Raw genomic sequence first — 71180 nt, forward strand, 5'->3', positions numbered from 1 at the left:
GATTGGAAGTAGAGCAACTGGGTCTGAAACAGATGCCCATATGGGATACTGGTGTTACAAGTGATGGTTTTACCTGCTAGTTCACAACCCTGGGCCCTATAGTAATTAATCTAAACAAAGCTGATATACACAAAATAAAAAATGAAAAGATGAAGGTTCCTCAAGCTTTCCAGTTAAATTCTACTTCAAGTAAACTGAGTTTTCGTTTTGTTTTAGCAACAAGTGAGTCTTATAAAAGCAAGACATATCTGGGCATTTGTATGTCTAAGTAATTATTCTTTCTATTCCTTCATTTTTTGAAAAATTATTCTTTTCTAATGCTTTTTAGGCATTGTTTGTGCACTCAGGCATTAAAAGTTCATGGAAAGCATATAGATTTAAACTTTATGTGGAAATAAACTTATTTTATAAAAACAATTTTTTCAAAAATGTTTGAGGTGAGAGAATGAGAGGAGAGGGAGATGGAGAGAGCAAGCGAATCCGAATTGCTGGCTAATTTCCCAAACACCTGCTGGGGCTGGACCTGGGTCAGAGCCTAGAGCTAGGAACACATTCCAGATATCCCATGGGGGTGCACCATTGCTGCCTCCCAGGGTCTGTAGTGTTGGAAGCTAGAGTTAGGACCTAGAGCTTGGAATCCAGCCACCTAGGACCTAGGGGAAGTTTTGTTAATTGTAAAGAGCTTTTTATCTGTTGCCTGCACATTAGGTAGTCACATTTATTTCCCAATGTGCTAGTATTTTGGGGACAAAAATGGCATATGCCTGCAAACATTGAGAATGCCTTTAAAAGAATATTTGAAAGGTAGAGTCAGAGAAAGAAAAGGAAGATCTTCTATCCAGCCTAAAGCTGGACCAGGTCAAAGTCAAGCTGCTTAGTCTCCCATATGTGTTCAGGGGCGAAAGTAGTCGGATCATCCTCTGCTGCTTTCCAGGCACACTAGCAGGAGCTGGATTCTAAGTGGAGCAGCTGTGACTTGAACTGGCATTCATATGGGATGCTGGCATCCTAAGTGGTAGCTTTACTTTTTGTGCCACAGCATGGGCCTGGAAGTATACTTTTTAACAAATTATTCATCCCCTCTGACATAATACAGTGATTTTAAATGTTCCTATTAGAGTTTTAAGTGAAAGCTTCAGGATATAAAGTTGTATAAATCGTAGATAATGGTATAGGATGCAGTGTCTAAACAAAATGCCTACTTTCTTAATCTATCTTTTAATTATTACCTTTTAAATGAATTTTGAAGCCCTTTGAATATTACAAATATTCTGGAAATTTCACTCTAATAATTATCTATTACATGACAGTACTGATTTTATTTCATTCACTCATTTTCTGCAGGGCTGCATGGTATTAGAGACTAGCACTGGATTGGGAGGAAAAAACAAACTTTGTGACTTGGCACATCTCCATAATTGCTATATAACTTGTGTAAGACATCCAAGGTCTCTACACTTTAGTCTCCTGGCTTACAAAATGAGGATGTTTCATGAAGTACTCTAAGATCTTTAAATCCTGTGATTTGTTTTTGATTATTCAGCTACTGTATCCACATTGGATTTATTTTCCGAATGGGAATAAGGCAAGTTCACACTCAGAGTTTTATTGTTTCTAAGTATGTCCTGGCAATTCTGGTTCCCTAGCTTACATGCTGACAGAGCTGGGAAATGGGTGACAGCTAAGCAGCAGAAAGGTACTGGCTTGTGGGGTGGCAAGGGGAGACCCAGGAGGGCAGGAGAATCTGGTAGTGAGAAACCTGGCATCTCAGACAAGTCGCATTCTCTACCTTGGCTCAGAATGTTGATTTAGCAAATGGGGCTGGGTTGGCTGATTTATAGGGGTTTCTGAGCTCCCTTCCAGATCCCATCACAAGGGAGCTGTGATGGCCCTTGTGAGGACGAGGCTGACTGATTACCTCACCGCCTCCCTCTCTAAGAAGCATTCTCCTCCCTGTTTATAACCTGTGTTAGTGTGTGTGTCTATCTGAGCTTCTTGGGAACAAGAGTTTGCAATGTCTTTTTATTTATTTTTTAATTTATTCATTAATTACATTGTATTATGTGACACAGTTTCATAGGTACTGGGATTCTTCCCACCCCTCCCCAAACCTTCCCCCTATGGTGTATTCCTCCACCTTGTGGCATAACCACAGTTCAAGTTCAGTTGTTGTTCCCTCATCGCAAGCATATACCAAACAGAGTCCAGCATCTTATTGCCAGTCAAGTTCACCGGCTTCTTAGGTAGACCCTCTCTGGTTTGAAGACGGAGCCAGCAGAGTATCATCCCAATCAATTAAAATCTCCAACATACCATCAGCACAAATTTACATCATTATGGAATTAACTGTATGTCTTTTTATTTGTAATATTTATTTCATTTGCTTGAAAGACAGGACAAAGATCGGGAGAGAAATCTTCTATCTGGTGTACTACTCAAATGGCACCAGTAGCTGGCACTGTGGCTGGGCCAGACTGAAGCCAGGAATTTGAACTCCATCAGGCTCTTCCATGTGAGTCCAGGGGCCTGAGTGCGTAGATTATCTGCTCCTGCTTTCCTAGGTGCATTATCATGGAGCTTGATCAGAAGTATAATACCTGGGACTTGAACTAGCTGGATGCTGGAATTACAGGTTGCAATGGCAAGGGCTGTGCCAAATTGAAGTCAGGAACCAGGAGCTTCTTCCAGGTCTTTCATGTGGGTGCAGGGTGCAAGCACCTGGGATATCTTCTGCTTTTCCAGGAGCATTAATAGGGATTAAATCAGAAGTAGAGCACCTGTGTCTTGAACATGTGCCCCTAGGGATTGCTGGCATCAGACAGCAACTAACCTGTCATGCCACAATATCCTTCGCCCCAACACCTTTCTAAAAACACCTTAATAAACATTTTACTCTTTCCCCACTGTTAAATAAGTTCATGTTAATTTATTAAATTTTACGTTTATTAGGGCTCGGCATAATGGCCCAGTAGCTAAATTCTTGCCTTGGCACATGCCAGCATCCCATATGGGTACCGGTTTGTGTCTCGGCTGTTCCACTTCCCATCCAGATCCCTGCTTGTGGCCTGGGAAAGCAGTAGAGGATGGCTCAAAGCCTTGGGACCCTGCACGTATGAGAGACCCAAAGAAGTTCCTGGTTTGTGGCTTTGGATCAGCTCAGCTCTGGCCATTGTGGCCACTTGGAGTGAGCCAGCAGACAGAAGTCTTTCTCTTTGTCTCTCTTCTCTGTGAATCTGCCTTTTCAAGAAAAATAAACCTTTTAAAAATGTTTTTTATTGTTATTATTTACCATGATTCAGTTTTGTAGGAATAAGGATTCTCCTCACTCCCTCTTTCTTTCTCCGCTTTTTTCCCATTTCACCATTTTCCCCAGTGTTACAGTAGTAGAATCCTTCAGTAAGTTACAAGTTTAAAATTCTGCTGTTCAAGGTATCATGACCTTGTAGGTATAGGCAATGATAGAAAGTCTAGTATTGAATTGTCAAGGCACATTTAACAGTTTCATTGGGAGGCTTCCTTTTATTTGAAGGTAGAGATTGCATACTACAAAATATCTTCACTTCCTGGTATGCTAGTCTCCATTATACAGTTCTTCTATGAGAATATATGTATATACTTGTTTACCTGTGTATCTATTTGTTCTGTATTTTAAATGATCATTTCATGCTCATTAAAAATATTCACAGAGCAAGTTTAGGTCTCCTAATGTGAGACATGCACTATTGACATTGTGTCCTTTTTCCTTCAACCTATTCCATGTGTTTTTTTTTCTTTACTATGTGCACACTTCTGTAGCTTGAAAAATTCATTTACAATTCTCTGTAAGCATCATTTAAAACCATGGTGAAATACCAAAGGGGAGGGATATGTTATTAAAAACAGTCTTCACAGGTGCACGCCACTTCTGTTCCCGAAGAGTATTAAGAGGCACTGGGGAAGAACTGTGTCAATTCCTAGTGTGGGAGCAACAAGCAAAGCTCCATGCAATCAACAGGACTTTCCCCAGGAGACAGCACTGACCAGCTGCAGGTGGGGCCTCCTTAGACTTTATCTGTATGGAGCATCACAATCGACTGTATGTCCTGCATTTTCACACCTGTCTCATCCACTACTTCTAATGATACTTCAAGGGAGGTGGCCAGGAATAACCATCCCCTCTCTTGGAGCAAACCAAGTCCAGAGAAGTGACTGGCGTCAGGACACAGTCTCAGCATCAGGGCTGAGACTTAAGCACTCCTTTCCTGATTCCAGACTTAGTGAGCATGCATTCGCAGGTAAGGGCCCTTTGCAATGAAGCCCCAGTGCAAAATGAAACTTGAGTGATGCTAGTAGGCATCTAAATTTCAGAAATGGGAGGTCAGGGCTGTTGCCGGAGGGAAAACCAATCCTCTAATCAATCCAGACATTTATTTATAGCCATAGAAGCTGAAGGAAGGTGCTCATCAGTGGGGGAGGGGGACCAGGGGAGGAAGCGGTAGATCTCGGAGGGAGGGAGGTGGCATCCGGATGTGGAGAGCGGTGGGCCTGGAGAGGCTTGGGGGTCGGGATTGGAAGTGGTGGGAAGGGCCTGGGTGGGCCCAGCCTGGCACTGGTCCAGGTAGAAAGTGCCTGTCCTGGGTTGATGGAGTGGACCTTGGAGAAATCTTGTTCTGTCTCTCTGTGTTAAGTTCTTGATGACAAATGTGACTTAGCTGCCTCTCTGGCCCAGCACTTGACTCCTGGACAGAAATAACCAGAAAGAAACTGCTCTGTTGGCCAGAGCAGAGGATGGCTTTGGTGTTCCTCCAGAGAATGCTGGTCTCAGCGTGATTCTTCCAGGGCTGAGCTGTCCAGTCTGATTTTTCATCCGCACTCAGACTGCTCAGTTATCTGGCATTAATCCTCAGGCGAGGGGGCCGTGAGGGTTCTTCCATAGAAACCCAAAGAACAGGCCTCTTAGCCCCATCACAGAACCAAGGGCAGCAAATGGACCACGATGAGATGTAACAGGGAATGCCACTCGGGAGTCCTGAGGCCTGGGGCTCCATCTGGCTTCCTCATTGCACACTGTGTTTTGGGGGTTCTCTGAGCCCTTGGAGTTCTTGTATCTGTTCAAGATGCATTTTGGCATGGGTATCCTTTGTTTCCTTGGTTAGAGATACTTTAGGTTACCAGGCACGTATGTGGACTCTGGTGCCAAAGCTGGACTGCCTGGACTTGAACCCTGACAATAGCCATCTGAGAGACTTTCTTCACCTGTTCATTGGGGATAGTCCCATGAGATCATTGAGTCAATTTGGTGAAACACTTAGAAAGCACTTACTATGTGCCAGGTGCTCTTCCAAATATTTGGTGCTTCCCAGTTCCAACGAAACTATCACATAATACAATGTAATCAATGAATAAAAAAAACAGGAAAAAATAAAATAAATATAAATGTTTATAATGTTTAAAACAACAACAAAAAAATAAATATTTGGTGCTTGAAGGAGATGATCCTCCCAGAAGACGCACACAGTCCATGGCATGTTCCATGCAGGAGCTCACAGCTTGTTGCTTTCCCTCTGAGGCTGGCTGGGATTCTACAGGCCATGTTGGAATTGGTCACAACCAAGCCTTTTCTGGGAAGTAATGACCTCAAGTAACTCTTCAGAGTCTACTTCTTCCATTGATGGGCTTTTCTCTCAACTCTGCAATGCATTTGGTGGCTATCATGACAGCTGGAGGCTTCCAGAGGTGCACAGCTTAAAGAGGTTGTGCCCCAGATTGTCCTTCCTGGTCTGGAGCCCTGATCTGAGACAAGAGGCATTCTGTCTAGCAGGGGATCCAACTTAAAGGTCACCTTGTGGAGCATGAGGCAGCCAAAACTGGAGACAGGACTGACCATGAGCCAGGTCAAGAACTGATTCTACTAACCATACTGAAAAAGCATACATATTTACTATTCTAAAAATCTACCCTTTTTGCTGAACATGTAGATGATTCACTTGAAGATACTACTAAACTAGTAAGAATAATTTCAGGGATGAGAAACTATCTCTACTGAGCTGAGGGCTCCACGAAGTGGAAAAGTTATTCAAGAGAACAATCCAGAAATATTTAAGACCTATAAAATTATTTCTGCCCTTTGATCTTATAATTCCACTTCTGAGAATAAACTCTAAGGAAATGGCTCAAAAGAGAAGATAAAGTAGCTTGTACTTTTTTGCTCTTAGAAATGCTATTTATAAAAACTGGAAGAAACCCAAATGTCCAGACATTGGGGTTTGGCTTAAAACTCCTGGTGTGTTTACATTCTAGAATATGAAAGCTAGTCAAGATGACCAATAGGAAAACTCCAAGGTCCAGACGAATATCTACATGCAAAGTAATGACAAGGAGGCTAAGCAGGATGTATTTTATGACAACTATGAATAACATGGGCTTACAGTGGTTCAATGAATTGACAAAATACATAGATTTCAATATTTCCAAATGTTGAAAGCTTATAGTAAAAATCATTCTACACTCATAAATGAGTACAATCAGCTATGATTTGCAGGGTCCAGGGAAAAATAAAGATGGACAATCCCTTCAGAAATTAAAAATTTAAGGTGACAATGGCAAAGGGATAAAGCAAGTGTGGGGCCTTTTCAGCATGGGGCCTAGAAAGTCTGTGTGCCCATGAAGCTGGCTCCGGTTCAGTCCAGGCTAGTCCTATCGCCAATGAGCAAGCAGAATTAGCAAGTTGTAGCTCTGCTTAGAAAACCCAGAAGCACCAACTTGAAGTTGTTGCACGAAGATGAAAAGCCAGTGCTGAGGTGCCAAACCCTGGGATGCTGTGCTCTAGAGAGGATGTTATTCTAGAACATGAGCTAGGTCTTGCTGCTACAGTTGGAGAGTCCACTGCACTTCATTCATTCTTCCATCCATTCATTTGTGTAAACTTATCTCTACATTATCATGTACTTGGAGTTGCATTCAGTGATGGGACAGGGCACAGGAGCATAGTTTTTAGTGGCAAAGACAAAAAAGACATCTCTTTCCAGGGCACTTGAGTAAAAGCTATGATGGGTTTGGACTAATGGGTCAGAATTCACCAAGGGGTTAGCGGAGGGTAGGGGTGGCCCTTCTCTGGGCTTCTGGCTGGCACTGAGTCTGAAAAAGGCAGCTCTTGATGAACAACTGAAGGCAACTGGGGACTTAAAAATAATGGCTTGGGGACGGTCACCATCAGCTGTTAAGTCAACTCAAGGTACAATCTTTGCCTGAGGGAGTGCCCTTAAGCTGGGTGTTTCCTTCTGCATTTATCTAGCTGTTGCTTTGGAGTTTGTTGCTTCTTGAGTCTTTCTAGCCAGACTTAGACATCTCTTCCAGCTTCATGCCATCTCTGTCTGCTTCCTCAACCAGATGGTCGGTGGGGATGCCTGCTGAACAGGACAAGGCCAACATGGGGAGCTGCGGCAGCCTGTAATACGCCTCTGCATTGGAGGCCCCTCTCAATTATCTCCAGGACTTTGAGCAAGGTCCTGCTGAGTGCCTTCCTGACTTAGGCCATGTTGATCCTCCTGGCCAAATCACAAGACAGTCTTGCTGGTTGAGTGGTGGTGTTTTCACAGATCACACATGGCTTATAGCTCATTGCAATTCTGAAAACACATGCACTGTGGGGAGAGACACAGGAGGGTGTTCGTAGTGAGCTTAGGCACAGTGAAGAGAGCTCCCCCTCCCTTTTGTACTGGCATCCCACCACACACCATCCTGGGTACATGCCTGGCTCAACTTCAGCACTATCACACCTTTCTGCAATGGGAAGCCCAGGAAATCCTGGGACTTAGCAGGGAGCTTGATCATTGATTGGTTTCCTCGTGTGAGGCTCATACAGATGCCTGAGGAGGCTGGGAGCAGGCAATGACCGTGAATCATGCCATGTGTCCTCACTTGATGCTTTTGTATATGGTTCTCTATTTACCCATTGAATGTATTTCTCATTCATTTTCTCAAATTATTCACCGGAGGCAGATGTTTGTTGTTCTGTTTAGGACACTGCTTGGGTCTCTCTCAATCCGTGATGGAGGATCTGGGCTTGAGTCTCAACTCTTCCGATTCCAGTTTTGTATCAATGTGTACCGTGAAAGGCAGTGAGTGACTCCAGAATTTGGGACTCTGATACTCACATGGAAAAGCTGGATGGGGTTCCTGGATCCTGGCTACTACCTGGCCCTGTATAGCTATTGCAGGCATTAGAGGAGTGAACTAGCAAATGGGAGATCATCATCTTTCTCCTTGTTTTCCATATAAGAATAAATCAATTTATAAATATTACTCATTTTCTATACTTACATGTAAATAGTTGGTTTATGTGTGATAGGTGGTTGAATGTAACGAAAAATATTTGACAAATTATCCAATTTTTGTTAACCCGAAAGACTCATTGTTAAAAATAAGTGTAACCTGCTGGACTCTATGTTTGGTATACGCTTGCAATGGGGAAATCTCAACTGAACTTGAGCTGTGGTTATGCAATAAGGTGGAGGAATCCACCATGGTGGGAGGGTTTGGGGAGGGGTGGGGAGAACCCAAGTATCTATGTAACTGTGTCACATAATACAATGTAATTACTGAAGTTAAATAATAAATAATTAAAAAATAAAATAAAATAAAATAAAATTAGCATGGAAAAACCAAAAAAAAAAAAAAAAAAAAAAAATAAGTGTAACCATTTTTTTTAAAGATTTTATTATTATTGGAAAGCCGGATATACAGAGAGGAGGAGAGACAGAGAGGAAGATCTTCCATCCAATGATTCACTCCCCAAGTGAGCCGCAACGGCCGGTACGCGCCAATCCGATGCCGGGACCAGGAACCTCCTCTGGGTCTCCCACACGGGTGCAGTGTTTCAATGCATTGGGCCGTCCTCGACTGCTTTCCCAGGCCACAAGCAGGGAGCTGGATGGCAAGTGGAACTGCCGGGATTAGAACCGGCGCCCATATGGGATCCTGGTGCGTTCAAGGCGAGGACTTTAGCCGCTAGGCCACGCCGCCGGGCCCAGTGTAACCATTTTTTTAAAAGATTTATTTATTTTATTACAAAATCAGATATACAGAGAGGAGGAGAGACAGAGGAAGATCTTCCGTTCCAATGATTCACTCCCCAAGTGTTCCGCAACGGGCCGGTGCGTGCCGATCTGAAGCCGGGAACCAGGAACCTCCTCCGGGTCTCCCACACGGGTGCAGTGTTTCAATGCATTGGGCCGTCCTCGACTGCTTTCCCAGGCCACAAGCAGGGAGCTGGATGGCAAGTGGAGCTGCCGGGATTAGAACTGGCGCCCATATGGGATCCTGGGGCGTTCAAGGAGAGGACTTTAGCTGCTAGGCCACGCCGCCGGGCCCAAGTGTAACCATTTTTTAAAGATGTATTAATTTGTATTGTTAAGTCAGATATAAAGAGTGGGAGAGACAGAGAGCAAGATCTTCTGTCTGATGATTCACTCCCCAAGCGGCGCCCATATGGGATCCTGGTGCATGCAAGGCGAGGATTTTAGCCGCTGAGTTACCACGCCGGGCCCAGTGAAACCATTTTGATTCTGTATGTATATACACAAAGTAGATCAGTAGATGGATGGGCACATTGAAAGGTAGGAAAATAATTTTATTTTTTTAAAAAGATTTATTTCTATTGGAAAGTCAGATATGCAGAGAGGAGGAAAGACAGAAGATCTTCCGTCCAATGATTCACTCCCAAAGTGACCGCAATGGCCGGTGCTGCGCTGATCCGGAGCCAGGTGCCAGGAACTTCGTTCCCTGTCTCCCATGTGGGTGCAGGAACCCAAGGCTTTGGGCCATCCTTGACTGCTTTTCCAGGCCACAAGCAGGGAGCTGGATGGGAAGTGGAGCTGCCGGGATTAGAACTGGCACCTATGTGGGATCCCAGCATGTTCTAGGCGAAGACTTTGGCTGTTAAGCCACCACGCTGGGCCCAGGAAAATAATTTTAATAAGACAGGGTAATACTGTATGTGGGATTTTTATTAAATGTATTGAATTGGAATTTTAGCAGGACAATACGAAACTTGGGGTATTGACATAGAAATTCTGAACATCAGGTAAGTGTTTTACCATCACAAGAAATATTAGTTTCTAAAATGGCCTTCAAAGTTAAAATGCAAATATTAGGAGGACAGAATGAGTTTTAAGGAAAATTTCAACTTTAGACTCTACCTATTCTGTTCTGAGAAATGAAAAAGTTATCACATGTCTTTGCCCACTCCTCTACCACAAAACATTAAACACATTTTTTTCACATTGACCGAAATATTTACTTTCTGTTCCAAAGCGTAATTTCTCATTTAATCTGTGAACTGTGGACTAATATGTGTAATGCTAACTGCTAGTTGTTGTTGGTTTATTAACCACAAATATGTTCTTGAATTATTTTGGCTATTTAGTTGACGAGATTTGTTGTCGATTTCTGGAGGATGGCTCTTTGTTGGGTTTTCATGGTGATAATCTGCTCCCTGGGTTTACACTGAAAGTGACATGTGAAGGCGGATGTGTGGTGTATTGGCATCCCTTATGTGTGCCAGCTCAAGTCCTGGCTGCTCTTCTGATTCAGCTTTCCGCTAATGGCCTGGGAAAACAGCAGAAGATGGTGTTGGCATTTGGGCCTCTGCACCCACATGGGAAATTTGGAAGATACAGACTCCTGGCTTTGGCCTGGTCCAACCCTGGCCAGTGTGGCCATTTGGAGAGTGAACCTGAAGATGGAAGATCTCTTTGTCTCTTCCTTTCCATCTGCAACTCTGAAATAATCTTTTCTTGGTTTAAAAAAAGAAAGTAATGGGCCCAGCATGGTAGCTCAGTGGCTTAAGTCCTTATCTTGCAACGCCAAGATCCTGTATGGGCTCCAGTTCTAATCTGGGCGGCTCTGCTTCTCATCTGGCTTCCTGCTTGTGGCCTGGGAAAGCAGTTGAGGACAGACCCTGCACCCATGTAGCAGACCTGAAAGAGGCTCCGGAGGTCCTGGCTTCGGATCGGCTCATCTCTGGCCATTGCGGCCACTTGGAGTAAATCAATGGACGGAAGATTTTTCTCTCTCTCCTCCTCTGTATATCTGACTTTGCAATAAAAAAAATCTTTTAAAGAAAGTGATGTGTTTATGTGTCTTAGGTTATGCTATTCTTTAAAATTATATTTATTTTATTTGAGAAACACGGAAGAGAGCTTCAGTGCTCTAGTTTATTCCGCATATTTCTCAATGCCTGGGGTTGGGTCAGGACTGAAGTCTGGAGCCAGAAATTGAATCTAAGCACTCTAATGTGGGATGTGGGCATTTTAAACAATGCCTGAACTGCTAGAGCAAATGCCTGTCCTAAGTAAACTTTTCTTCTGTCATTTTGTAGGCATTATTTCCCTGTCTTTGAGATGGAGTATGATTATGGGAGGAGTCTGAGGCACTTTCCCCTGGATAGCTCTAGATTTTGCAAGATGAGTTCCTCCATCAACTGTTACCCTGCACACTAAGTAGCACCACAGCTCAATCAGCTCCCAAGGCAGATCCTTACAGATCCATATATTCGGTCAGAGCTTCCCAGAAAACCTTGCTGACATGATTTCCCCTGTGTCCAATATCAGTCGTCTTGCTGTGCCTTGGACCATCATGCAGATTCCCACCTCAGAATCTTTGCACTTGCTGAATTTGCTTTGTAGAGCACACTACCATCCTTCCTGCCTCTGAAATCCTTATGACATCATCTTTATTTCCTTCAGACTCATGTCCAAAAGTCTTTATCATGGAATTATTTATTTATTTGAGAGAGAGAAGGTGCTTTCATATGTTAATTTATCTCCCAAATGCCTGCAATGGCCAAGTCTGGGATAGGTTACAGCCAGGAGCTAAGATTCAATCCAGTTCTTCCACATGAGTCGCAGAGACCCAACTACGTGAGCTATCACTGCCGCCTAACAGGGTGCCCTAACGGGAAGCTAGAAGCATAGTTAAAATGAGACTCAAACTCAGGCACTTCCTATGTATAGGATGCAGGTGCCCAACTAGCATCTTAACTACTAGACCAGATGCTTGTGTCCAGGGAGAGCTATTCTGATAGTTATTCCAAAGAGAATCTGTTTATCACATTTGCCCCCACTTCTTGGCCTATCATTTTTCATACTCATACTATCATGTGCTTTTCATTGACCGTCTTCTCTTGCCAGAATGTAAGATCATTGATATCCAGGACTTGATTCCTCACTTGATCTTAGCCACCTGCAACAGTGCCTATTACACGCAGTTGCTCAGATGTACTGGCAAATTAGTGAATTAACAAATTCATACTTTTTACATTATATATAGCTGGGACTGGGCCGGACTGAAGCCAAGAGCCTGAAACTCCATTCAGGTTTCACAAATGGGTATCAGGGGCCCAAGTACTTGGGCCATCCCCTGCAGCTTTCCCAAGCGCATTACCAGCTGGATGGAGAGTGGAGCCTCTTGGATTTGAACCAGCATTTCCATGTGGGAGGCTACCATTGCAAGTTGTAGCTTAAGCCACTGTGCCACAACACTGGCCCATATTCCTCAGATTTTTGTTTCCTGGAATATATAGTTTTTGACATGCTGTCTTCTCAGGAAAGTTTTTCTTTTACTATGTCTTGACATAATTTTTTCTTCAATCTCTTCCCTTCACATACAGCAATGACTTTCAATCTTCTATTTTGTGTAAGAATTGTATAGCTTTGTTCTTTTCCTATTGGTTCTTAAGTTTCTCTATCCTGTCTACCATTTTGCTGATGGCATTTTAATACATATTCTATCTTATTGTTTTGGGGTGTTTTTCACATCTGATTCTGTTTTACTCTTTTCTTTCCTCAACTTTGTCAACTTGCCACCAATTGCATTATTGAAAATCTAATCTTCATTTTAAAACTAATTTATTAGAATCAGCTTTCCAAATTTACTTACAGTAAAATTCACTCCTCATGGAGTACAGATCTATGAATTTTGGCAAATGCACATGAAGCCGTGTGCCCACTGTTACAGCCAAGATACAGAATAGTTCCAGTCCTCTGACCACATTCCTTTTATAGTTAATTGCTTCCTTTCTCCTAGCTCGTACATCAGGAAACTACTGGTTTGTTCTTCAACCCAAGTTTTGCTTTTTTCAGAAAATCCAAAGAATAGGAGGTTATACAACATGGACCTTTTGAGTCTGGTATCTTTCATTGAGCAAAATGTCTCTAAGAGTCATCCACTCAATTGTGTGTGCACACAGCTGAGCAGCACCCTCTGTGGGAATGTCCCAGTTTGTTGATCTAGTAACTGCTGGGAGGCACACACAGTCATTCCCAGTTTTTAGTGTCTATAAATAAAGTCACTGTGAACGTTCATACTGTGGTTTTTGTTTGAGCATAATGTTTTGCTTCTCTTGGATATCTAGGAGTGGGATTACTGTGTTATGTTTTGAGTGTATTGTACTTGGCTTTGTAAGAAGCAATTATATTACTTTCCCAAGTGGTTGGAAATTTGCAGCCGGTAATGTCTGAAAGTCCAATGGCTCCATGTGCTTGTGAATACTTGCCACGATGAGGATTTTTAGTTGTAACCTGTGTACTTGTTGCATAGTGGCATCTCGGTGAGATTTTTCGTGTTCATATGCTTTGTGTAGACTAATTCTCTGAGCACCTTGTCATGCACTTACTTTCCAGGCATCCATATATCTTTCTTAGCAAGGCATGCGTTCAAATATCTTGCCCATGTTGGGAAGGGGTGGTTTGTTTTCTCAGTGCTGAGTTTGTAGAATTCTTATATATACTAAATACAAGTCCTTTATCAGAAAGGTGATTTGCTGATTTTTTTCTTCAGTGTGCAGGTTGTTTGTCTTTTTATTTGTCTTTTTGCTCTCTTAACAGCCTCTTTTACAGAGAATTTGGACAAGTTATATTTATCTTTTTAAATTTTTTAGTGGAAAGGTAGATTTATGGAGAGCAATAGAGACAGAGAGAAGGATCTTCTGTTCACTGGTTAATTCCCCAAGTAGCCGCCACAGCTGGAGCTGAGCCGATCTTTGAAGCCAGGAGTCAGGAGCTTCTTCTGGGTCTCCTCAAGGGTGCAGAGGTTCATGGCTTTGGGCCATTATGCACTGCTTTTCCAGACCACAAGAAGGAAGCTGGATGGGAAGTGGAGTAACTGGGACATGGACTGGTGCTCATATGGAATCCTGGTGCTTGCAAGGCAAGGATTTAGCCACTGAGCCATTGTGCCAGGCCCTAAAGTCATCCTTTAAAAAAAGTTTCTGGGTTTTGTTTGTTTTTGTTTTTAGGTGCCATTTCTAAGAATTCCCTGCTTAACTAAAGACCTTGATGATTTTTTTCCTGATTTTCTTTTAGATGGTTGATAGTTTTGCATTTTACCTTTAGGGCTATGGAATATTTTGAATTGATTTTTGCACTCAGCATGAGTGTTCATCAATGTTCTGAGAGGGCTTTCCCACTACATGGGGCTTTTTCTAGGACTCTGAGGATAGACAGAAGAAACAAAACAGATCTCCCTGCCAAACATCTTGTGGGACGTGACTCTAACCTTGTCACTGTCGGAAATGACATCTGGAATGGTGACGTTGGCTCTTAAATGGGCTCAGAAAGTGGGTGTCAGGAAGGGTTTGTCCAGGAGAGCAGCTGTGGGTGTGACAGCTGATGGACAGGGAGACCTGGGACTTCAAAGGGATAAGTTTTTTTTTTCAAGATTTATTTATTTTTATTTTAGAGTCAGATTTACAGAGAGAAGGAAAGACACATGGAGAGCTTTTATCCATTACTTCATTTTCCAAATGATCACAATCACTAGAACTGAGCCAGTCCGAAGTAAAAAATTAAGAGCTTCTTCCAGGTCTCTCTGGTGCATTAGCAAGGCTCTGGATCAGAAGTAGAGCAACTGGGACTTGAAATGGTGCCCACATGGGATGTTGGAGCCATGGATAGAGGCTTAGCTTGCAACACTACAATACTGGCCCCAAGAGAGATACATTTTTAAAAATCACAGCAAGAATTGTGGCAGCTGCCTGTTCATCAGCTAGTGATTGAGCCAGCAACCATACACATATTTTCTTGTCTTTGTAGCCACCTGGCCAGATGGGGAACCAAAGTTAAGAGCAGTGAAGTGACATGTTCAAGGCCACACAACCAGTGATGTGAGGACCACTTGAGCACAGGGGAGGTAGGACAGCCAGTGCTCTCTGTATTCCAGCACACTGCCTCCCAGTAAGTAGCTCAGGATTAGAAGACAATGGATGGAGGCCAGCCAAGGGCCAGAGGAAGGGAAGCTTAGGGGCTGGTCCAAGGCAGGCTCCCTTTTGTTGAGGGACTGTTGACTCTTGGCTGAGGGTTGACAAGGTTGGTAGAGCTAGTCTCCCTGTGCTGTTCCGTGAGACGTTGATTCTAATGGAGACTGATGGCTGGATACCACGACCCTGGTAGCCACTGAAGGAGACTTTCACTGATGCAGTCCTGATGGGGCCAACTGGCCCTGCTGACCCATGCGTCTCCTTCTACAGCTGACTTGGCATTTTTAGACCAATCCCAGTCTGGGATACCATCCAGATAAGAGTGACCAGAGCAACCAAGTTTCTGCTGCCAGGTGGGCACCTCATTCCCATCAGCCTCCCAGGTGGGATGAAGCCAGCAGAGCACATGACTTGTTTACTGACTGGCTGTCACCCCAAGAGGCATCTGGAGAGGCTGGTAGGGCACAGGCAGCATGGATCCCAGGAGAGTTGAGGCTTGGAGTCTGGAAGAGGTGGCCTTGATGAAGGGTAGCAGTTCTGGAGCATTCCACTGCTCTGTGTAAAGATTTGCTTCCCTTTGCCAAATATGGGGACTCTTTGGCCTGGGTAACTGAGCTATTCCTGGGAGGTGGGCAGTGTGCCAGTGTTCCAGGAGGGCACTATTTGTGCTCTTTAAATAAATGCAGTGGAGCCACAGCCTGTACCCCTAGAGACCAGCAATCCAGTGTGTCTCCAAGTAGGGCTCCTGGAGAGGACAGTAGGGAGGCAGGGAATCAGTAGTTTGCCCAGCTGTGATGGGTGGAGGCTGTGTTAAGCCCTCATGAGAGTAGCGATGAGGAGGAGTAGCCTACTGTCTGGCCTTGGACCCAGAGGAAATGCTGGAGGGAGTCCGGCCAGCGCGGGCCTGACTGCAGGAGCAGATGGGCAATACAAGGGCAAATGGAGTTGTTACTGGACCAGTAGAGTTCTTATTTGTCCACACAGACAAAAGCTGAGAAGAGAGGAGGAGGGCAGAGTGACAAGAAATGTGGGAGGAGACAACATTTGGCCTAGTGATGAAGAGACCAGTTGGGACACCTGAGTCCTATAATGGTTAATCTAGGTTTGATGCCTGTCTGCCCTGTCAACACCAGCTTCCTGGTAAGGCAGACCCTGGGAGGCAGTGCTGATGGCCTTAGGAAACTGGATTCCTGCCACCCACATGGGAGATTTGGGTTAAGTCCCTGACTCCTGGTTCTAGCCCTGGCCCATCCATGACTGCTGCAATTATTTGGAGGAGTGAACCAGCAGATAGAAGGTCTCTTATGTGTACATGTCTGTCTTTCAAATAGCTAAATAAGTCATACCTAAATTCAGGAAGCATCTAAATATGGTGAACACAGATGGTACCCCTGTAACCTAGACCTGGAGTAAGATGAAGTTGTGTGGCGTTGAGTACTAAGCCAGCTTTCCTTCACCAGCAGGCCAGCCACATATGCTCATTTTCCTCCACAGTGCTTCTCAGGCTGTCGGGAGGAATGCTAGACACACAGGAAATGCTTGGTATTGTGAATGCCAAACAGTGAGGATTTGGTAATTGTAGTAATACTTATCATCATCATGGGACGCTTTTTTATTAGTATATTTGGGTCAAAATGCTTGGGTTAGAGATTACTTCCAATCTGTAGTGGTGAAGCTGTTTGGCCATTAGAAAATCCCAGTTTTCTCATCTCTATCAACCAAAACAATACTACTGCTCAGAAAATGGCTCAGGTCACTCAGTGAGTTGCTACATACTCCCCAGGACATATCCAAATCTGAAGAGGCCCTCCTAGAACCCAGTGCATTGGCTGTTCAGGGTGCATGGCAGGAGGGCCCTGTGTGGGGTTGGTTATTATGGGGGATGATATTGATTAGCATCTCAGGTTGGAGGACTTGAGTTGCAAGTCAGTCTGTTCAGCCTGAACCAGCATGAGAGATGGGGCAGTCCCACGGAGTTCAGCTGGACTCCAGGCCCCACTGGATGGAGGAATTTCTGTGTCTGCATCCCAGACTCTCATTCCCCATGGTTCTTTCTTGGGCAGCTTTTCCCCCTTGTGGTGGCCAAGTCAGTTACTGTAAGTGCTGGGCTTGGCTTGTCCTACAGCTCACTTTGAAGAAAAGCACAGTGCTGTCTCCCTGGGCCTGCACCTCAATCCCATCAAAGGAGTGTTTGCATCACATGACCACACTTGCATCACTGATCAGACTGGATATGGGTTCCAATTCAGTCATGTGGCAGGACCTCACAGCCTTTTGATTGACAGCTCCTTTGGAATATAGGGAGGGAAACAGTTCACATAAGGCAAAGAAGCAAGCAGTTACCAGAAGGGAGCAGGCTTGCTGGGCAGGCAGATATGATAGCTGTCGACTGAAGTTAAAAATAATGCCCAGGTAAATCCCTGTTGACCTAATGCATCATCTTAATGGGCTGTTAGAGGGTGTAGGGATGCTGATAAGATTTCATTCGATGGGTCATTCGGAGACCTGGCAAGAAAGGACTCCTAAACTGGGTCCCCGCTGCACTGTTGTGTACTGTGCATACAGGACCTGAGACCACACATAATACTACACTCCCACCTTCAAGGCAACCTTGGAGGCAGGACTTGCCTTAAATGAGATGGCCAAGGCAGCATGAGGCGCTGCAGGCTGAAAATTCATCTTCTGGTTAAAAGAGTATTGGGAGGGCATAAAATGAAATCCAACAGTCCTTCAAAGACCCAAAGACTTAAGATTGGCAGCCAAGGGTCTCTGCCCGTTCTGCTTGCTCCCTGCCACATGACCTTGGCTCTCAGCACACTTCTGCCAAATGAGGGCCTGGGCTCCTCCAGGGCTGACATTCTGGGAATCTGAATGTTATTAAATTCATGAATCGGCTTCTTTGCCTGGAACAAGTCAGCTTAAAATACATGCAAATTGCACTAAGTATAGCTGTTCCCTTGCTGAAGAGGCAGCCTGGCATATTTACATATTTTGGAAGTGGCTGCTGCATGCCTGGGTGGGGGAGCTGTGACAGGCTCCAAGGCCAGTCAGCAGCATCAGCAGTAGCCTCCTCCAGGGTCAGAAGTGATGGGTCTTTCCAGGTTGAAATTCTGAGGACAGGTATCAGTAGGGTTGGGGAAGGGAGCAGCTTTGTACTGGAGTTTTGATTTGTTGGGGTCCCATTCTGGGTGTCCACTGTCTCTTATCTTCAATCGTGCAGCAATCCTTATGAGCAAATATTATTGCTCCCAGTTAACAGATGGGAAAACCAAGGGTGGAGGCTTGCTTGGGGCCACACAGCTGGTCAGTGCTGAGGCTAGAGCACTGACTCCAGGATCCATGCTCTCCCTGGCACACCTGGCTGGCAGGATCGCCTCTTTACACACTCAAGCTCAGCCTGATTCATGGTTCTTTGGCCAGACTGGAGTTGACCAATGCTGAATATCTTTGTTCATATAACCAGTAATGTGGTGGGCACTGATGGTGTGCAAGGCTCTGTTCTAGGACAAATGAGACAGATGTTCCCAGTCCTCCTGGTGCTTCAATTCCAGGTGGACAAACAAGTGGAGAGAGTGGCAGATTTTAATGAATGCTCAGAAGGAAAGGAACAGAATGCAGATGCCCAGAACATGGAGTCGCACATAGTGGGTAACTTTTAGGAAAGACCTGCTGGAGACGGGAACATCTATGCTGAGAAAACCAGGATGTCAGTGATGAGGGCTGAGCCAGCAGATCTGGGTCCCAGTCTCAGCACTTCTTGGTGTATCCCCTGGAGCAAGTCACCCCCAAGTTCTAGTCTGTAACATGGGGGTAACAATAGCTCCCTTGTCAATGATGACAACACAGCACCCAGCGCGGTGCCTGTTGTATAGCAGATAGCCTGTGTTGTTGTGACTGTCACTATGCGCTCTATTCTGGGCCTGGGCTCTGCACTACTTTTGGCAGGAAGGCAGCACAATTAATCGACTTCTATGGCTAAGCCCAAAGACTGCCAGGCCTGGCTGGGCAAATATATGTCCCGGGCCAGCCATCAGAGTCCTTGCTCCAGTGCTGGTTCTGCTGCCCTCAGCTTGGGGAGCCAAACAAAGTCTGGGAATGAAAAGGGTCTTGATAATAATACTTCTGCTACTGGCCACGCCTGCCTCCCTGAATGGTGGAGCCCTATCAAGGCAGGAACAGCCCAGTTCAGACTCTATTCTCTATCTCACCAGTTGCATGCCTTCTGCAAATTTTGGTCTCCCTGGGCCCTGATTCTATTTTCTGCCAAAAGAGAATAATGTCTTCAACCCCTATGTGACCGTGAGGCTCAAATGAGACTCAGAATGCAAGAGTGCTCCAAGTGCTGGGAACAGGAATAGGAGGGAAGGAAGCTGCTTGGGGGCCTGGCATGGCCAGCGTCCTCACTTCCTGCTAGTCAGTAGAGGAGAGGTGCTCCAAACTTGCTTGTGCTGGGAATGCTGAGGAATGCTGGGGCCCAGAGGGAAGGGTTTAGACTGGAGCTTCTCCCCAGGCCAGCACGGCCAGTGAGTCTCCCAAGCTGCTTTTCCAAAGGTGAGCGTGCTGGAGCCAAATGACTCTTGCTGGAATCTGTATCTTGGATCAGCACCCTGAGAAGATCTGGACTCGACTGGTACCACAGAACTGCCTGGAACAGAGAGAGATAAGGGGTCTCGGGGCCCCTATTGGGTGTCAGTGGGTGCTGACCCCAGTGTCTCTAACATTTGGCAAGAAAGTAAATGTTTAGGAGGAGGAGAGGAAGAGCCCTTGAAACTCTTTCTCAAACCCTCTGCTGCTAGGATCATCACCATATATACATCATATATATATCATACATATATATATATATATATATTATTTTTAAAGATCAATTTATTTGAAAGAGAGGAAGAGACAAATGATAGTGATCTTCCACTTATTCACTTCCCAAATGGCTGCAAAGGCCAGACCTAGGTCAGACTGAAGCCAGGAACCAAGAGCCTCATCTGGGTCTCTCACATGGGTGACAGGGGTTTAAGCACACTTGTCATTTTTGGCTGCTTTCTCAGGTACATTGTCAGGGTGCTGGATCGGATGTGGAGCAACTGAGACTTGAATTGGTATTCCTATGGAATGTAGGTGTTTCCAGTGGCAACTCAACTGGTAGCTCCATGACACTGCCCTCCACTATTGTTTTGCATAGAAATACCCAGGAATCAATGCCTTGGTGCTGTAGGAAACCACTTGGTCTAAACCCAAGCCCTTTCACACCTGATCCCCCACTGTGGGAGTGTGACGTGTTGTGGAGAAAACACAGCATGCAGAGTTGGACACATCTGGGCGCAAGATTCTGTGAGGTCTTTTCAAGATGGTAAAACCTCTCCAAACTTTCAGTTCTCTATCTGTTAAGAGGAAAATACCAGAGCTGGGATGTGGCGTAGCAAGTTAAGTCTCTACCTATAGTGCTGGCATTCCATATGGGTGCTGGTTCGAGACCCAGCTGTTCCACTTCTGATCCAGCTCTCTGAGAATGTAGCTGGGAAAGCAGCAGCAGATAGTCTGAATCTTTGGGCTGCTGTGGTCCACATGGGAGACTTAAAAGAAGTTTCTTGCTTTAGATTGACCCAACCCCAGCTGTTGAGGCCATCTGGGGACTAAAACCAGGGAATGGAAGATCTGTCTCTGTTTCTTCCACTTTATCTGTGACTCTGGTTTCTGAGTAAATAAATATTTTTAAAAAGGAAAATGTCAATCTTACAGGGAGCACTTGGGTTCAATGAGATGCTGCCTTGTAAAGGACACAGAGGGATCATTTTAACTGCATCCTGGGGGCATCTCAGAGTAAACAGCATTGCAGCCATTGCTGGGAGATATGAGTGGTACTGGGCGCCATACCTGTTCTCTCCCTCACCAATGTGGGAGAAGTTGGACGAAGGTTGGAGATTGGCAGTGGGATACAGTTGTTGGATAAAACAGCTGTGGACACTGGGAAGAGTCCCATGGTTAAAAAATGGGTCACTGAACTGCAAGTTCAGGGCTCTGGGAGCTTGTCTTTGTGACCCACTGACTATGCACTCTTGGGGCAAGTTCCTTCCCATTTGTGGCCCTAGTCTTCACACCTGTACCACGAGTCAGAGCATCGGTCTGACCTGCCTGCTCCGGATGTTCTGGTTCATTACAGCTGAGTCAATCACAAGATCAGCTTTCTAGCTGGATTGAAATGAAGGAGGTGAATTATGTTTGGGACAGCCCTGGAGTGGGCTGCTCTGAACTTGCAGGTGGCTCTGGCTAGAAAAATCGGCATGATAGGAGCTGCTGTTGTGAACTAACAGGGTAAAGTTGTGGCCTGTGAGGCTGGCACCCCCTGTGAGTCCCAGTTATAGACTTCGCTGCCTCACTTCCAACCCAGCTGTCTGTTACTGTATCTGGGAAAGGCAGTGGAAGATGGCTCAAGTCCTTGGGCCTTATGTCCCTTTTGGAGACTCAGGTGAAGCTCCTCACTCCTGGCTTTTGTCTAGTCCAGCCCCTGCCTCTATGGCCATTGAGGGAGTGTGCCAGCAGGTGGAAGATCCCTCTGATCCCTTCTCTCCATCTCTCTAGCTCTTTTAAAAAAGTTAATAAATTAAAAGGAAAAATTTTGCATGGCATCCATCCCTGAACCATTTGAATAGCCACGTTTTCACCATGGCCCATCACCAAGGGCTTGGACTTGGAGGAAATGATTTCTTGGAGATTCAAGGTGTTGATCCTTAGATCCAGGAAATCCACATGGCTGAGGAGTTCCCAGCAGAGGCCTTATGGAGGAGTTGCCAGGGCTCCCACTTGCAGGAGACCCTGCTATGGCCACTTTTGCATTTTTTTTAAGCAAGCCTAGGGAACCCTTTGTCTCCCAGGGGCCATATGAAAGGACTAGCTTAAAGAATCAGCCAGCTATGGGCTTATTGAAGTTTGAGTTCCACCTGTGGTTGCCTCGTCATGGCCAGATCATGTGGTTTCTTTAAGCCTTCTGTGACCTGCAGGCTGGATGTGTCCCACCTGTTGAACTTAAACAAGCCTGTAGAGGCGTTTTGGTGGGAGAGGCTCTGAGCTGCCTGGAAAGTCTGCAGGGCTCTCCTCTGCAGGCAGGCCCATGGACAAGGCACTGTGGCTCCACTTTAGAGCTGTGGAAAGGAACCATGTGCTGTAAGGTGGACACGGTAAGGTTTTGTGTGCTGAAATTTAATCCTCATCTGTGAGGTGTTGAGAGGGTAGAAACCTAAACCTGACTGTGGTGTTTAGAGGTGGGGCCTTTGGGCAAAACATTTCTAGGATAAGGTAAGGTCATCAGGATAGAGACCCAGTGACTGGACCCTAGGCCAGAACACACACACACACACACACACACACACACACAGTTGCTCTGTTTCTTGCATGTGATACCTTGTGCTGCCTTGGGACTTTTTCCACAAAAAGTCAATCAATGGATGAGGACTATGATTTTATACCTCTAAGGTAAGCCAACATAGACTTCATTTTTTAAAATAAAGCAACCTGCCTCAGTTGTTCTGATACAGTAACCACACACATACAAAAGCCAACAGAAAATGACTCAACAAGCTCTTTGAAGAATAGAGTAGCTGAGGAAGGAACCCAGGTGCCTTGCGATGCTGACATACTGTAGGCTCTTCCTCTTCCCACTGGGATCCTTGGGAGGATGTTGAGCTTCTGAATGCTACAGATGCAATCGTACCAGGTCCCTGGACAGTGCTTGAAATCGATCATGCTGTATTGTTTCACCTAGGGATGAAGCTGGCACCTGGGAGTGCAGCCTTCCCTGCAGACTCTGCCGTTTTCCCTACCCTGGATCAACAGCATTGCCTTGAGTTTCTGCATCAGAACTGTGTGCACCCCACCTTACCCCAATGGCTTGATCAGCTTCCCAGAAGTTGGGGTCACAAGTTAGGGGTCATCCTCCCTTCCCAGGAGCCCTAGATGTTCAGGCCCCAGCAAGCTCAGTGTCACATATTCCACAGTCTCAGTCTGGCCTTCACTGGACCTTTCTCAGGCTCCAGGTGGCCAGTGGCAGGGCCAGCTGGGCATGCTGGATGGGACCCAGGATGTGTCATGTGAGGCTAACTCCCTCTGACAAGCCCAGGAACTGTGCCCCAGGGGCTGGCCAAGTGGAGGCCCTTGGGCACTCCTGCTGGCAGGGGCAGCTGGTCGGATTGATCTCATAATTAAAGCAGGGCCAGGCCTGGCTTGATCCCTGCGTTCTGACCCTGCTCGGGTTCTGGCCCTGGGCTTCGAGGATGAGTTGGAGTTTGCCTCTTAGAAGGCTCAGGGGTGTGTGGAATGGGACAGTGTGGGAGTTCATGGGAGGGGTTGTGCTAGCTCAAGTTGTGGCCACCTTGGCAGTGCTTGACCTGCTGCAGTTAGGGTTGAGGGGGGTCTGGAAGGTGAGAGTCCATGGGCAGACATCTTGAGCAAGCCAATAGTGATGGACTCTGTTCTGTCATTTTTAAATGCAGGAAGTGGTAGTTCTGTCATATCAGGTTCTAAAAAAACTTGAAATCCTCCTGGATGCCCTTTGCTTTGCCTACTCAGCACACTGAGCCTGCAAGCAGACACTGAGACTCTCAGCCCACAGAACCCAGCACTTCCTCATGACCAGTCCCCCTGAGTCATTGTGATCCCCTTCTGCCTGGAGCCAGCCTGCACCCTTGGCCCTTCTATGGGTTCTAGACCCAGCCACCAGGGTAAGTCATCAAATCAGGTGTCTCTGGAGCTTCCTGCTTACTCAGAATTGAGTCCAGATCAACTCTGTAGTCTACAAGGTCTTTATAAGATCTGCAGATCTCTTTCCTAACCTTTCTGCCTTCATTTCATTTTTATAAGATTGCAGGACTGGGGCCCGGCGGCGTGGCCTAGCAGCTAAAGTCCTTGCCTTGAAAGCCCCGGGATCCCATATGGGCGCCGGTTCTAATCCCGGCAGCTCCACTTCCCATCCAGCTCCCTGCTTGTGGCCTGGGAAAGCAGTTGAGGACGACCCAATGCATTGGGACACTGCACCCGCGTGGGAGACCCGGAAGAGGTTCCTGGTTCCCGGCATCGGATCGGCGCGCGCCGGCCCGTTGTGGCTCACTTGGGGAGTGAATCATTGGATGGAAGATCTTCCTCTCTCTCTCCTCCTCTGTATATCTGACTTTGTAATAAAATAAATAAATCTTTAAAGAAAAAGATTTTAGGACTGGCATGGTGGCACAGCAAATTAAGCTTCTGCCTGCCTTGCTGACATTCCATATTGTAGCTGACTTGATTCCTGGGTGCTCCACTTTCAATCCAGTTCTCTGAAAACATACCTGGGAAAGCAGTGAAAGATGACCCAAATCCTTACACCCATATTGGAAACTTGGAAGAAGCTTCAGGATCCTGGGTTTGGACCAGCCCAATTCTGGCCATTGTGGCTATTTGGGGAGTGAACCAATAGATGGAGATCTTTTGTTTCTCTGTGTGTGCATGTCTCCTTCTCTCTGTGAATCTGCCTTTCAAATAAAATTTTTAAGCAAAAACTTTAAAAAATATTTAGTTATTTGAGAGAGCGAGCGAGAGAGAGCAAGAGAGCGTGCACGCTTCTGTTCCTTTGTTTTCACTCTGGAAATGGCCACAGTGACCAAGGCTGAGCCAGGCAATGACCAAAAGCCTGGAACATAGCTGGAGTCTCCCACATGGGTGACAGGTGCCCAAGCACTTTGACCACCTTCCATTGCTTTTGCAGGTGCATTAGCAGGGAGCTGGATCAGAAGTGGAGCAGCCAGGTCTCAAACCTGGGCTCTGTTACATCATACAGGCATTGCAAGCAAAGGCCTAACCTGCTGCCTTCATTTTCTAGTATCTCCCTCCCTTGCCCATTCTGTTGCAGCAGCACTGGCCTCAAATGCACATCCTCTCTACCTGTTTACTTTCCTGAGCCTGGAATGCAGCTCCCATGTAAATCTGCATGGCTGACTCCCTGTGTCCCTGAAGGTCTCTGCTTGAGCATCTTACATAAGACACGTTGCTCATATTCCTTCAGGGAGCACTCCAGCTATCACTCTCCATCTCCTTACCCTGCCTTAATTTTTTAAAATATCATTTTCCTTCTCACTCATCCCCTACTGGAATGTCAAGTCCGTGAGAGCAGATGCTCTGTTCTGTTTAGTGATGTCTAATTCCAGACCAGCAAGGAAGGGGGGGCACAGGGAGAGGGATGCTGGGATCCAATAGGGGTTTAATTCATGCTGCAGATTTCTCTTCTCTCTTCCCCAAAACTGTGGCCCTTGGCTTCTCAGAAAATGAAACAGCCAGTGATCTGGTCTCCCAGGCCTTCTCCAGCCTGGACACTCCAGCCTTGTCTTGCTCTTCACCTTCTCAGAAGGCAGTTAGGGCAAAAGAAAATGTGCAGATGAGAGACCTAACATCCTTTCTTTGTGTTCAGCTATGTGTTTCAGGAAAAACGCCCTCTTCCCTAGCTGGGTCTGGGTTTCCTCATCAGTACTCTGGGCTCATAACGCCTGCTGCTAGACTCACTTTGAGGCTCCATTGCTAAGAAGCTGCTTGGAAGTCTAGATCATGAATAAGAGTGAGAGTCAGCAGCATGGACTCTGGTGTCAAATGGCCTGGGTTCAAATCTTGGCATTGGGAGCTTTGTGGGTTTCTGTGCCTTAGTCCTCTTGGGTATAACATGGGCCTCACTAGTGCCTACCCCATTGGCTGGTTGTAAGGGTTACATTTGTTAATAGGAAAGTGCCTAGCACAGAAGTGTGTTACCCTAGCAAGTGCTTTTCTTGTTTGCCCTCAGGGCCATGCACCCCTTTTGTAGTCCTTGATTCAGAGCCTACTGATGGATGTGCTGATACTGGCTCAGCATCCATACCCTCCCTTTATCCTGCTTGCCTCTGCCTCTACCTTCCTCTGCCTCTTCCCAAGGCAGAAGTGGACACGCTGTGAAATTTGACATGAAGATGTCTCACTGACTCCTTCAGCCCATAACTCTGCTCCACAGATGTTCAGAGTGAATTACTGATGTCCCAACATTGGCACCTGGTTTCCTAGAAGCATGTCACATGCAGTTTTTATCCTCACAACAAGTGCCTGAGTTGGAAGAGATGACCCCATTTTACAGATAAGGGAGACAGGATCCAGCAAGTTCAACTGCCTAGCCAATTGGATTCCAGGGTAGACTTGTGATCTCCATGTGATTGTTCCTGCTCCACAGGGCACTCACCGCTGAGAACAGTTTATCAGGTAAATATGGCGTTGGGAGACGTCCAGTCTGTGTGTTCCCTGTGAAGTTCCATGCCTTCCCTGTGAAGATTTTCACCCTTGTTTCCCAGCCATGCATGGAAAGGAGACTGGGTCAGGTCATCATAGGCACAAGGAAGGGCAGGGTCAGGACCATCCCTTCTCCTACTTCCTGGGCCCTGAAAATGTGAAATGAAGAGGAGGCTGGGGAAGGAGGTCGGAATCCCCAAGGCTCCTCCCCCACGTCCTCGTCTTTTTTTCCTCAGGAGCTGAGGCCCAAGGGAGGAAAGCTTTTTCAGGAACTTTCAATATAGCAATTGCTCATTCGCACCCTGCAGCCTCGTGAATCCCATTGACAAAAATACCCAAGAAAGCTGATCTGATTCCATTGCACCTTGTAATCCCCAGACTTCTGATTCTTCCTCAGGCTGCTTTGGTCCTGTAGGGTCAGAGGGGTTGGAGGCAGGATACAGTTGCAGCCTTGGTGTGTTTTGTCCCAATGCCATACATAGCTGAGTGCTAACCCCACCAGGGCTTCTGTGGCTTTGAGCTGTGGCAGATCTGAGTCCCAGATTGGCTTCTCCTTAGTTGCTGAAGGCAACAGTCAATTGAACCTTCATGTCCTCATCTGTGAGCCCTGACAGTTACCATGATCTTACAATCGAGAGCTAAATGTTCTAAAACGGGCAGACCTTCGCGTGCTTGGTGCTCCTTACATCTCCGATGAACTGGACAACATGTTTGCTAGAAACCTACTTTGCACAAAGAAGCCCCTCATACTCTTGATTAGCTCATTCAGAACATTGTTGACATTTTTCCAACTATTCTTGTGTGTGTGTGGTGTGTGTGACTTTTTCCATGCCCCTGTTTGCCCTTTGAGAGAGGAGGAGGGGAACCCTTCCATTTAGTCACAGTCACCATCAAAAGCATCTTGGGGGAGAAGGGTGCTGGGAGCTGGGGAAGCAGGACTGGGCCAATAGGTGGGGTTGTGTTGCTAGGAGATATGGTCCCACATGGGGCAAGGATGCTGGACATGCCAAGAATGTAGGCAAAGTGACTGTTGCTTTAAACACCTAGGGGGCAAGGGTGGAAATGAGGTTTGACTCTTAGAGCAGACTAGGGCTCAGCAGGCTCCCAGCCTTATTTCTGTGATCAGCTTTTGGGAGAAGTCTACTCACTCTATCTCTAGAGTGGGGGTTAGAACACTGACATTCTGCAAGGGGAGTGAGACAGTCCTCTCTGGGTTGGGGCCTTTCCCCTATCCCATGGATCTTTGTGGCCACTTCCCAGGACTTAGTGAGACAGGGCTTAGAGCTGTATTGAGTTCATGCCCATGCTAGCTTACCCTGGAAGCTGGACCACTGTGGTTTGCATCAGGGCTCCTGAGGGAAGATGAGGTTTTCTTGTTTGTCTTATAAGATGTATTTATGTGCCCACAATCACACGAGGTGGGAGAAGATGGTGGTCTTACAAGAAGACTAACACCTGCTGGTTGCAATAATTATTAAGAAATGGAGCTTTGGATTACCAGAGCTCTGCTGGTTCATTTAGCTCTGTGACCATGGGCTATGTACATATGCTGAGCTTCCGTTTCTGAATGTATGTAATGCAGATACTAATACCCATCTTATAGGGATGTTGTGATACCCAAATGGCATCATGCAAGTCCAGCACTTTGCAGGATTTGGACACAAACTAAACCTAATGTGGCACATGTAGAGTAACTTACATGTGTGTGCACACACACCCCTCTAAAATCTTGATGCTGACCCTACTTGTGAGGTAGGTATCTCAGTCTCAAATTGAAGCAGAACAAACACAAGTTTAGTGATGTGAACAGTCTTGTTAAGTCACATACACACAGCACTATGCAATAAAGCCAGAACAGATCTCAATGCTGAATTCAAGGCCCAGCGTTTTCTAAGACAAAGTGATCTCCCAAGCCTTAGAACTGGAGAAGCCTTTGAAGTCCTTCAAGATACAGGAAGGGTTTGGCAGTGGTGCTGGTGTGGGATGGAGCAGACTCTGGAGGGCAATTTCTCTGCAATCAGTGGGACAGGGCATTAGAAGATGTGTGGCATTCTGACCATGGAGTTCAGAAGACTCAGATCAACTGTGCCTTCAGCCTAGTCTGATTCTCCAGAAGAGGGGATCAGAGGTCTCCTGCAGGACTGAAGAAAGATGCAAAGGTAAGGGGATCTGGGAACATAGCCAACTCTCTGCTGTGCCAAGAACGTGGATGTCTTGGCCAGCGCTGTGGCTACATGGCATAGCTACTCATTCAGGCAGTGCATTTTTATTGTGCCTGGCTCTGTGTCAGATGCTGGAGATTCCGAGATTAACAAGACATTTTGGGATGCCTGCCTTAGGCTGGGAGGGAGAAGGCACCACGAGTCACTGACACAGCCTGGCTGTGGTTGTGCTTCTCACAGGGCTGTTGTGAGAAGTGAGGAGCGAAATGATCAGTGAGCCAGGGTGTAAATCTTCAATCACAACAGACCCTGAGAGAGGCACATTTTGCTTGGTGCAGGGAGCTGTGCAGATGGGAGATTCTGCCTTACTTCACTATGAAGCATTGGAGCCCTGGCTAGATAGAAGGCCAAAGAGACTTGATCTTCTCTTGATAAGCTAGTGATGTGTGGTCTTGTTCTTTCCCCACCTGGGTGAGAGGGTGTGTGAGGAGGCAGTCCGAGAACACAGAAGGAAGAGGATAAGCAGAGCTGACATTGGGGTGGAGAAATCCCCCCAACACCCTACATCGCACTCCCCACCCTGTCCATAGATCTAAGTTGTGTCAACTTGCCTCATTTACCTATCATTTACATAACATTGATTTCACATCACAATCTTTATGTGACTTTTTCTGGTGCTGTGCTGAACCAGCTTGGGGAGACTCCAGGTCTGGATTCTGCTGCCTGAGGGTCAGGCACAGATACTGCACCAGGGACAGACAAATGGAAAGAAGTCTTGGAGCCAAGGGTCCCCCATCTAACTCAGAGCCACCAATTCACATGGTAGGTAAATTTCTGTTGTCCATTCTAGGCTGGAAGACCCAAATGGCAGAGTTTTTGTTATTGGTTTTTTGGAAATTATTTTCTTAAGCAAATGAAAATGATTGAACAAATAATTTTTTCTTTTTTCTTCAACACTGAGGAGCAGATGAGTATAAATTTGACATGTGGTTTTACCTTAGGGAGCTGTGGTCAGCTGTGGACCCTTGCCACAGAAATGTAGCCAGAGGTCTTTAGACTCTCTGAAATTAATCTTGGTACTTCTTGGTCTAGATTAGGGACCTCTGGATCCAAGAGGCTGGAAATCTTTCCACTTTGTGCTTCATGAGGGTCCTGTCCCATGTGGATCTCTTTGGGCAGGAAGGTGGAGGAAGCAGTTCCATAATCTTATTGAACCCTCAGTTGGGGCTTACGCTTTATCAGATACAGGGTCTTTGGGATGAGGAGCCCCAGTCATCAGTCCCTGGGTCTAGTCTTGTGGGCACTTCTTGGTTTCTCCGCTAACCCAAACCCAGGATATACCCACAGAGAAGGCACCTGTAATAGCTCTTGTCCCAGATGGTTCTCCTCGCCTTATCACTTCCTGCCTTATAACCTCTGTGCTGACTGGCCAAAGACACAGCAAGTGGAGACCAGCTGCTCTTCCTGGTCAGTTTCCCAGGGCAGAGTACAGCCACTGTGAAGGAGCAAAAGCAGGGCTCTTCAGTGAGAGGATCAGGTGCAGAGGGAACTGGTGGCCGAGAGACAGCTTCCGGTGGCTCTGGCTCTTGAGGGCCACCCGAATGCTGAAGGAACCAGATCCAAAGTAGATTAACCTCCCAAGCCGGTCAGACAGATGTGCCTCTGCTGCGTGTGCGTGGCAGGGTCTTCTCCAGGGAAATGGCCCTGCACAGCTGCAAAAGCAAACTGTTGCTTCTAGGAAAGCAAAGGGACACTTTATCCCACATGGGGGTTCCCAGCACGGCTAATCCAGACCTTTGAAATGGAGATGGCTTCATGGCTGGAGTCTATAAAGTTGGGTGCAGTTGAAGTGAAATGACTCCCTGGGTCTCCCCTGCCCACACATCCCTCAGCTGAGGCAATGATGGAGGCAATCTAAAGTGCCCCCTGCTCCCATCCTTCCATCCACATGGAAGGCCCTGCTTAACCTGCACCAGGTGCCCAGACAGGGACAGATGTGCACAGGGCCATGTAGCACCCCCTCCCATTCTCTTAGCCACTGAAACAGGGAGGGGGTGAAGCAAGCAAATATGCTTGTATGTTGTAGGAACGAGAATCCAGGCAGGCAAAAAACAAGGTGGCAGCCACAGGTGTCTGTCAAAAATTTTATTTTACTTTTTCATTTCACACAGAATGATGTTAAAATAAATCGTCATCAATATATATTTATATACTTATTTACCGATGTCAATATTTACAAAAGACTGTGGAGCTCTATGAAGTCTATGTACACCCACGATCAGGTGCACAGGCAATGTTCATTGAGGCACATATGTACACATGTATGTATACCCTATGTACAAATATCAGACTACTGACACAGGAACTCTCAGCTGCAGAAGTCCTGGGTGGGGCAGTGTTGGTGAGGCTGAAAGCTTCCAGAAATGTCAGCAAGAGTGATAAGATTTATACATCTTGTGCAATGCAGTTACAGCTGGTGTCTAAATTGTCATGAAGCAAACAAATAGTTAAATGGCTCCCTACTCCCATGAGTCCTCTCCACAATTCCTGCTCCGCCTTCAGCTCCCATTGGTCCCCAGACTCTTGTCACCATGGAGACCCCAGTTCCCTCTTGGCATCATCTTGACGAAGCTTTACCATCAGCCTCAGAGTTCCTTTGCCTATTGATCCCAAGGAGGCTTATTTATCCTCCTCTCCTGTTGGAGTTTTCAGCAATTCTTAGAGACAGGACACGGGAGGGCAGCTGCAGAGCCATGCATGCGCAGCGAGGAAGCCAGCGGCAACCCTAATTAGAGTCTGTGCTGCAAGATTTTAAGTGAGCAGCCATTTCCACGTTTTACACACACGCAAACACATGCACGCACGCACGCGCGTGCACACACACATATAAAATCTCCAGAGATAGCCTACCTAAGCATAGAAGCACACAGGCCTGGAAAAATTAGCATCCTCCACTCAAGACCTTTACAGCAATAGTTCTGATGAAAGCTACAGAATCTGCCTTGATTTGCTAGAATGGCTAATCCTGATGGTTCCAGGGTTGCCCACAGTGGTGGAGAGGTCCTGGGGTACAGACACCAAAGCAGAGAACAACCTGGCCAGGGCACTGGTTGTTTAGCAGGTTGGCGTCTGTTGGTGGGGCTTTTCAGCTCCTGGGGCTCTTCAAATGAAGGAACCATCGAAGCACGACAACAAAAGGAAACTGGGTCGCTGGATCCCACGTGAAGACAGAACTGGGGCAAGCACGGAGCATGTTCCAATCCTCAGGAGCTAAGACTCACCCTGGCCAAGCCAGCCAGGCATCCCTTCTTGCTCCTCTCTCCCCGTTCTTAGCCTGGAGCTCATTTGCTCCTTTGCAGCCCCACCTGGCAGGGCCCAGGCCTGGCCCTACATTTGTTAAGTTTAAAGGGCAGAAATGTCAGCTGCTGACATGGAAACCGTCTGGGAGCAAAGTGAGCCCCTGAACACTCTCTTCCTCCCAGCTCCTCCTCTCACTTTCTCTAGCAGCCCTGGGTGTTTATGTGTTCACACAAGCAAGGCAGTCGGTGTCAGGGGAATCATTTTCAAGGAGACGCAGGGCTTACAGGCCTCTCACCCAGATCGAGACAAGACAGTCACAGGCTCGAGCCCTCTGGGCAGTAACAAAGGCTCGAGAACACAGCCGCATGGACACTGCCCTTAGTGATCTTGGTAGTACAGAAGCTGTCCACGTCCTACGTCATCACCCCTGTCCCTGTCAGTGGGACGAGGCAGGGACGCCTCCACTGCAAACTCATCTGGAACACATCTCACTATTTTAGGAGCAGAGCACAGACTGTTGGTGGAGGCTCATGCAATGTAAGAACAGGTTATTCACACAGGCTGCATCAACTGCCCCAGCTGAAGTCTGGGTCATGGGTTCATACAACCTGACTGTGGTGGATAGAAGTTTCTGGGAGTCAGGGAGATGGCAGACACTCCTCACTAGCTCAGCTGCTCCACATGCCTGGGAGAAATCCCTCCTGACAGGACAGGTAGAGTGCACACACATTCGATGGTAGGAAGGAGGTGATGTTGGGAGGCATCATTGCTCCTGGGTCTACCATACCTCCAGGAAAGATGAAAAATGAGGATGCATTTCAACTGGCAGCCAGCTTTGCCAAAGAGACAACTAGATTCTAGCTGCTCTAGTGCAATCACTCTCCACCTAGATATCTGATCAACAGCGCATCCTATTAGTCCCACTGATTCCTCAAAGCCTTCCTCCCATGATGCACAGATGTTTTTTAGTTCCTCATTAAAAATGGGACTTTCAAATTTCACCAAATCTAAACCTGGAGCACCACTCCTCACAAGGAAAGAGCTCACCAGCTCAGTCCTCTGCCAGGTCTTGCAGCTTCCTACTGCCCCAGAGCTACAAAACTGTGTTCAGCTTTCTGGTGCTCAGTGAGGAGGCTGCGGCCAACCAAGGCAGGCAGAATCAAGGCTGAAGCACCTGGCCCTTAGATCACACTTCCCTTTCATCCCCGAGTCAGGCGAGACCCTGGGACAGAAAGCAAAGGAGTGATCCTGGAGCCTGCTCCTTTCATTGTGAAGGAACCGTCTTCCAGAGAAGTCCCCAAGCAGGAGAGAAAGAACAGAACTGGAGGGGAGTGAAGGCAAAGGAACATCATAAAAATGCAAACAAATCAGCTGATGTCTTGGATTGCCAAATTTATTCCACATGAGAGGCCAGGAGTGTGGTCAATGCCCATGATTTTTGGAATTACGGTATATATATACATGTACTATACATATATACACACAGAAATATATGTATATATGGAAAACCCCTGATAACGCAAGACCAATGAACCAAAACCTTCATTGATGAGAATTCTATTTGCCTACTATACTTCCAGTAGAAAGAGGCAAATGACAGCAAGAGCACTCTCTGATGAGCCAGGAGGGGTCCAGTGGCCCACCTCTGGCCTGTCTTGCAGCCAGCATCATTCAGCCTGTCTCTTTGGTCTGCTTCATCTCCACTTCTGCGCATTGAGCACTGAGGTTTAGAATGTTGACCCTGAGCAACGCAAGGTCTGCTGTCCTCTTCAAACACTCTACTTACTAAGGCAGGAAAGTTTATACTAACCTACTTAGGAATTCTTTTCTGCAACAACAAAGGTTAAACCACACATGGTTTCACATTCTCACTCAACAGAACTATAGAGTAACCAGAACATTCCCTTCCCTGAGGTTTCCCTGTCGGTTAACTGAGGTTTTGCTGTACTTACGTGAAGACAGCAAGGTAGATTGAAAAGAAATGGAATGGGTCCCTGGGGTTGCCGGTTTTCCTTGACTGCCCTGTCTGAATATCTGACCTCACAGATACATCAGGAAAGAAGTGAATCTTCTGAAGTCCTTGGTGATGTGTGCAAATATTTGTGCAGTCACACACACCCTCGTGGGTGGTGGGGGTTTTATTCCATGAATTTCATGCGCTAACCACCCACATTTCTATCCCTGGAGGCCTCTTCCCCTAGGCACAAAAAATTGCTTCCCTCCACAGCTCCCATGGAGTCCCTTCCACTGAGCAAGTCAGCTTATTCTGAAGGAGGGAAAGTTCCCAATCGGCCTAGGTCGCTGACCCCAGGTACAAACCTCTGGGCCACATTCCCTCAAACTTCATCTCCCTGGGTAGTGGAGATGGCAATGACTTTGAGTACATGGCTATGATCTTGGATAAGGGCTCAGTATGCTTGCTTCCCAGCTATGGCTGACCGTTTTCCTTCAGGCATCCAGGACACCTTGCCACATGAACAGAAAGTCAGCAAGGTGGGCTGGCATGAGATCACTTAAGCTGGAGGGATCCATGTTCAGAGCTTGTGAGGATGCTGGGCATCAGCAGGCAGAAAGGGGGAAGGGGCAGGAGAAGTGGGGGGGGGGCAGAGAGCCAGGGTGGTGCACACAGGAAAGAACATCTCCTTGTGCACAGGCTGCACCTCTGCATGTGTGTCCACTCCAGGAGGCCAGACCTCAGGGCACAGGAGTCATGGGGACACGTGGGAAGAAGAGACAATCACAGACCAAGCAAGCGCCTGGGAGCCAAGGGCATCATCTGATGATCCAGGTCCTGTCCATCACTTTTCAGTCCTGAGAGCAAAATTTTAAAAGAGCTATTGCTAAAGAAAACAGTCGCTATTTTGTTTTATTGCACTTTTCCTCTTTAAGATTAGTCAAACATGAACTATGAGAGATGGAACTGGGCTTTTGTGGGAAGGGAAGCAGGAGGGACAGAAAAGTGAACTAGACTGGTTTGAGGAAGAGACCCATCCCAGTGTGTGGAGGACCTCCTGGCTCCACCCATCCCAACTGCTGCTGTTAGGGAATCAGGGGTCTCCATGAGGGCCAAGTCCAAGCATCGATTAGACACCAAAACTGCTGAGATAGTGCCCAGCATTCACCTTTCTGCTGGTTGACTCAGACAGCTTAGGAGGTCCATGAGCTAAAGGGCATGGGTTCAAACCTGGTCAGGGACCCCTTTCTAGGAATGGGAGAACCTCCGCTGTGCAACCAAGGAGCACCCTAGACGACTCTCAAACCAGGCAGCCATCACACAGCTGCAGGTTGTTTGGCCCACCTGGGAGGGAGAATAGGGTAAAACAAAACATGCCATTCCCCTGTCCGCTGTGTGGGTGGCAGTGCCACTCACATGCAATTTGCACAGGTCATAGAGCTTGCTTCAGGGAGAAGTCCACCTCTTCCTCTCCTCTCCACTGCTGTGTGAAACCCTGAACCCCAAGACCTGAGATCTTCAAAAGGTGCTGCCCTGCCACCCTGGCTTGACATGGATATCTTAGGGCTGATCAAGTGGAAGTTGAGTTGGCCAAAGTCTTCCATGCAGAGCCAGGGAGATCTGAAGGAACAAGCTAGTCCTGAAGCCCTCTCCACATGGAGCAAGTGCAAGGCTCAGGTAATTAAAGCTGTCACAGCAGCCCTTTGCATATCAGGCCAATGGAATCTTCAGGAACCAGGTGCCATCCTCAGAAACCCAACAGAAAGGCATCTGAGGGCAGCGAAGAGAGCACATGGAGAAGCACTCGACTTCGGGAGACTGGAGCCTTCCTAAAATTCTTGAATTTTGATTCCTGGAAAGTTTACCCTGAAATTTGACCTCCTGAAATCTAACCTCAAAAGTTTGAATCTGTAGGGGCACTTGATGAAGCTAGGTGAGAAATTGGCATCTTGCCTTGGAAACACGAGTCCCAGCAGATTGGACTAAATTGCATACATTTTGGATCCACATTTTCACTCCCTGCTGTTGCTGCTGCTTTTCCTTCCTGGGCGGAGCTAACCAATAGCACTAGGGAACGCTACATCACACAGGGGCAATTACAGGAGCCAGCGTGATGCCTGATCCAGGCCTGATTTACATTTCAGGGGCAGCTTTTGCCCAAACTCACTCACCTCTAAGCTAGTATCTATGGGAGGGACCAGGTCCACAGTTCATCCACAGTGGTGGGTAATTTAGGAAGTTTGCAACCTGATCTTAAAATATAGAAGTCAAGGCCTGTAAAAAAAAATAATTGGCATGTTTAGCCTTGAGTTTATGTCCTTAGTCATGTTTGATGAAGTGGGGGTTGGTTTGCCATTTCTTCAAGGCAAGCGACGGGATGGGAAGCAGGGCAGTAAGGAGGAGCTCCAGGAACAGGGCTGGGGCTAATCAGCCGTGAGAGGGAAAGGCTTAGCACTCATCTGGAGAGACAGGTTTCTGCATAGTGTATTGACTTTCTGGCCTGGCCACTAGCGATGCTGCTGGGTAGGGAAGACCACTGTGAGCTGAACACGTAGGGAACACCTGGGAATAGCTTCACCCTGGCCTGTACTCATGATCATGCAGTTTCAGAGCATGCTTTTAAAGAGTCTAGGGCCAAATCTTGAGGACCCTAGATACTGAGGGTAGGGTGCCCCATGCTGAGAGGACTGTGGACTTGCTTTGAAGGAATGGCATAACTAGGTGGTCTCCCTGACATAGGCGTAGGTCTGTTTCTTTCACATCCTGCCCGCAGGGTTCTGCTGGGAGGAGAGTGAGTAGGTGGAATCCTCCTGAGAACCCTGATCTTCACCATACATCTGGTTAACGTGGCAGCTCATCTTTCTGCCTTAAATGTTAAGGGTTATTTCTCAGGACAAATCTGGAGGCAAGGTGATTGAATTTGATCTTGTCTCTGTGCCTATCAGTTTACAGCTTTGAGGGCAGGGCAAGGGATTTGAGTATATGTTCACATCTGGTATGTTTTCTGAGTATGTTCTAGGGCATGTGTGTCCGGTTTGCAAACACAGTTTGTATTTCATGAATGGAAAGCACAGCAAAGTATTTCTGGAGTATTCTGTGTATCTCTCTATTGCGTCCATGTTGCTTTTATGTTTTGCATTGGATTCTCAGGTTATGTACTTGAACATGGCATCTGTAGGTCTTTCATATTGCTAAGGTCATTCTGTCTGTGCTGAGTGGCATGTAGGTTTAACCACAGATATTCTGTGTTTGCCTTCTATGTTAGTTTTGTCTCTGTATGTTCTATTTGTGTGCTATGAGTTTTACACTTGTGGAAGACCATGTTGAAACTATGTTTGCTTGAATGTGGGAAATTTTGTAGTCCCAGGCCAAGGAAAGGACACTGAGATTAAAAAAAAAACCTACCCCCTGAACTGGGCCTCAGATACGACTAATTACCTTTCATTTCCTGAAAGCCTTTGTTTCTCTCACCCCGTGTCTTAGAAATTCAGCACCACCTCCCATGAAGGAGAGGAAGAGAAACACAGGGGCTTTGTGCTGGGCATGAGTTGCCCTGCATACACCTGGGGATGTGGCTGACCAGGAACTAGTGAGCACCCTGGGCCTAGCACCCGTAGCTGGTGCCCCACCCCCCCGAGACACCTGTGATTGTAGCTTCAGGCCTGGAGTAGAGCCCAGCCACCATGATTCACTCACTTTGTTGGGAAAAAGCAAAGAAGCCCAGTCTGGTGAGGCCACAGTCCTCCCTCCTACCCCTTTCATCATCGCCAAGGGCTGCCAACCTGTTCTCTGCCTTCAGGCTGAGCAGTCCCCATTTGCCCTCCACCTGTTCTTGGGAGCAGCGGACAAGTGTTTAGCCATCCTTTGGTTCTTTGTGAAAAGCAGCTTTGGCAGCCAGCTTCATGGGGGGACAGAGCTTGAGTCTGGTGATCAAAATGGTGCCTTGGGATCATGTAGGGACTCCATCTGTTGGTCCCCGACTTTGGAGATTTCCACATAGGGGAGGATCTCTTTTTAAGTGTAATCAGTGGAATGTGGTCCCAGGGAATCCTACTCCTTGGTGTCCTTGGTTTCATAGCAGGGTCCATTAGGGCAACAGTCATGGAAGTGATAGATACACCAAATGGGTGGGGAAAAGATGAGAATGGAGATGAAGGGCAGGATGCGTGGTAGAGGAGAGGCCTGGGGTGGGTTTGGCCCAGGACAGCTGGAGCTGTGAGGGCCGCGGGGCCCTTGTGCACTCAGTAAGACAAGCTTCAGCCATGGGAAACTGAAGCTGCAGCACATGGAGGGCAGAGAGACAATTTGAACGTCTAGAAATCCACGGAGACTGGAGTGTCTGAGGCCATGGTAGCAAACCCAGGCCCAGCAGGGTCAACAAGGAGACAAATTAACTCAACAGGCCTCTGAGACAACCAACCCACCAAGCAGTGGATTTGTTCCTGAACCTGAACTCCAGAGAATGAATATATACACAGGTGTATATATATAGTGTATATGTATATATGTCTATGAACATATATATATACACGTATGTATATATATACTCTAGTGCACATAGTCAAACACATGCATAAATTGCCCTGTGTCAAAAATATTGCATAAGCTTATACAACGTTCAAATGCAATTTTTCTATAACTAGTTAGGTAGAGGGATGCGGGAGAGAGATACTTGATATCTATTTATATACACTGATCCGTAGACCCGCCTGTCTGTCCTCAGGACCAGTGGATACCCTGGTCAGCTGTGCAGCCACATCCATGACTAGGTCAGTTCCCAAGGTGCAACCATGTGAATGTTGAGGTGCTGTTATCCATGCTCACTCTCCCGGCTTAGCAGAGGTCTGCACTTCCATATGGAAGAACAGAAATGCGAGGGCTGGATGACCGGAAGTTTTGGTTCCCCATTTCATCTATTTCGTCTCGTGATAGAGGGCTTCTGCCTTCCGATGGGAACCCCTCCCCACCCCCGGTTCAGTGCCATCTCACGGCTATTAATAGTCTAAGTATGAATACTGTGTAGGCTACTAAGAAAACAGCTTATCTCCTGTGTTTTAAATATTGAGATTCATGCAACGAACACCCATGCAGCTCTATTGTTATCACTGGTAAGTGTCACTGCAGTGTCAGTGTAGCTGAGCCACATCACTAGCAAAGCAGGTTTCTGCAAACCCCAATGTAAAGGAAGAAATCGGACATAGTCTCATGACCCTGAAGCCTGCAAAAATGATGACATCTGAAGCTGAGAGGTCCCTTAGTTTGTCAGCATCTCCCTGTAGGTCTATGGGGACAAATGTGAAACTTAACAAACAACTCACATTCGGTCATACTCACTGTCTTTCCTCCTCCCCCCAACCCCTCGGGTTTCCCTCACACCGCCACTGCAGAGAAAAAGCAGAATGCAGCATTTTCCGTTACGAAACACAAACCTCCTGAGCATCTAACTTGGCAACTGCAATTCGCAAACCCCAGCCTGTGACACAGAAAGTAATTCCAACACACAGAACTGTGTGTTCTTTTCAGTGCAAAAAGAAGAAAAGAGTGACCTTCTGAATAAGTACCAGTGCATTAGAGCTAAGCCATGATGGTGTTCCTCCGTGAGAGGCAGGGAGGGAGACTCATGTAGGAGGTGGGCTTGGGGTTAAGGGTGGGGAGTATCTTCTGGCTGTCATGGGCATCTGGTTAGGGAGAGAGTGTGGCACTGAGATGGTAGGTTGAGTGTTGGCTATGAGGTGGCCTGACTGTGTCTTTCTAAAATCCTAGCTCCGTAGGTGATTCCCATCTTTGGAAACCCAACAGCAGGTGATGAAGATTTGCATGAAAGCCATGATAGATATTCTGTGTTCTAAATCAAAAATCAAAAGATCGAAAGTCACTTGCACGACTATTGCTTCCCATGCAGAACCAGATACACACTGTAGAACACGCTGACTACAATGCAGGCTATTATGCAACATCTGCATTAGTTCCATTGAGCTGCGTTGAGTATGTTAAGAGGTTTTCAATCAGACATCAGTTAACATTTTGGTAATATTCACATAGTTTGTGTTAGCCAAGGTGCAATTGGCTGTTTTCAAGTTTTCCTCTCTAAAGTCCTCGTTACTGTTGTTGACGCCTTCCTGGATCTCCATGTAATCAGACTTACTAATGGTAGAGGCACTTCTACTTTTCTTTAGGTCAGGGGAGGATGGGATCTTTGGACAGCTGGTCACTTGCAAGTACTGGGCCTGCTCCTCTCCCTCTGTCTCCCGGTGGTAGAAGTAGTTGAAATTGGACACTATGACTGGGACCGGTAAGGCAATGGTTAACACACCTGCGATTGCACACAGGGAACCCACTATCTTCCCCCCGATGGTGGTTGGAACCATGTCTCCATAGCCTACGGTTGTCATGGAGACGACTGCCCACCAAAAGGCATCCGGGATGCTGGGGAACTGGGAATCTCGCTCATCAGCTTCTGCAAAATAGACAGCACTAGAGAAAAGGATGACCCCGATGAAGAGGAAGAAGATCAACAGGCCCAACTCTCTCATGCTTGCTTTGAGGGTCTGCCCTAGAATCTGGAGCCCCTTGGAGTGCCTAGACAATTTGAAAATCCTAAAGACTCTTACCAAGCGGATGACACGGAGGATGGCCAGCGACATGGCCTGCTGGCCCTGCTGGGCGTCCTCGGGCTTCTCAGCCAGCTCTGTGCCCAGGGTGATGAAGTAGGGGATGATGGCCACAATGTCAATGATGTTCATAATGTTGGTGAAGAAGCCGGCTTTGCTGGGGCAGGCAAAGAACCGCACCAGGAACTCGAAGGAGAACCAGATGATGCAGAGCGTCTCCACGATGAAGAAGGGGTCGGTGAAGGAGGTGGACTGCTGATAACCGACCGTGCTGTTGGAGTAGGTGTGGAAGGTCACGCCGCTGCCATGCATGTCTTCATTCTCGTCCCGGAAGATGGGCAGTGTCTCCAGGCAGAAGCTCACGATGGAGATGAGGATCACCATGACCGACACGATGGCTATAATCCTGGCTGGCCCGGAGCTCTCTGGGTACTCAAAGAGCAGCCACACCTGTCTCTGGAACTCATTTTCGGGCAGGGGACGTTCCTCTTCCTTGATGTAGCCTTCGTCCTCCCGAAACATCTCCATAGCTTCCTCCCCCAGCTCATAGAACCGAATTTCTTCTGAGAAGATATCTAAGGGCACGTTCACGGGGCGCCTCAACCGGCCCCCGGACTGGTAATAGTAAAGGATGGCATCAAAGCTGGGGCGGTTCCGGTCGAAAAAGTATTCATTTCGGAGGGGGTCAAAGTACCTCATCCGCTTCTTGGGGTCCCCTAGGAGGGTCTCTGGGAACTGGGCTAAGGTCTTTAGCTGGGTTTCAAACCGCAGCCCTGAAATGTTGATCACCACCCTCTCACAGCACTCGTGGTCAGCCTCGGGGTCATACGTGTCCTGCGGGTGCCCAGGGAGGGCAGCAGCCTCATCTGCGGGGTCGCCGGTGGCCACTGTCATAATTGGGACTGGGAGGAGCGCCTCAGGCTGTGCCTTCCACCTGCCAGGTGGCAGAGAGCTCAGGGCTCTGCCAACGGCCCTGGAAGATGCAGAAGCATGGACCCGGAGCCCCCCCGGAGCGCTCTGTGAGCTGGAGACAGCCTTGCTGGGCTGAAAGACAGAGGCAGGCAAGGATGTGAGGCTGCTCTGCCACCCTGCCCTGGCCTGCTGCTGCTGCTGTGGGGGTCTCCCATCCCAGCCAAGGGCTCAGGCACCTCAGCACCTCCTCACTACCACCAGCAGCAGCACAAAGCTTTTCTTTCATCTTGAAACTTGTCTGGGAGAAGGAGCTGGGTTGGGTCTTTCAAGGAAGTGCCTGGGGATACTCTGCCCTGGAGGAAGGTGGCTGGCACAGCCCCCTTCTGCCCCACATAGGCTTTCTGGAATGCAGCCCCACACAAGAGAGTTATCTGGGAGTCCCCCTTCCCACTCACACCCTGGGAGGTATTCCCCATGCTGCCAGAGGATTGTGGTTGGTTTGGGGTCTTCCTTCTCCCCTCCCCCCACCCTCCCGATGACTAGACAAGGTTGTTGTTAAATGAAAGGTGGGTTTACCTGGCCAGGCAGGAACCTGGGGCTCTCTGTCCCTTGCGGAGCCGGTCAGATGGTGCAGGAATCCTATACACACAAACAAGCCGCCCAACTCCCCATCTTCTCACTAGAAATAGTGGTGAGTCATTCCGGGCAGGAGGGCAGGCTCCAGGTCCTGGAGGTGAGCTCTGTGGCTGGGCTCAGTTGCAGGGCAGTGGGCTGCCCGGTCAGGGGCATCGGGGATGACAAACAGCTGGACTTGAGTCTGGAGCCTTGGGAAGGAAGGTGGCAAGGTGCACAGTTCAGCAGAAGTCTGTGTCCTGGCGTCCTGAAGAGGTGCGAGGGTGCCTGGAACAAACAGCAGCAAGGTGGAACTAGGGCTGGGGGTGGGATGGGGTGGCGGGCAGCAAGGATTCCGGAGGGTTCTTGCAGCTTTGCGCACTGGGGGTGCAGGGCCCTTGTCCAGATCCAGCCCTTGACCTCCAGCCTCTCCCGAGCAGCTTTCCCAAAAACCTCCAAGCACTTTTATTCCCCCAAGAAGCGAGCCTCCTGAGTCTCGGGAATGGGTGTGGGGTGGCTCTGAGTAAAGCACCCCTGGTTCTGCAGGTTAGGGCAGCAGCACGGGGGGGGGGGGGGTTGCTCACTGATTCAAGCTCTGACCTCAACTAGGTTCTGCAAAAAGAAGCTTCCCGTCCCCCCCCCCCCCGCCCCGCCACCCCGCCCGACCGCTCCTTCAGGGCTCATCTAGGGAGACCCCTCCTGCACAAGGCAGCCTCTGCACCAGAGCTGACCCGATGGCTGGGTCACAGAACTTACTCTCCCTCCAAGATCTCTGGGCCGCAGGCCTCCCTCTGAGCTGGGTGGCATGGATTTGGGCACGCGCAAGACCACTGATTTCTCTCCCCTCCCACCCCCCACCTTAGAAAAAAACCTTCACAGCTCCCTAGGCGGGGAGCGCAGAACCAATGCTCTGCCAGCCGGGCAGAGAGGCAACAGGGGGAGCCTGGAGGAAGGCTGTTTCCGGGCTGGCCCCCCGCCGACCCAATCCCCAGGCCCCAGTGCGGGGAGGGGGGTCTGGGTCTTCTCCGCAGCGCTCCGGGCTGCGGCGGGGATTCCGCCCGGCGCGCACCCTGCGCCGCACACTGGATTCGGCAGCTCAGCTGCAGCAGCAAGCGCCGCCGTAACCCCTTCCTGCCCAGCGTGCTCTGCTCCCTCAGCGAACCCGAGAGCTCAGTCCCAGCTTTACGACCTCAGAATCCAGCAAGGGACACCACCCCCCCATCCCTACCACACCAGGCTGTCCTCTGCACCTGAAGGTGCTCGGGCCAGAACCTGGGGGAGGGGGAGCGCCAGCGGCTGACCTAGATCTCCCTGGCGTCCTAAACATCAGGGCTCAGGGCCAGCCCGAGGCCCCCCGCGGAGGGGAGAATCCCCTCTCTGCCAGCAAAGTCGCTCTCGGGTCGAGCCAGTGGGGCGAATGCAGCTGGCGGTTCCCGCCACCCCCACCCCGGCCGGCGCTATTTACCAGAGGCGGTCACGCCGTCAGCTGCTCTTCCCATCACCCGCCGGCTGCTCTGCGCCCTCCGCCCAGCGCCACGCACACCCCGAGGGTCCACGAGCACATTTGGTGCACACGTCTTGCTCAAAGCTCAAGCACCGCTCTCCACCATCTCCCCCACCTCTCCCAGTCACCCGCCTCGGCCCAGGGCTCGGCTTGGACTCCCCCGCCCTAGACTCAACCCGGGCCCCCAAAGCTGCAGGCTGTGCCCCCGGGGTGCCCCGTAGCTCTGGTGCGCTCCGCAGCCGGGCGGGGAAGGCAGCACTAGCACCGCGACGCCCCGATACCAATTTACCCTTGCGGATGGGCACCCGGAGCCTCCATGTTCCTGGGCTGGGACCAGCGCCGGCAGCACCGGGCGGCGGCGGCTGCGGGGTGCGGGCGGCCAGCCGGGAGCCGGCTCTGCAGTCCCGCGGGCGGCGCGTACGGAGCGCCCGGCCGCCGCCCGCAGCCGCACCGCGCCACGCAGCGCCGCACCTGGCCCGGCCGCGAACTCAAATTAAAGGGACCGGGGGCGAGGCGGCGAGGAGAGGAGGAAGGCGCTGCTGTCCCCGGCACCACCGAGCTGGCGGCACGGTAGAACTCCCGGCCTCGGCCCTCTTCCCTCGAAGAACCCTTCCTCCTCTTCCTCTCGGCTTTGGCGCGGAGCCGCGCTTACTGACCAGAACCCTGAAGCCCTCCCAGCTCCGGGGGCTGCGGGGCAGGAAGCCGCAGGGGGGATGGGGTGGGCAGAAGTTGTGGAGCGCTCCAGAGAGTCTCCTGCTCAAGTAATGTAGTAGGCGAGCAGGAAGCACTCAGGTACCCACGATATCAGGTCTGAGGTGGGACGCATGTGGTTATTCTTGCGAGGCCTCCAGACAGGAGCTGCGGACCCCGGGCGTCTTCTCTTGCACGCGTGCCCTTGCTTCCATCTCTGCACCCTCACCCCACACCCCCACCTCCTTACCCAGCCGAGCTCGGGCTGGGGGGGGGGGGTGTCTGCTGTAGGTGCACAAACTCACCACACCTTGCCCGCACCGCCAGGAGCTGCAGGAATCCACACAACTGCAGGGCAAGCTTCCTTTCGCCCCACGCCCTCCTCCCAGAGCCTCTGGCAGAGAGAGCTGGGGGTACAAGGTAGCCCACAGTGACCCTTGGGAGGAGGGGCCAGCCCCTTACAAAATAAGTCCTTTCACACAACTCTGGCGGAACTTGGCAGCTGATGACACCGTGGAGTGGGCAGAGGAGAATGGTTGAGGTTGGAGGGAGGAAAAGTGCCCTCATATGGCTCCCCAAAGTCCCTTCTGCTTAGTGGAGAACCCCAGGGTGCTCAGGGACTTCTGGGAGCCGTATGAGGGTCGCAAGTCTGCACTGACTTTGTTCTGCTGGACCCACAGCCTGGCAGCCCATGTACCACAGATGTGGAGCTGATAAGGTGGTGGGGCAGTGGGTAGCGGTCTGGGCTCTGCATCCCAGGGGTTCCTGCTGGGCCCTCCCTGTCCAGGCAGAGGGAGCTCTGAGAGCCCACAAGGCCTTTTATCCCAACAATGGAGGGATCTGCCCCAGGACCAGGGGCCTGCCCCAAACTGCAAGGGGTGCTTGGGGTGGGGGCATGGGGGGTGACTTCAGGCATCAGGCAGCCTGGGGAATAGGGCATGACTTCCAAGGAAGGGCTGGTTTGATTTAGGGCCCCCAGAGTGTGGCTTGGGTGATTGGGGACTTTAACTCCCTGCCAGTTACTTAGCACCTCCTGGGCACTGTGGTCTGTGCCCAAGTGAAGACTACTCTCAGGGTGTGAACGGGATGGACTGGCTGGGAGAAACACAATTAGGACCCAAAGAGCTATTGATGGTGACTGCTCTGCGACCCTGACCCTGTGGCTGTGTTCTTGGTGGCACCTTGCCTCCCGCTTGGCCTGCCACGCTGACACTGTCCCTAAGGCCTCTCCCTGTGCTGCTCAAGTCCTTCACCTTGCTCTGCACAGCCTCTGGCAGCCGCCTCGCCTGACTGCCACCCACTGGCCATGCTGAATCCTCCCGTCAGCTGAAGTGTAAGTAATTCTGTGTTTGAGGGGCTGTGCATTTCTTTGGCCTTCCTCTTTAAAACAGCAGACAGAGACAGAGAGGGGCAGCTGAGGGAGAATGAATCGTGCCAGTGGGAGACATGGGATCCCCATGGTCAGCTCTTGCATGAGGACCTGACAGGTGTGTCATAATCAGTACCTTGGTTTGGCAAAGCTCTATGAGACAAAGAGCACTAGGGCTGGCATTGTGGTGTAGTGGTTAAAGCTGCCACTAGCGACCTCAGCATCCCATATGGGTAGCACTTTGTATCCTGGCTACTGCACGTCAGATCCAGCTCCCTGTAAGGGCTTGAGAAAAGGCCATGGAAGATGGCCCCAGTGTTTGGGCCCCTGCCATCCACATGGGAGACCCAAATGAAGCTCCTGGCTCCCACCTGGTCCATTGTTGGCCATTGTGGCTATCTGGAGAGTGAGCCAGTGGATGGAAGAGTCTCTCTCCTTTCTCTTATAATTCTAGCTTTCAAGATAAATCTTTAAAGAAAGAGAACACAAAGCTGACCCTAGCACTAACACTTGCTGGCAGTGTGAGCTTGGGCCAGCTATCCAAATCTCTGAGCCTCGGTCATCTAATTGGTCAAACAATGAACGAGGTATCTTCCCTTGGCATTCACCATTTCTTGGTTTTGGCTACAGAGTATCCCTTGGTCCTTTCCCTGGGGCAGAGTCCAAAGTTCCCAAACCTCAGTCCCTTCACTTGGGGTTTGCATTCCTGCTTGCGGGCTAGACCTTGCCAGAGAGAGAAGGGTGACAGCAGTCTTATAAATGGAGAATTAGGGTGGGTGCTCAGCCAAGCAGTTCAGATGCCCATGAGCCCTGTTGGAGGACCTGGATTTTATATCCAGCTTCCTGCCAATACAGACCTGGGAGGTGAAAATGATGGCTCAAGAAGTTGGATCCCTGCCACCACAAGGGATAGCTGGATCGAACTCCTCACTCCTGGTTTTGCCCCAGCCCGACCTTGGCTATTGTGTAGCATTTGGGGATTGAACCAGTGGAAGGGAGTTTATTTTCTCTCCCTCTCCTCTCCCCTCACCACACACAAATAGTTGAGCACTGTGCACGCACCTGTACCCACACCACACAGAGGGCCGGAGGAGGGTGCTCTTTAGTCTTTGTGAATCTAGAACAGTTTTATGAACTCTGTCTTAGGTGCCACTCCCAGCAGATCAGCTCTCCTTGCCATGATCATGGCCTCCACCTGATGTTCACCCACAAAGCCTCTCACCCGTGTGGTGTCAGGGCAGGGGAGCAATGGGCTGATGGTTTTCCACAGATCCTCTGACTTCATCCTTGTGGCTGCTTAGTGGGGAAAACGTCACTGTTTCCACTTGAGAGTAAAGACCCTGGCACTAAGGAAGGTCAGGTGCTACCCAGGGTAACTGAGTGGTGAGGGGCAAGACTAGCACCGAACCCAAGACTGCATGACTACAAGTTGCTGTACTACTCTGCTGTGCACTTGTGTTGTCAGCCAGGTGCCAGGCCTTGAGGCTCACTTTCTGGATTTAGTTCAGCAGTGGTGTATGCCTACAGCCTCTGGAGGTCTGTTTTATAAGGGGGTTAACACTGGTGATTAACTGCGTATGCATCCACTGGGGGATGCAGAACAGTGGCCATTTGCAGATTCGGGATATAAAGTCTGTCATGCGCTGTATGTTGGAGCAGCTCTACTGACACGCTTGCTGGCCTGGGCCTCTCCTGCAGGTGGGGAAGTGCCAGGCAGAGCATCCGGCCGAGGTTGCAGTCTGGGGTTGCGGTCTGGGCAAGGAGACCTGTGTGTGAGCCAAGGTCACCAACCTGACTTTTCTGTGCAGTTGTTTGGGAATTGAGGATAGCACTTGTCCTGCCTTTTGGCTAACAGAGTTCAGAGAGAGAGAGAGAAAGGGAAGGAAGAGAAGGTAGGAATGCAAGCAGGGAGCAAGCGAACACTCGTTGTGGTGTGTGTTAAGGCCTCTGTGAGGATTCAGTAGCTTGGAAAAGCAAGCTCAGTGTGGAAGGACACGGCTTCTCCATGCTGTTGTGGCTGCTTCTGCACTGTGCATCACGCCTGCTGTCAGAGGGCTGCCCTTGGTGGTAGAGGGAGCATCTGTTCCAGCTCCTAACTTAGAAGCCGAGGTCAGCTTCTTGCAGGCAGCCTTCTGAGATGAACTCCAGCTGCCTCTGTGGCAACACCACGGGGTGTCTCACCGCCAGGCCCCTGTTCCTGACACCTGGGGGCAGGAGGAGATGGCAGTACAACAGGCCTGTTTCAGCCCCGTGACTGAGTTTCCCCAGCTGTACATCATTATTGTGTTGCGGGGAGGTGGAACACTGGGGCAGTGCCAGTCACACACAAGGGTCACTGAGGGACAGCAGTCGGCAGCATTGCCTGTCCAGCATCGTCGCCACCATCATCTTGGCTGCCAGGATTGGAAGGCCGGTAGTAGTTACAAGGCCTTTTGTGTTCTGGCCTCTCCCCTTGGAGTACCCGAAATAGCAGCCACTGGAGGAGGGCAGTGCCTGCACCAGCCGCTGTGTCCCACTCCAGTCATCTTGTCTCTTGGTTTTTCTGTAGGAGGTTGTGGTGGTGGTGGCCCATGTGGGCAGCTTCCAGGGGTGGTCCTGGCCTCACGGGAGGCCCATGTATCAGCTGCAGTCCTGCTGTAAGTCTACTTGGGGTGTGCTGTGGGCTCCATAGAGGGCTGCTGTGGATACAGGGTTGCAGGCATCCACAGCGGTAACACACCAAATCTGCCCGTGCCTGTGGCTGGCTCACCAGGTCCTCTGCCTCCCACCAAAGCCTCCCTCCAGAGCTGCTGACTTATCAGCTCCATCTCCTAGGCCTGCTTCTCCTTCAGGTCCCCTCATTTGAGGGGACACCGCCAGTCCCACCATTACCTTGACCAGAACGCTCAGCTGCTTTCACTTCCTCTTCCTCCAGCCCACACCCTCCATATCTGACCAGCCTCGTGGCCTTGGCATCTGTTCACTTTCTGATTCTCTCTCATGCTACGGGGTTCATGTCTCCAGCAGGCCTGGCTCCCCTCTGGACACTTCTCCCACCTGGTAGTGACCTCTGGGAAGGGCAGAGATGTGAACCAGCCCTGCACTCACTTCCTAGTGCCATGAGCCACCTGCTTCTCCTGTAAAGCACAAAGAGCCTGGGGACCTGATGTTTCCCTCTGTCTCCCTGTCCCTTGGTCCTGGACTCTAAACTGGTATCACATGAAACTCCTTTATAGGTGATGTTTTATATGCCAACTACACAATACGAATGTGTGATTGAGAAACAGGGTCATGGAGCTAAAGTTAGAACTTTGAAGAAAACAAATTTTGTATTTGAAAGACAGAGTTGGGGTGGGTGGTTCCCCTTCTCTTCAGACAGTGAGGTCTCACGCAGCAAAGAGCCGGCGCTCGGGCTCGGGCACCGCAGCCGCAGAGTCCACCTGCAGGCGTTCTGACAGACTGACTCGTAGCCCTGTGGCTCCCACACCCAGGCCTCTCGGAGACCCAGAACCATTCTTCCTGAAACTTCTGCTGGGTCACCTGTGGCTGGGAGTTGTTCTTCAGCCCCTGCCATCCATCCTGCCCAGGCTGGCATGTGCCAAGCTGGAGGGACTGGCCAGGAGCTCCATGGCAGCCTCCCCGCCACGAGACGGTCTTTTCCCTTAATCCCTCTTCCTGCGCCCGGCATCAGGTCTTACTCTGACAGCCCTAGCCATTCTCAGGAATTGCTCAGACTTCTAGAATGCTGTATGTTGAGGCCTCCAGAGATGCCTCTGACCTTGAGGGTGGGCAGTCTACAATGATTCCTTGGTATCCATGCCTTGCAGCCAGCTGATCCCAGCCTGGTTGTGACCTGAGTTGTGATCCGAGTCCCCAAGGTTTACTGCCTGGGTTGAGGCAGAGGCATGAGGCAGACAGACAAGAAACAACCCGAGGTCACGGCCAGATGCTTGGCCTGCAGTTGCAGCCCCAGTTCTGCCACACACAGGTGACCTTGTAGATAAGTCACTACATCTCTATTGGCATCAGTCTCCTTCATCTTTCTTTTTTTAAGATTTATTTTTATCGGAAAGTCAGATATACATAGAGGAGGAGAGACAGAGAGGAAGGTCTTCCATCCGTTGATTCACTCCCCAAGTGGCCGCAACGGCCAGAGCTACTCCACAATCCGAAGCCAGGATCCAGGAGTTTTTTCCGGGTTTCCCACGTGGGTGCAGGGTCCCAAAGCTTTGGGCTGTCCTTGACTGCTTTCCCAGGCCACAAGCAGGGAGCTGGATGGGAAGCTGGGCCACTGGGATTAGAATCAGTGCCCATATGGGATCCCGGTGTGTGCAAAGCAAGGACTTTAGCCACTAGGCTACTGTGCTGGGCCCTCTTTCATCTATTAAATAGTAAATCTGGGTTGCCTGGTGACCAGGACCACTTCTGGCTCCCTGGCTGAGGAATGGCAGCCCCAGGCAGACAAGAGAGCGGGTGTCTCCACTCCCATGGAACCCTCAAAGACCGCTTGAGCGATGGAGCTGGGATTCTGACCTGGGTGCCTCAGAGCCCCCTGCTTACTCAACACAGCAGGAAGGACTCAGAAAGTGACTCCTGAAACATTCAGCAAACCTGGCGCTCAGCGCATCTCAGCCATTCTCTGAGGCCAGGAAGGATCACCTTAGGTCTGTGGCCTCACAAAGGCGACCTGGGCTGGCACTGCAGAGGAAGCCCCGCCAGTCATGAGAGAGAGAGAGAGCAAAGGCACAGACTGGGTAGGGGTCCGACCCCTGGGGGCACCACCCAGATACAGTCCCTGCAGCCGGGGAGGAAGCAGTGTCAGGACAGAACACTGTTGGGCAGCAGGTGCACACTTTGGGGAGTTGAGATCCTGGCCTCTGGGGTGACTCAGCCTCTCTATGGAGTAGGGAAGGGACGGACGATGGCTGCAGGAGGTGGCTGGGCCAAGGTGGGTCTGGAAGAGTGGAGGGAAGACAGTAACAGAGGGAAATCTGGGGGCACGACAGACAGGAGGAGGCACAAGGGCAGAATGGTGCTGTCTGTCCTACCCACCACCCTCGCGCCCGGCAGTCTTGGGATCCTGCTGGGCTATGGAAATCCCAGGATCATCCAACAGTGCCACCCAGTGGCTGAGAGAGCTGCAGGGCTATGTCCACCGAGGCTGTAAATGGCAGAAGGGGAAGAAAGGCCAGGGCCAATTCAAACAGGAGCCAGTTTCCTGCCGGGGGTCTCCTGGCCCAGGAAGAGCGCTTCTGTGGGGGTGAGTCAAGGCTCCCGTCACGTGAGGACCAAGTCTACTCAAGCAGCAGCCCTCCTCCTGTAAGCTTCATTTTTGGGGGCAATGAGGGACTGATAACACAGCTGTCTACTGACCCTCTGCAGGGGCTCACCTGCTTGTGTCAGGGTCAAGGCTGTCGCCCAACCCCCGGATCACGAGGTTGGCCTTGGAGAGGTCTAGGAGGCAGAGAATGTGTGCGGTGGCTGCACCCTCTCTGAGGCCCACACAACAGTTACTTCTCTGAGGAAGGGGCACCCCAGAGCTGGAGGGACAGCAAACACGAGGGAGCCAGGCACCACGCTCCAGCAGCTCCACTCTGCGGGCTTGTGTGAGAGGGACAACAACACTGCACATGCAGGTCCTAGCTTCATTCCCATTTTACAAATCCAGCAACCAACCAAAGCCTCGCCTTGCCTGTGACCCACACACCGAGTGGCCAGGTGCCCATGGCAGAAGTGGGACAGCCATCTGTTCCAGCCGTTAGCTAGGTGCTGAGCCGAGCAGGGTGGGGGACACGTAGAGGCTGCTCCACAGACGTCAGCAGAAATTGTAGGCTGGTCTGAGGAAGGATGTAGAGGGAGGCAGGTGTTTGAACAACCGACTGTGTCCTGGAGCAGAATGAGCTGGGCTGCCCTGTACGGTCAAGGATAGGACAGAAGCTGAGTGCTCCTAACGGCTGGCACTAGGGGGTGTCTTTGAGTGGGGAGCAGAGTGTACAAAGACCCTGAAAGTGGAGTGGGCCTGGGAAACTGCATTCCTCCCTGTCCCCATCTCTGCTCTGGAGGAAGAGCTAGCGGTCACTGACCTCCCGGGAGCCCCATCCCTCCAGCCTTGAGCTCTGCTTCCCTCTCAGCCTGTATCTCCACCTGCCCGTCTGCCATGCTCTTACTCATCTCTTGTCTGAATCCCCCACCACTAAGATGCAAATCCCATGAGGGGGGCTGCTGCGGAGCTGGCTGTCCTCTGTCCCCACGGGGTCTGGAGTGCTTGGGGTACTCGGTGAGGTTCCTGTGGATGCCAGGATGAGAGGCTGCCTCAGTGATCCCAGGAGCAGTGAGCCACTCGGGGCGATGGGAGCTAGCAGCGCAGAGGGGACACGGCAAGCCCATAGTGGCTGCCAGGGTAAGGGTGTTGGAGGCCCTGGAAGAAGTGCTGAGCAGCTGGGACTTCTCTTGTCCATGGATGATGGGGAAACACCAAGTTAGTGAGTAGGAGAGGGACAGACTTCAACCAATGACTCAGAAGGATACCTCAGACAATGTGATCTGGAATAAAACCCCAGTGGAGTTGAGGACGGAGGCAGGGTATCAGCCAGAGGATGTGACTTCTCCCAATGCTGAGAGATCTGGGGCTGCAACTCAGGTCAGTTGTCCAGAAGACAAAAGTAGAAGGCACGAGAGGATGGTGAAGAGACAGGCATTGGAGCCAGTATAGTGGCGTGGTGTGTGACGCCAGTGCAGTGGCATAGCATGTTGAGCCAGCCCCTGTAGTGCTGGCATCCCCTTATGGATGCTGGCTCATGTCTCAGCTGCTTCACTTCCCATGCAGTCCCTGCTTCTGACCTGGGAAAGCAGCAGACGGGCCAAGTGCTTGGGTCCCTGCACCCATGTGGGAGATCTGGCCCCTGGCTTTTCTTTCTGGAACGCTCTCAAATATATAAAGCTTAAAAAGAAGGAAGGAAAGAAAAAAGAATGAAAGAAGGAAGAAAGAAAAATAAAGGAAGAAGACAATGTGGGGGAAACAGGTGTGAGCCAAGAGATCCCGAGGGAGGAATCCGCAGGATGCAGGGATTGGGAGAGGCAGAGGGTGTGTGTTGGAGGGGAGGGTCAGCTTTTGAGAGGCCCTGGAAGCTGTTGCACTAGGAATGAGGCTCACATGATAGGCAGTTCGGGTGGTCAGGGGGTCTGTGGCTCTCCTCCACGGGCAGTAGTGGGCAGTCCCAGCAGCTGGAAGTCTGGGAGTCCTGTCTGTCATCAGCAGGGCATCTTGATGATGGCTGGGCACTGGGGCCCGGAGAGCTGGGACTCATTACTGTGTGTGGAGGGGTGTTGGAGCAGGCATCTGGAATGACAGTGCAGATAGGAGCAGATAATGACAGCGTGATAAGGAGCAGGGTGAAGGACAGGTTCCCAGAGCAGCTGCACCACAGGAAAGAGGGAGCCAGCCTGAGGAGGCACAGCAGGGCCCCAGGCACAGTCTGGCACACATTTGGGTCACAACCCTTCTCCCCGTCCCAACGGGGTCCCAGCCACCTCCTACCCTCCTGCACTGAAGCCCAGAAGAGGCAGGGTTGGGTAACCGCACCCTTACCCTGCTCAGCGTCAGCGAGGCCGCCTCCTGGTGGCCAAGCCTGGTATTTCAGGCATGAACAGAACGCTCTTTTGCGCCACCTTGTGGAGTGGACGACATGGTTCGGTGGCCCAGAGAGGAGAGGTGGGTCCAGGGAGGTAAGCCGTTTCCACAGAATTGGGTGGTGGGAGATAACCCAAGGCTGCAGAGACGATGGTGATGCGAAGGAGCCCAAACACCACCCGCCTAAAAGAGGCTCTCTTTTTGGGCTGGGAAACGGGAGATGTGCAGGGGTCAGGACTGGGTGAGAGGCCAGGGCTCCCACCTAACATGCTGGGACTGGGGGTGGGAGGTGAAGGACAGACCGGATGCTTCTGCTTGTGGCTGACCTTGAACTGGCACAGCAGGCAGCCTCACCACACACTCCCACAGTAGGGTGGGTCCAGCCGCCACATGGAGAACACCCCTGTCACTGCTTTGAATCCTGCCTCCCCCTCCTCCCACAGAGCCAGCTTGGGCCCGGACACCCCCTTTCTCTCTTGGGGGTCTCTGCTCCCATGGATGCCCCCAGCAGAAACCAGAGAAATGAAAAGAAAAAAATAAATCCAGGGTTGCCATTCTTTTGCTCAAGATTTCCTGGCTATTCACCAGTTTCAGAACAAAAGCCAGAGTCTTTCTGTGGCCTAGAAGGCTCTTAACCATCTGTCCCCTGGATACCTTTATGACCTCATTTCCAGCCGCTCTGCCTGTGTCCCCTCCGCCTGGCCCAGATGCCTCCGGCTGGTCCCCAAGCCCAGCAGAGCCCACGTGTGCAGGGCCCGTGGCCTGGCTGGCCTCACCTCACCCCGCCCCCAGACACACTCCGGACTCTGCCCTTCCCTTTGTGGGGGTTCTTCCTGGGAAATGCTTAGCGTTGTTGAAACGGGGGATCGCCTGTATGATAACACCTGATTCACACAGGAAAACAGCTCACAGCCGGCATATGACCGTGGCCTGGCTTGCGTCTCAGGTCTCAGCTGGGACTTGGGCTCGGGCTCCCATGGATACCCCCAAATCTCTGTAAAGGAGACACCACGGCCACCCTGGACTGGTGGGGAGGTCAGCTTTGCAGGATGCACTGGAGGCCTGCGCGGCCACCGGCCGCCAGAGGGCGCCACGTGCCGCCGCGTCTGCACACTGCGGCGCCCGCCACCTGGGAACCCCGACGCCGTTCCACACCCACGCGCGGGTGGCGGGAGAGCTGGGGCCTGGAGAGCCACGAGTCTGCCAGAACTGAACCCTCCTGCCGCAGTGCCGCACCTGAGTTTGTTTCTTTTTATAAAGGGCAGGTGAGATGTTGAAGGTTTAAAATGCTTCCTTTTTCTCCCCCACCTATTTTCAAGTCCCAAGTTCCAGCCCCTGGAATCCCCTGATGACACCCTGCTTCCCTGGTCTAAAAATACAGAACCCGGACGCTGAGACTGCAGCGAGGTCCAGCAACACGCGCCCTCCACCTGACCTGTGCCTGCAGGTGCTCTTCTGAGCAGCAGGCTCACCTCTCCAACGTGCATATCCCCTGGGACAGGTGCCTGGGGACCCGCCTGAGAGCAGAGGTTGGCGGAGGGAAGAGCGGGGGAGAACAAGGCATCAGCTTGGTGGGTGCCTGGGCCAGGTGGTTCCATTGACACTTTGGTCAACCTGCACCCTGTGTCCTCACACATGCGGTCTCTACTTCCGCCTCTTCTGTGGGTGCACCTGCACAGGCAGGTCAGCCCTGCAGACCCTTGGGAAGGGATGGGCAGTGCCTCAGGAAGCAGCTCATGGTTCTTGGGGGATGTCCAGCTCCCACAGGTCCCAGGAACTGACTGTCCCCTACCTCCCATCCCGCCCCTTGGATGTCTTCCCCCCCAACACCCCCCCTGCCCCAGCCAACAGGCTCTGTTTCCAGGCACAGTTGTATCACCTTGCCTTTCTCAGTGCCCTTCCTGTGCTGCCCACAGGACCCTCGCTGGGCAGGGGGCCAGAGGGCAGGCCTGGTTTTGAGTGACATCACCAACAAGCAGGCTCAGGTGAGGCTGGTGGGGAGGAGAAGCATCGGATGAAGGGTGACGTTGGTCTCCCAGGCCCCTCGATTCTTCCAGAGAGCTGCTTTTTGTTCGTCTCCCCTGAACATTCCTTTGAAGATGGCCTTCAAGTTCCCTGTACAGCTCGATTGTTCAAGCTGCTTTGTGATGAGGAGTGCGTCTCTCCCCTATAACAATGTGGGCACTCAGGGTGGCCCACCAGCTGCCAGGCTGGAGAAGCCCTGGCCAGCCTCGTTCAAGTGTGAGAACTGCGCTCAGAGTGAAGCCGCCCGGCAGTCAGCTTTGCCCAGGCTGCTTTGTCACAGTGCAGGTGTGACTCCCTCTGGCTTTCCGGAATTCTAAAATAGCCTCAAAGCCTCAGCTTTGCCGCTTGGACACCCCGTGTTTTGGGTGTGGACACCGGGCTTGGAGTCCGGCTTGCTCTGTCTTGCACAGTCCCACTTGTTACTTTCTGGATGAATAAGGGCAGTGAGTGTGTTTGTCTCTCAGTGTCCATAGACACAGATCTGGTGGCTCGTCTTAACCATTGCCCCTCCCAGGCAGCTTAATACCATAGCCATGCAAGGGTCTTTGTGATGTGGAAATGTATGCACAGTTACACAGAACATATAACTGCATTCAAAACACCGATCAGGGTTTCTAGCCATGGTGGAGGGAAGACTTGGACAAATCAAAATGATCAAAAGTAATGTTACAACATCAAAACTAACCGTTATGGGACCCTGGATATAAACTGTTTCTGTAATACGAGAACTCCAATAGACCTAGAATGTTTCCTAGACCATAATGAGAATGAACTTCCTGTAAACATGTTTATAATGAAGTTCTAGACTTCGGAGCCACTTGGTTATCATAGACACTGGTATTTTTTTTTATAAAAATGATTCATTTTTATTGGAAAGTCAGATATACACAGAGGAGGAGAGACAGAGAGGAAGGCCTTCCATCCATTGATTCACTGTCCAAGTAGCCGCAACGGCTGTAGCTAAGCCGACCCGAGGCCAGGAGCCAGGAGCTTCTTCTGGGTCTCCCACGCGGGTGCAGGGTCCCAAGAGTTTGGGCTTTCCTTGACTGTGTTCCCAGGCCACAAGCAGGGAGCTGGATGTGAAGTGGGGCTACCAGGATTAGAAACGGCACCCATATGGGATCCTGGTGCGTGCAAGGTGAGAACTTTAGCCACTAGGTTACCATGCTGGGCCTGGTATTTTATCTTTTAAAAACTTTTTATTTGAAAGGCAGCAGAGACAGAGACAGAAAAGCTCATAGAGATCTATCCACTGAGTCATTCCCCAAATACTTAACCCAGCTAGGGTTGGCCCAGGTCAAAGCCGGGAGCCAGAAACTCCATCCAGGTCTTCCGTACTGGTGGCAGGAACCCAACTGTTTGGGTCATCACTTGCTTCCTCTAAAGGTGTACACTAACAGGAGGCTGGAAACAATAGTGGGGCTGGTACCTGACTGTACTTAGTTCAGCATGGGATGTGGCAATCAGAAATGGTGCCTCAACCACAATAGCATGTGTCCGTCCAGCTTGGTGTTTCAGTGGGATGCAATGCATGTGGGAGTCTGGGAAGATATTCTATCAAACAATGTACTGTGTGCTGAAAATTGATCATATATATATATATGCAACACATGAAAACGTTTGCTCATAAAAAGCTGCTGAACTTCAGGCCAAAATAATCGAATTGTTGTTTGTGGTGCTTTTGCTTAGGGATGCTTCGCGCTCTCTGAGCAGCATAAAGATGGCTGTGCAAGCCAGCAGCTTGATCGGTGCAGGAAGCAGTTTTCATTTGGAGGGGAGACTGAGGTTGCATGTCCAACAGAGTTTCTGTTTAAAGAAACAAAGTGGTACAAAATCAATGGGAAAGCCCTCAGCCCTGTTGGCCTAAAATTATGGAAGTGCTTGAGGTGTACAGGGACTAGAAGAATACCCAGAAGTTTGACAAGGAGATGGAAGTCAGAGTTGTATAAAGGGACTAGATGTACTTCCCACACACCCTTGGATGGCCAGGAGGCTCTGCTGCTGCACACGGATGTCCCAGGAGCATCTGGTAGAAAGTAAAAGTTGACTTAAAAATGTGCTTAGACTTTTTTTTAAGATCTTTTCATTTGAAAGGTGGATAACAAGAATAATGCTTACAACAATACAAAGAGAAAGAAAAACCAAAAACTTAACATACGGAGCTGTGGGGAGACATAAGGCAGTGCTTAGGGAGAAATGTAACAGGACTACACACCTCTGTGATTTCAGGAATTAATATAAGCCTGCGGTAAGAACAGTGATGTGCTACTGATGTCGAGACAAACAGATGAATGGAGCAGAAGAGAGAGTTCAGGAATGGATTCATCAGGACTGGCATTGTGGTACGGCGAGTGAAGTCACTGCCTGAGATGCTGGCATCCCACATGAGCACCACTCGGGTTCCTGACTGCTTCACTAACCATTCAGCTCCCTGCCAGTGTGCCTGGGAAAGCCTCAAGAGATGACCCAAGTGCTTGGATCTCTGCACCCATGTGGCAGATCTAGATGAAGATTCTAGCCCATGGCGTCAGCCTGGCCCAGGTCTCTGACAGTTGAGACACTCTGGGGAGTGAACCAGCAGGTGGTCTTGCCTTCTCTTTCTGTAACTCTGCTTTTCAAATAAACAAATCTTTAAAACAAATGACTCATGTATGGCCAATTCATATTTACTTGAGAGGCATGAAGTGAGAACGAATACTCCTACTTGTGGGTTTGCTTCCCAAATACAATGGCTGGAGGCCGATGCGTCTCCCACATGGATGACAGGGATCTTAGGGTTTAGAGCGTGACTTGCTGCTGCTTCACATGTGCACTAGCAAGAAGCGGGAATTGGGAGTAGATCCAGGACTAGGACCTAAGCGCTCTAATAAAGCATGTGGATGTCTTCACTGCTAGGCAGACTGCTTCCCCTGTGGACAACTGAAATTAATAGAATGGCAAAGACAATTCAGTGTAGATAAGGATTTCTCAACAAACAATGCTGGAACCGTTGAGTAGTTATACGGAAAAGTATGAATTAGAACCCTTTCTGATCAATAAGCAAGAATCAACTCAGAATGGATCATGGACCTAACTCTCCCCTCATCCCTAACTTGGACTTCAGACACAGTCAAGCCAACGTGTCCTGATTCCCTGAGAACACCATGTGTTCGGAGACGGGCCTTGGCTCCTTTCACTTCGCTGCAATGCCCACCTCATTCTATACTTACTGATTTCATGGCCCTCTTCCTGTTTCCTGTGAAATCATCACTAGAAGGATGTCATGATGATGCTGGGGCCGACACCATTTCACTGGGTGCCTGCTGCATTTCTAACCTTCCTACCAACCACGAGAAGGAGGAAGAGGGTTTTGGTTTTACTCACACAGGAAACCTATGCTGGAAGAGGTAAAACCAGAGAGGGCATAGCACCAAGATTCAAATCTCTCTGCCTGGGGCCAAACAGGCTTGAACTGGAGTCTGAACTCAGCTGGCTCTGAGACCTGAGAAACCTCTGTCATTTACAGAAGCTTTAATTTCATTATTGGTGAAAGGGGAATGCTGCAATTGCCTGAATCATCAGGATGAACGAGCGACTAGAGAGAAAGCGCTCAGAACGCTGCTTGGCCAGTCGCCAAGCCCTGCTGGCGCCAGATTTCCCTGTGCACTGCCCTTGGAAGGCGGAATTCCAGCCACTAATAAGCAAGAAGCCTCTGGTTTGCAGCAACACCACCATGCCGGTACTGTCCATTTGTCTTTATTGCATCAGTCACTCCATCAAACTTTCTAGGGTCAGGGCCAGTTCCTGGGTTTCCCTGTGAGTGTCCTCCCTTACTGGACCTGCACTTAGTCAATTCTTGGTGTTCACTGATGGTGTGTGCAGGGAAGCTATAGGGAAAGAAAATGAAAACAGGCAAAGAGGAGAGTGGAAATAACACTGGAGACATCTCAGGATGAATAGAGTCACAGAAAAAAACGAATACAAGGGTTGGGGAGGAAAGTGAGAGATGTGGAAACCCTCTGAGATGGACAGGAAGTGAAATAGCAAGGGCAGAAAATGAGAAGGTGGCTATCGAAAGTAGTGCAATGCAGTGGGAGGAACATGGCTCTGCGGAGCAACTAAACAGGGACTTTTGGGTAATTCTGGGTTTCAACTTCTCTTAACTTCACTAAGGTAGGGGTGGCTGAAATGAGAAAGAGGCCACTGCTGACTCCCCCGTGCCTTGAGCCAGGAAGCCTTATTGTCGAGATGATGATGGTGGTTGGAGGGGCTTGTAACATCCCAGGCCGTGCATGTGCACTGGTCGAGGGTAGGCAGTGTGTACTGGGGGCATTAGTGAGCACAGGTGCTGCAAAAGCCAAGGAGAAGCTGACTGGCCGTGTCTGGATGGAAACTTTGCTTCTTGTTTTGAACCATGACTTTTAAATGGAGTGTGCACTGGGAGCGTATCTAAGGAAGCACATGGGGAAGAAAGGTTCTCCTGCTGAATTCCTACTTGTCCATAAGGTTTGCTGTGAAGAAGCCTCCTGCGTGTGAGCGCAGGACTGACCATATCCCCTATGCTGCTGGCTTCTGCTATGTAATGGGAGTTGCTCCACACTGTTTTGTATCAGAGGAATAAAACAGGAAGACTCCTCCACCTAGGACTCCCTTTCTGTGCTCTCTTTGGGAACAGAAACCCATCTCTATGCCACCTGGCACGTGGTGACAGCAGGCGTCTCATAGTTGTTGGCTGACATCTCTCTGTGGAGGAATGGATAAGAGGACGTGGAAGGGTGCAGGAGGGCAGGCTGTTAGATCTAAAGGACGTTTGCTGGCCCTTTGCAGTGCTCATGTGACTCTGTGGACTTCCCACATCTTATCACCGATCACAAAGGATTCACGTGTACATCTTGGGTACTTCTCCTCAGCCAGCTCCTGCAGAGCAGAAGTTGGCTGACTTGTGCCTTACGCAGGTAGAGTGTGAGGGCTGAAGAATGTCTTGTTGAATAACTGAACACAAGTTTCTGCTTTAGGGCTCAGCAGAGCTGACTCCTCTGGGAAGTGCAGCCTTGCCCTTCAAATTCAGTGTACATTTTTGGCAACAGGACGTTTCCAACTCTCCCCACGCCCCCATTCCTGATACTTTTCATCTACCAGAAGGGATCGCTGAGGACCTTCAAAAGTGGGTGGCTCCCAAATGTGGCTAACATTAGCATCTCGGAGGAGGGGGAAAATTTGTTTGATGATTTTTAAATAGCTAATTAGGGTGATAAGGGTCAAGGAATACAGGAAGGTGGTGAGATCACCATTTCCGCATTCTTTTTTTATTATTAATTCATTAATTACATTGTATTATGTGACACAGTTTCATAGGTACTTGGATTCGCCCCACCCCTCCCCAAACCCTCCCACCATGGTGGATTCCTCCACCTTGTTGCATAACCACAGTTCAAGTTCAGTTGAGAATCCCCCATTGCAAGCATATACCAAACATAGAGTCCAGCATCTTATTGTCCAGTCAAGTTCATCGGCTTCTTAGGTATACCCTCTCTGGTCTGAAAACAGAATTTCCGCATTCTCTCTCTTTCTTTTTTTATTCCTAATTCAGGGAAAAGGGGGAAGATAATGAGAGAAGCCACACCAAGCCTCCCAAATGCCTCTGTACCTTGGGTCCAGCCACCCGACACCACCCCATGATCCCTGATGTAGGGGATGCTCTGAGGTTCCTGCTCAAGAGGTTTCAATAGTTCAGTAGTTCTGAATTACTGCCTATTTCGCTGCACGATGAACTCTCTCCAGAAACTACTGGTTGACATAGTCCACTTTAGAGCCTCCATTTGCCTAGATATTCACTGCCAACACTTGGCTGGGGTAGTTGATCAATTTCTTCTGTCCTTCATTCTCTAATATTGTACCAGGTGTCCTCTGTAGGCTCCAATATACTGCCATATCCTCCATGTGCACCTGGATATGCTGTCCACTACTCCATCTAGGCCACTGAGGAGGCCCAGCTCTGACACATGCACTCCATGATCAGATCATGGAACCTGCAGTTCTCTCCATGGTTGGGGTTCCTAGTCCAGTGATTCAGTTGGGGGAACCCCCAGAGAAACTTCATCTGAGGTGATCCCAGACCTGATTCTTGTGTGTGCCTGGCAATACAGGGTCTGACACAGTCTGTCACCCCATCAGCTTAAGCACACACTCGTGGTTGCAATTGCTGGATCAGTTTTGCCTCCAGCCCTGTCTTTTACGCAAACCATTGGGTGTGGCAGCCCAGCCTAATCTTGCCCACTACACACTCGGCCTTCATGCATGCCAGTGGGAGTGGCCACCTAGTCGGAATGACCCACAATAATTTCCACCAGGCCTGCCCCCTGTCCTGGTTCCCGTGCTTGCCAGTATGTATAGCAGACTGGTCCAGTTTGTCCCACATCCCATTCAGCTCTCATACATGTCAATGGCCATTGAAGCCTAGTTCAAACCAATCAGCCCTGGCATCCAGCTCACACACATGATGGTGGGTGCTATTCTCTATCTAGCCATGCCTGCCCCATTCCGGGTTCTCATGCTCACCAGTGGGAGTGGCAACCCAAGAGGGAGGTGCTCACTGTTTCCCTACTGGGCCCACTCCCAGATCATGCACTTTCCAGGTGGTTCTGCAGTTTAACTTGATGGAATTAGCCCCCCAGTGCCAGCATCTGCCAGCTGATGCTGCAACAAAGTCCATCCAACCTTCATCCACTCTGATTTACGCTTGCACCAGTAGGGACAGTCAGTCAAGCCTGGCTTTTCCATGATCTAGCTCACATGAGGCCTACAGGTGTAGCTCTGCCTGGTCTCATCTGACCGCATCCCAACTCATGCTGTCCAGTGGGAGGTGTTCCAGCAGGGGAGCCCTCCACATTCCCCCTACCAGGTTTACCCCTTCCCCCGCTGAGTCTTGAGTGTGCTACTTGGGTGCCGTGGCCCGGTCTGGCATGGCCTGCCTCACTTCAGCTTTTGCCAGTGGGTGCTGTGGCCTGGCTGGACCCAACCCGGCCTACCCCCAATTCCAGCTCAGGTTGGTGGGGGCTAAAGCCTAGACCAGCCCAGCTAGCACACAGTCCAAACCCTCATGTGTACTGGTGTGTGTTGCATTTGGATCTGGCTTGATCCACACTCCAGTCTATGCTCGGATTCACCAGCAGGTGATGTGAGCTGGCCCTGACTGGTTTGCCCCTAAGCTGCACCAAATGTATGCCGCTGAGTACCATTCCCTGGTCTGGTCTGGGCTGCTTCCTATTGTGATTCTTACTCTCACCTGCATGGACTGTGTCCCTGCAGAGGTGTTTCCCAGGCTCCTCCATCAGAATTATTCCCAGTGCCAGATGTCATGCACACGGGTGGGTCCATGGGCCAGTCCTACTCAGTCTACCTTCTGATCTAGCAGGAATAATGGCCTTTTCTTACCAGCCTTCAACCCACTCTGATCTTATTGGGTGTTATAGCCCCAGTCTATCCTGGTCTACATGCAGAAACAGCTCATACTTGGCTCAGCAGGGGCAGAGACCTAGCCCAGCCCATCCTACACCTACCCTGGTCCTGACAAGCACCAGTGGGTGCTGGATTCTAGCCCAGTCTGCCGCATCTCAGACTCAGTCCGCACTTGTGCTGAGGGACACTGCAGCCATGTCCAGACAAAATTTCAGCTCCCTACTCTTGCCTTCACACTCATCTGTGGGAACCACTACCCAGCCAGGGTGTTCCCTTTGCTCCCCAACTATGCCTGTTCCCAGCCACAGATCTGGCATGTGTCAGTGGTTGCTTTGACCCAGCTTGGTATAGTCCCCTCACATGTTTTGGCCTTTGCCTTTGGATGCTGCAGCTTGGCTTGACCCGGCCTGTCCCAGTCCCAATTTTCGCTGGTGGGTGCTGGAACCTGGCACTGTCTAGTCTGCTCCCATCCCTGGCTCATGCAAACTGGTACGTGTGACAGCCTAGCCCAGCATGACCTTTGGGACTAGGGAGAGGAGCTTTCTCTGGTCCTTGCCTGGTTCCGACTTTGGATCCCCACCCTCTCTCGCAATGACCATCAGGATTGCTCCAGAAACCCCTCAAAACAAACAAACAAAAAATCAAGAATAGATAGAGAACAACAACAAGGAAAGCTTAGAATCAGACAGGAAATGGTCAGCAGGGATGCACTTACACCTCACTGGGTGGGACACAAAGATCAGTTACTCCTTACTAGGGTATTGAAGATTTCTCTGTACATCCCTCCTAAAACTGTTCTGCACCTAAATTGTTGACATATGTCTTGTTAGTGTTAGACCACCCGAAAAACAGCCAGGTTCAGCAAAATCATGCTTCAATGCAATAAACTGCTAAATACTGAAATTAAAATAGACACGAGGCAACTGAATAGTAATTATAGCCATTTTAAGGTGTATAGAACCTGGTTGTATATAAACTAATTGAAATGTCAATGAGGAAGTCACAGGATGTGGTTCAGAACTTGCATTCTTTTTTTTTTTTAAACATATTGGTTACTCAATACCATGTCAATTAATTCCATAATGTTATAAATTGTTACCAGTGTCATGTGGGGGCTTTTAATTGATAGGGATGATACTCTGCTGGCTCTACCTTCAGACCAGAGATGGTCTCCCCAAGAAACCATTGAACTTATCTGGACAATAAGATGCTGGACTTTATGCTTGGTAAATGCTTGCAATGAAAGAACCTCAACTGAATTTGAACTGTGGTAATGCAACAAGGTGGAGGAATCCACCGTGGGGGGAGGGTTTGGGGAGGGGTGGGGGGAATCCCAGTGCCTATAAATCTGTGCCACATAATGCAATGCAATCAATAAAAAAAAAAAAAATTCCTGTTGCATGTTAGGCATTCAACAATTGCCAATGCATTGTTATAATTGATAAGAACAACAAGTATTAAATGTCCACCCCGACCAGGCCCTGGGCAAAAAAGACAACTGAAGAAACGCAAGTAAGTTGCATTCTTTGTGAGGAGGAAGGCTTGAGAGATCTCCCATCATCATCTTCCCCTGCTTGCCGTCCCCCAAGTCCCACCCAGCCTTTATGACCCTACCTGGCCTTGCCCCAGGCAACAGCAAACCCTACAAGCACGACTGGTTTCCCATTTCTCCACCACCAGGTGGCAGCACAGCGTTCTCTGCTTGTCAGGCCTAAAGGCTAGCAGCTGTCCAAGTGCTGTTGCTGTGCAGGGGGAAGGACAGGCCCCAGCGCTCCCAGCTCCGCCCAGGGTTGGTATGCAGCTTGGGAGTCAGTGCTTTAAGATCAGCTCCTTCCTCATTTGCAACCTGCTCCCCTTGGAGTTCTCAGTTAGCATTCTTCACAGAGCCAGTATGGTGTGTGGTGTCCTTCAGTTCACCTTTTTGGTCTGGAGGTTGCACATGTTGCTCTTTTTTTCTTTTTTATCTCTCTATTATTATCATGGTATTATTCTTTTATGATATAATTCCATAGGCCCTGGGATTTCCCCTATCCTAGTCCCTCCCTCCCCAACCCTCCCACTGAGTACTCCCATATCATTGCAACAGCATAGTTCCTCATAAACAGTCATAAGTCCATCATTGTGGGCATGGACAGTGGCAGAGTCCAGCATCCCACTGTCAAGATACAACCAACAATTTCACTGGGAGTCCATCCTCAATCCAGAAATGCACACTGCATCTTATCCTCACATCTGGATGTGTCAGTCTCCACAATACAATCACTGTAAATCCTCCCAAGTGAAAAGCCACAAAACAAAACCAACAACAGGAAGAACAACAAATTAACAATGCCATGAAGTTAGATAACATGCCACTGGATGACTGATGTGTCGCTGAAGAAGTGGAAAAGGAAATCAAGAACCTTCATGAAGAAAGTGATGCTACTGTATGATCTATGAGTCAGTGAAGAATTTAATGAGAAAAAATGTGTTTTGAAGAAATGAAACTAAAAACAAAAACATCAAAATCTGTGAGATACAGTTTCCACTGATCTTTGTTGGTGAGATGTATCTCCTGTAGGCAACAAATAGATGGGTTTTGTTTTTTAATCCAGTCTACTGAGCTATGACATTTAATTGATGAATCTAAGCCATTTACATTCATGGTTAACATAAATAGGTGGTAATTTGGTTCTTTAATTTAGTAATGGATTGTTCATTGATTTAGTCTTCTGTTGTTATTTTACTGGGCTGTTCTCCACATTTGCCTTTTGTTTTGGTGGGTGCTATTTTCTGTGTGAAGAAAACATCTTTAGGTGTTATTTGTATGGCAGGTTTGGAAGAGGCATACTGTTTCGAATTTTTATTGTGGAAGAATTTTATTTCATTTTCAAAGACAAAGGAGAGTTTTGCTGGGTACATTATCCTGTACTGACAATTTTTTGCTTTTAGAATCTGGAATATGTTGCTCCATTCTCTTGTGGCCTGTAGGGTTTCTTCTGAGAGATCAGCTCTGAATTTAATTGCCATATCTTTATATGTCAATTGATTTTTTTCACAAGCACAATTTAACAATTTTTTCTTATGTTTGATTGAAGAGAGCCGTGGTGAAGATCACTTTTAGTTAAGACTGTTGGGAGTTCTGTGCCCCTCCTGGATGTTGTTTCCCACTTCTTTCTCCAGAATAGGGAAATTTTCCCTTATTATTTTATTAAATACATTTTTAAACCCAGCTTCTCTTTCTGCACTTCCTGGAGCTCCTGTAACTCTTATATTTGGACTTTTAATAGTTTCTCTTAATTATTGAATACTGTTTTTAGCTTGACCCAGCTCTGCTTCCAGCTTTTTTATTGTGTCCCCATTGTGACACAAAATATCTTCCAATTCTGAGATTATTTCTTCTGCCTCCTTCACTCTATTATGCAGACTTCCCACTGAATTTTTACTTTGCTCTTTTGCACTCTTCATTTCCAATAATTTGGCTTGATTTTGTTTCAGTGTTGCTATTTGCTGTGTGGCATAGTCCTTAAATTCCTGCATGTGCTTCTCGTCGTTGATAGGAAGCTTTATAGCAAGTGTTTTGAATTCTGTATCTCCCATTATCTTGATGTATTCCTCAGTCAACTCTGAGATTGGCAAAGGTTTTTGCTCTTTTGCAGGGGAGTCTTCAGTAATATTCATGGTGCTTCTGTCTCTTCTTTCGGTCTTGGTCATTGTGCTTCTGGTTAGCAGATTTTTCTCCTTGGGGGCAGGTTTCTAAGTTGTGTTACCCACAGGTCTGCAATTCGAATTTACTTATTGTGGTTGGTACAGTTCTTTGCTTGCAGTCACTTGTGCCACTTCCTCCAGTGAGTTTCAGATCTGGGCTCTTATGTTAGACTTCCACCATGGTCTCTGTAGCAAAGCTCCTGCTCAGCACTTACCTCCTGTGATCCCACACAGTTGTTACACTGTTGTGTGTACAACATTTCTTGCAGTTCCGGTTCATGCTGTTCCCAGGATTAGGGAGACACCAGGTATCCTGAACAGCTAGGTTGCTGGTGGTGGTGATCTTGCCGAAACCTGTTAGCCATTAGGTCTGAGGGCCTCACGGACATGTTTTGAGTCATAAGGTGCCAAAGTCGGTATTATTTTCAATGTGGGACCAGTGCATTGTACTGAGCTCAGTGAGTTTTCTCCCACCTCAGCACATACACAGTTCACTGTTATCCCTGCAGTGTCAAAACCTTTGCCATACTGTACAAATGGCACTTGATTTACAACTTGTGGAGTTCTTGATCTGCTGTCTATTAGGTCTGGGGGCCAATTTTGGGTGGAAGTTGAAGGATGCCATGTTGTTACAATTCACTGAGCCAGAAATGAGTTCACTCCCAGCTTAGTGCATGTGCAGTCCTGTCCCAAAGCCATTGCCTCCCTACATAAGATGGCGCCCAATTTGGCTCTACTGGGGGTTTGGGCTGTGAAATCCACCCTGTTCCCATACCACCTGTTTGAGATCTGCTGCTGTATCTCTGCTCCTGGTCAAATCAAACAAACCAGTAGGACAGGCAGTTCTTTATCTGAGTTTACCTCCTGAGTTCTCCATGAATTCCCCTTCCCACCTGGTTGCTGGTGGGATTCTGGCCACTGGTGGAGTTCAGATAGCTTCTTGCTGAGTGCCGCTGGTATATCGGGTCACTGCAGCACCATACAGTTGTCTCTGCTGCTTTCCTGTGTCCATCAGTCTCTAGGTGCCCCACTGCCATTGGTCTGTCCTCTCCTATTTCCTGGGATGTGCCTTTTTTACTTCAAGCTAGCTAATGTTTCTCTGTTTCAACATGTTTTTTGCAAAGGTTTGGTGGAGTCTCTGGCTCCTCAAGAGGCCTCCCCATTGCAGCTCGACCCTTCTCTATGCTGCTCTGCAGCGGCTGGTTGTGGACTCCCCTCTCCTGCTCCCTATGTACTTGCTCTCTGGGCACACTCACTTTTCCTGGCAGCCTGGCCACACTTTCTGGGTCTTAGGTTTGAGGGGACATAGAGGCAGGAAGCTTTCCCAGCAACTGGCAGGGTTTCTTGTGGCCAAGCAGGGTTGGGAGTGGGAAGGATGGGCCTAGGATAGGTCTTTGCTTGGAAAGAAAATGGAGCTCCTTTTAACTCCTTGTGCCCTTTCTTGCCACTGTGGGCTGAAGGGAGTGGGAGGGTGTGAGGAGAGATGAGACATCACTCACCCAGTTCCCTTTGGCCCTAAGATCCCATTGGCAAACAGGGCAGGAAGGAGGACCTAGTATAAGCAGGCAGTTCTCCTTGAAAAGCCAGTGTTCTCTGTGGCTCACTAAGGAAACTGGATTCCACTCTTCCCTGAGAACATTAAGATTGAGTGATGTTCCTTGTGGATGCTGGGAGTACAAAGACTCAGTGCTCCCTTACCTATGGGGGAGATGTGGCTCAGTCACCAGAGCCATGGTTTCTGAGATGGGAAGCCGCAGTCAGGCACTGTGGGAGTGCAGAGAGGAGGTGTGGAGAGGAACATGGAGGGGCACCCTGAAGGCCCAGCAGGGGTTAGGCAGCCCTGAACAGAGCTAGCAAGAAGGAACACTTGTGACAGCCTGAAAGAGCCAACAGGAAGATGAAGGGAATGGTCAGTGACTCATCACTATTCAAGAGGGAGAGAAGGAGTGTGGAGAGGGCAGCAAGGACCAGGCCAATCTGGAGGGCTGGGCTTAGATTATTTGGACTTTGGAGGTGGGGGGAGGCTTGAAAGATTTTAAGAATTTGGATGGGGGCCGGTGTTGTGGCATAATGGGTAAAACTGATGTGTGTATGCCAGCATCCCAAATGGGCACCTGCACATGTCCTAGTTGTTCCACTTTCCATACAGCTCCATGCTAATGCATCTGGGAAAGCAGCAGAGAATGGCCCAGGGTGTGGGACCCTGCCACCCATGTGGGAGACCCAGATAATGAAGCTTTTGGCTTCAGCCAGCAGAGTTGTCCATTGCAGACATCTAGGGGAGTGAACGAGATGGTGGAAGATTTCTCTCATCCCCCTTCTTCCATTCCCACTTCCCCCCTCTGTAACTCCTTAAAATAAATAAATATTCCTTTAAAAAAAACACTTGGGGAACAGGATTGGATTTTTCTATTAGGGAAGCTCCCTGATAGGCTGGAGGGCTGGGCTGCACCAGATACTTCAGGAGGCCAGGTGGGAAGCTGCCTCAGGGCTTTCTGATAGAGTAAACTGCAGCTGTGGGCTCGGTACTTATTACTCCCAAGGAGTTTGAAAGTCTCTGGAAGCCCCAGTAGGGAGGACAGTGGTGTTTGGATGTTTCTGCATGGGCTTGTGTTGGATCCTCAGAAAAACCTGGAAATTGATAAGGATGAGGTTGTGGCCTAGATGAGATGAATGGGGCAGGGGAGGATGTGGTAGAGAAGAGAAGGACTACGACACAAAAGAGCTAGGAGGAGAAGCAGAAGCCCGCAGAGGGTGGGGAGAAGGCACGGCCAGAGACTAGGGAAGGAAGTCCAGGGAGAATGAAAACTCAAAGCTATAAATGGAGACTCCACTGCATGCAAGGCGGCTGAGGGTCAGGCTGAGTGTGGAGTGGCCCAGGGGGAGGTGGGAGAGGACTTCCAGGACGCTCTGAACAAACGTGATTGTAAAGGGAGGAGTGGGAGTTGGTGGTAGGAGAAGGCAGTGCAGGAAGAGGGTGATACTTTACTTGAGGGTTTTTATTTACTCTTGATGTGGAACAAACCAAGGGGAGGAGAGAGTATGGGGTGGGGGGAATGGGTCCACAGTGGGTCATTGACAAGGCAGGAAAATAAGTGAGAGATGTCTGGAGGCAGAAAATAAGAAGAGGATGCAGAGAGTGGGTGGAGAGAGTATGCCCTGAACACACAGGGTCACTTTGATGAGAGAGCAGGGGGCAAGCGTTGCTGGGATTGGCTGTGCTTGAGAGGCAAACGGCTGAAACCAGGCACCTTACACAGCTGCAGAGAAGGTGTTCACTTGACTTAGGGCTCTGGAGCCTGGGATATGCAAGAGCAGACTGCCTGCTTGTGGGGAGGGCCTCCCTGTTGGGGCAGCTCCTCGCTGGAGTGGAGGAGCCAGAGAGGCTGAGGTTCAAGGAGGGAGAGAGAGGGAGTGTGAGAGAGACAGAGAACAAACTTCCTTTAGAACAGCCCCACCCTCTATTGATCATCCAATCCCTCTTACCAAGCTCCACCTCCAGCACTATTGCACCAAGGGCTGAGAGCTTTCAGCCCATGAACCTTGGGGATACATTCAAGCCACAGCATCAGGGGACTCAGGAGCCTGGGACAAAAAGCCTTTCAAGGAGCCCAACTACAGGAAAGGACTGGTGTGACTCCCATCATCATGGCTGTGGGATTGGCTCCAGCAGAACCCAGTTGGCTGGGTGAAGGGATGGGGAGGCTGCCCTATTACCACTTGGGGAGTAGGACTATGCTGAAGAGGGAGAGGAATCCCTGGACAGCAGGGGCCGTGGGAGTTGAAAAGTTAGCAGGAAAGCACTGAATGCAATGACCAGGGGTCCTGTAGGAGTGAAGACTGGAGGGGGATGATAGGTGGGGAGAAGAGTGAACGAGGGTGGAAAGTCACCACGTGGTGGTTGGTAGAAAATTGTTCTGGGAGTGAGGGAGCCCCCTCTCCACAGCTGGCAATAAAGGACTTTGCTATCTTAATCAGTACTTGGCACTTGTCTGTATCAGCTCCAACAAATGGATTCCTGGCTCCAATCCTACTTCCCCTGAGTAGCCATCCTTGGATCTACTAGAATGCTTCAATGTGAGATGCTATTTGGAAAGATGATTCTGCTGCCCCAAATAGTGCTAAAATCCGTAATCTTGCTGAGTCCCCAGCCTACATGAACCTGATGCCTTTATGTGCTATGGGACATGTGGCATGTCTTCACCTGTATGGCCCTATCCAGTTTGCTGCACTCAGGGATCAGTTGGTGTTCTCTGGTGGCAGTGGGGCAACGGTGCTTCAATGAAAGTGCTGCAGGGCTCACTGTTCTGCAGTAACCTTGATGATGAACTACATCCTGAGCCTGGCAAGTGAAACAGACAGGTCATTTTAGCCAAGGGACAAAGCCCAGACCTGTTCTTTGTCACCTCGCACCAGCTGGGACTGCTTGTCGACAGGCTGGCAGCTGTGAGAGATCACTTGGCCACCAGGGACCTCTCTGAGAACCTGTGCCAGAGAAATGACATCTGTTGAGTCATCACTCCAGGGAAGACCCAGCTGCTTGCAGCCTTGGCCCAAAGGCCTTGAGAAAGGGCCAGAAAGCGGAGAGAGGGAAAGCAGGGTTGCTTTGCTTTTTTTTTTTAGTTTCCAGAGCAGCTTAGCAGACTTGCAGTTCCCCATTTGACAAGGGAAGTTGGAGGATAGGACTAGACCCAAAAGAGGTACCTGCTTGGTGGCAGGTGCCAAAGCCCATAGCTGGTGAAGGTGGAAAAGTAGGGATGAGTCCTTAAAGGGGCTCTTTTGACCTTTTGGATCCTCACTTTGGACTA

The 71180-nt window shown here is 49.5% G+C and overlaps 1 protein-coding gene across 6 annotated transcripts; it reads right to left on the reverse strand.

The window, feature by feature from the left end:
• Positions 1-37353: 37353 nt before the first annotated feature.
• KCNA2 (potassium voltage-gated channel subfamily A member 2) lies at positions 37354-44337 on the reverse strand. 6 transcript variants are annotated; one of them, XM_058660028.1, is made up of 4 exons: positions 43845-43994; positions 42016-42339; positions 40528-41571; positions 40076-40199 (listed from the first exon to the last, which is right to left on the reverse strand). In XM_058660028.1, the coding sequence occupies exons 3-4, from the start codon at positions 41419-41421 to the stop codon at positions 40194-40196; spliced, it is 900 nt and encodes a 299-aa protein (XP_058516011.1). In that variant the 5' UTR covers positions 41422-41571; positions 42016-42339; positions 43845-43994; the 3' UTR covers positions 40076-40193. The 6 variants fall into 6 exon arrangements, with proteins under 6 accessions (XP_058516009.1, XP_058516007.1, XP_058516006.1 ...); XM_058660026.1 differs by lacking the exon at positions 43845-43994 and adding an exon at positions 44212-44337 and having other exon boundaries at positions 37354-41571; XM_058660024.1 differs by having other exon boundaries at positions 37354-41571; positions 42032-42339.
• Between the last annotated feature and the right edge of the window lie 26843 nt (positions 44338-71180).

The sequence above is a fragment of the Ochotona princeps genome, chromosome 2, assembly GCF_030435755.1.
Source record: "Ochotona princeps isolate mOchPri1 chromosome 2, mOchPri1.hap1, whole genome shotgun sequence".
NCBI lineage: Eukaryota > Metazoa > Chordata > Mammalia > Lagomorpha > Ochotonidae > Ochotona > Ochotona princeps.

Bases quoted from the DNA above. Each gene is read 5' to 3' on its own strand.
- KCNA2 (XM_058660026.1), bottom strand. From the start codon at position 41,421: ATGACAGTGGCCACCGGCGACCCCGCAGATGAGGCTGCTGCCCTCCCT.